The following is a 63,247-nucleotide window of genomic DNA, read 5'->3' as shown; positions in this document are numbered from 1 at the left end:
GTTTGATTGGCTAAAATAAAAATATATGGACGAAAATATAAGTAAATGTTAGACTGAAAATTTAACTAAAATTCACAAAGATTGACATTATTAAACCAAAGTCATGGATATATTCTTGCATATTCATTTTTTAGGCAGTACATTCGGTTTTTCTCTCAGCAGTGAAAGTGAAATTTAAAATGATTGATACCATTGCATCAACCATATAGGTGCTTGATGCTTGATGCATATGGAATATGAACAAAAACTTACCAATTAAATTAAGATTTGACTCTGCTCAATATAAACAGCTGCTCACAAAATGGGATCCAAAGAAACAATAATTTTTCTACGAAATGTTTCTATTAAATAACATCATTTGAAATAATCCTGGCTCAAATAATTCCACTGAAACTGCAAAACACAATTAGAAATTGCCAACTTTAAGTTAAACTGTCTGTAAATCTTTTGTTTTCGCCTGAGGTACCCTTGCTGTTTTTTCGCAGTTTTCCCCTTCCTCTAATGTAAACAAACCCTGGAATTCTGTGGACTGTAATCAAAACAAAAACCGTCGGGAGTTTATAAAGTTATTTAATCTGATAGGAAAGTCACTATGCTTATATAATTATTCTATGAATACAAGTAATGAAATTGAAAGAACAAACTAACAACGTGCAGTAAATTTATATAGCCTGAGCTATCGAATGACGTATCAAGATTTAAAAGACCAAGAATTTTTGGAAAACATAATAAAATGCACTGAATTCTGCTTTTAGACTTAACTGAATTTTGGGTTTTAAAATTGGCTTAAAAATGTACCGAAAAAAACGCTAATTATAGGCAAATTTTCTATCCAGATTGTACAATTTTTTGAAGTAAATTTCGTGTAAAAGTTTTTATGAAACCTCTATTATTTATTACACAATGGCAAAAAATTTGAGCGAAAAATTGGAATGAATAAAACGAATAAAAAATTGATAGTTGACGATTTTTTATTTTGTTTCACACATATTTCACGCTATCAAAGCCAGTAGTCAACTGATTATAGGCGGCTGTGGCGATAAAATACGGGCCAAAATTTTAGTCTGTCGATATTTGAACAATGTCTATACGGTTAAAATGCAAATAAAAGCGGCAGAAACGCATTTTTCGCCCCATTAGGCGGAAGGGGGGAAATTTAGGGATAAAAATAAAAATGTCAAAAGCAGAACTATTGATATAACTTATGGCGAAAAGTAAATAACGCTTTAATTTTGAATAGTTGTTACAATTTGAAAGGAGAGAGAGGTTTAAATTTTGCAATTATATCAAAACATAAGTTGAAAACACTTTTTCTATAAAGTACTTGAAGTAATCAAATATATGTCGCAATAAAACGCCAAACAAGTTAGGAGAAGCCGGGTAGATTTGCCTACCTTTCCCCAAGGGCGGTTTTAAACAAACAATATACCTGGCTGTAGTGAATAGCGGGTGTAGAAAAAGTAATAACCACGTTGGTTATAAATAAAACGGCTACTAACTAGACACAACTTACACTGCCTGTCAAAGTGGCCTCTCAGGTGAATGTTAGTTAGTTAACCAAATCACAACTTATAATCCAACACCACCTAAACTTTACAATCGGATAGTGAAAATCGTGTAGTTTTGTATAAAACCACAGGGGAGATAGATTTTATACTTAACTTTGAAGGATTATATAAAATAACTCACAGTTCAGCCAACGGTGAAAGTAAATGTTGTTTTTCGATATCGAATTGAAAACAGATTAGAGGCTTAGTCAAAACTGGAGTTTCAAGATTGAGAGCAAAGTTTGTAAATCCAAAACTGAACTTATGGCAGCTCTTATTAGCAAAGGATTTTCGAGATAAAGTTGGAATAAGTGAAGTTGAGTATTATAAAACACCTTTCCCCGTTTTAGAACATTCGATTGCATAAATTTTAATTTTACTGGCTCGAATGGGTAGCAAATTGAGTATGACCGCACTTTTCTGTCGCCATCGGAACTTATGAAATTCCAAAGAAGCGCTGAGGTATTGAATATATTTGAGACGGCGACAAGAACTGTGGCTATGTTTTTAATCAACTTCCGCTGTTTTGAGAACAGATAATGTTAAAAAGATTTCTTTCACATAGTTTTTTGTATCAAAGGTACGATGTTACTTTTAGCAGTATATTTCACCACTTTTTTGTATAGCCACGATGAAAAGAGATCGGCCAGAAATCTATATATAAATCCCAAAACCAGGTCAGACTGTTTTTTGAAATTTTATTACTCTTCGGCGGGTGTGAAAAATTTGGCTGAAAGATAAATTATCTTCCTTCATCAATACATTAACCCAAAATTAGTCAATTTCGAACGTAAGGTTTTCGTCGATAAGTTTGGTTTTACTAAGACCAACCGAGGAAAACCCTTGAGTCTTTTTGTTAGCTATTGTTGGCATGTTTGGTTTTCAAACGCAGGGAATCTTAAGAATGCTTGGTTTTGAAACGTAGGAAATTTTTGTTCCGACCCAATTTAGTCGAGGGATTGTTCCGACCCAATTTAGTGGAGGGATTGTTCCGACCAACTTTAGAGGAGTGAGGAACTATATACTCAAATGGTTTTTTGCTCAGTCAATTTCGGCCGACCGATATAATCATTGTAGAGAATTGTGAGTGGTATCAATAGCAAGCCAGTCCAGCGCAAATTATGGAATTAAAAAGACTTTTTTGAGTTTTTTTGCCATAGAGTTATAGATAATTTAAGTTTTTTGAACATTACTAATTACGTTGCCTTCGTTCAAATTTTCCGTATTTTTTTGTTCCAAATTTTGTCAACGTTGCTAAAAAATAGTTGCTAAAAAAGAGGAAGGTTATTGATTTGTTAGATCTGAGTTTTGTGGATAGAAATTATTTGCCAAATTCTTCAAAATTCAGACTTTTTTTGTTAAAGAAAAGAATCAAGTTTACCTTGAGAACACTTTCTTTAAATTATCCGGAAGTAGACACCTATAGACTGCCACATATTCTTTGTGAGCTACAAAATAGAGCTAATTGTACTCCCGCTGGCTTTAATGGTCTTCTGCAATCATAATATTGCCAGTTTTTTGCAAAATTAAACTCGATAATTGTACAGAATGCAATATTTTTTCTAATACGCTAAAAATTTCAATAAAAAGTTAATCCATATAGCAAAAATTGAACAATTACGTGTTTGTTTTGAAGCGCATCAATATCAGGGCTGATCTTGATCTCACCCTGGATCATTACAACAAAAAAAGTTTGAGATTTGATTGGGGCACTTCATCAAAGTATTTCCGTGTTTTCAGTTTTTTCGTGTTAAATGCTAACAAGAATCAGGGCTCAATTTTTGAGAAAATCTTTTTAAGAAAAATAGCAACAACCAAAAATATTTTATGATTTCAGAGTTAAGCTCATGTTGTTTTACTTAGCCCAAACGTTTCCGTAAAAATCTATGGTGTTCTTTTATTTTGCTTTCATTTGTACTTTTGTAGTCCTCTCTGACTTAGTATTTTGAATCAAAGAACCAATTGGTTTCTTAAAGAGACATAAATGAAGTTCTTGAAATTTGCTCCTCTTTTACCTTATTTCTCTCAATTTCTGGCAAAAAGTCAGTAAACACAGTGAGTTGTCAACTAATGTCTGTGAGGGTTCCACTTTCACTTTTTACTAATTAGTAATTTTTTGGTTTGATAGCACGAGTGTTCATATTTTTTTTACTTTTGAGTATAAATTCACATTTGATGGGTTGAATTGTTTTCACTGTCAAATTCTCACAATATTAACTAATTCAATTAATGAAAAGATTTGTTGGAAGCATACACAGCGTTTAAGAAAGCAACTGAATATATTTTTGTTTTTGTTTGTAAGTGTATGCTGTTCTGGGCTGAGACACAGTTCTCTAACAAAATTTAGTGGTTATTTTCTGCACTTTTTCGTGTGTGTCCGTTTTTCTGCTCTTCGTCATTTTCCTGATAATGAGAGGTCCCAATTTCTTCCACAAGACACCTATTGCTGAGTCTATTAACAGACTTCAGTTTAGTGCTAATTACCTTTTAGTCTTTAAAATAACTATAAAAAAAGAATTTTTCAACTGTCTCCCCTTTGCTCTCACTTTTTTCATCTTATAACTCAACCTTATTAACAAGAGGTGTCAACTGCTTTTTTTCATTCAAATGGGAATTTGTTTGTTGGTAATATTACGGCTCCGACCTCTTAATTTCACAGTATTTTGTGTATTCGATGCTGGCCATTTTTTGGTTTTCGTTTGTAATTCTTTTGAATTTTTTTTCTAAAGATTACCTGTTCTTGTTCAGATGAGAAGCATGGACAGCTTACCGTTCTTGCGGAGAATATCTCATATTTATAGTGCCCTCAACAGTGTTGTGTCCTATAATTATTTGTGAATTTTGGCTGCTGCGTTTATTTTTTTTATTTTATAGTCTTGTAACTGTCTTATTAATAACAGTCGCAATCGGTTTCCTATGTTGTTGCAATTTATTTCATCTGTTTAGATTGAAATTTTTAAATTGTTTTATTGTTGAAAATATTTGTTATCAAAAAAACGTGAATGGATTTTTGAGCTTCGCCATTGTTCGCAATCAATTTTTGGTCGTTTTGAAGCTTAATGTCTGTAAAGACAGGTCTCAACCCGTTTCCAGAAAGCTCTAAATAAATCTTTATGAAACTTGTAGTTTCAAATTTTTATATCGCGACTTTGTTAGTAAAAGATTTCATAAATTGTTTGAGACTTTTTTTTAATTTTTGTACATTTTATAGATTTTATAGCATTTTAGTTTTCTTTTAAAATTATAACCTTAAAAGTAGTTGCCATTGGCATTGAAAAACAGCCCAATTAAACATTTTTAGTTTTTCCTTAGTGGTCAAGTTATGATTAAAGCGGCTTCACTTCCATTTTTGTGCAAAATTCTTTTGATCCTTTTAAATTTGCCGGTATTTGTCCTTCTTTCTGTAGTAGTGTGACGTACACTGGAACATGACAGGTCTCAATTGCTTCTATTGGAGGTATATATGATCATATTATTTTTGATTTCAGTTAATATCTAACGATTTTAGTCACATTGAAATTGATTGTTTTCAATAACACAACCCTTTTTTTGAACTTGGCCCATTTTGCTCCTTTTCGTCTACCTATTACACAATCGCATTGAGGACGGGTCCCTTATCTTTTCTAATGAAGTATAGGTCAATTTTTATATCTGATGCGAGTTTGATATTTTAATTTTTTTAAAAACAATAGACATCGAGTGTTGGTCGTAATTAAAGTTTGTTAGTTGATTTTTACAATTGTCTTTTCTAATAGTCCTATTAGCATGTTCTTTTTCATGGGCCCTCTAATGTGGCATTATTTTATTCTATTAGTGGTTTGTTTTACTAAAAATGTTTGTTTTTGAACGTTTTCTATCTCTTCCTCATTTGGTAGCCAATTATGTCAGGAATGTTGATGAGCGGGGTAGGAACAATATGTGCAAACGCACATTACCGAGCCTCCTTGTTTACATAATTATTTTTACACGTGAAATTTTGTCTTTTAAAATGTGTGCTTTTAGGTTTGCCAACCAGCTTAAGATGATCCAAACCTAGTTAAATTATTATTCTCAAATAATAATAACTAAAATTATTGATACTAAATCATATGGAAACTTTGAATAAATAGTAAGATAATTGAAACGTTTATAACCAAAAAAATCTACCAATTTTATGCTTCAAACTGCAATACAAACAACTTTCAACGCCTCAACCCAATCATACAAGAACATGTCTGCGTTGACTCAAACCGATATCACCGGGGATTTCTGTCGTTCACTGTCTTAGCAAACCATACGTTTCTTACGTAAAAAAAACAACAACAGCCACAAAGAAATCCTGAATTGTTCTACGTTTAAAGCGAATAAACAGAATTTTTCTTAAATGTTTTTTCGCGATTGCTCAGACATCTGAACCAGGGTGTTTGTGGCGGCGGAAGTCAGTTTTTCCGATCAGCTAAACTATATTTGCAAGCTAGGGATTAAGTTTACGTGCTTCATTCTGGTGACCTATTTTTTTTATTGGCAGCAGGGTAAGAAGACTCAGTCTATTATTGAAAGGAGAGTTAATTCAATCCGCCACCCAGTCATCTGCTCAGCCTCCAACTCACTCATTCTATCAAAAAATCATTCAGTCACTCAGAAACTGCATAGTACACTCGCTCACATAGCCTGTTAATCAAGCTTTTAAATTTTTCATGCTGAAGCATAAAAAATTTGTATCTTATGATTTTTGTGCTATATATCTTTCAGGAAAAATTGATGTAAAACTTTTTGCAGAAGCTTTTATTGCAAAAACTGTAAGTATTCGTAATGTAATTATTGTATAAGATTTGTTTTTTGAGTCCTGATTAGATTCTGATCTGTAAGGTTCCTTCGAAAAAGTGTTTGTTTTAGCCGTATAGTAAAACAAGGAGTCTCGGTAATGCGCGTTTGAACATAATAATCCGACTGGGCTCATCCACATTTCGGCTCAATTATCTACCAAATGAGGATGGTACAAAAAAACATTCAAAAATTCAATTTTTTTTCCGAAAATAACTAATTTTTGATGAAAAAGTCCAACTGAAATCCATCAATTGACTAAAAAATGACGCTTTAGAAAGACGCCATTTTTACGAATATGAGACAAGACGAACAACAAAATCAAATAACAAACAGTAATAACAGCCAAAAATAGACTACTTCAAAAGTCTGAATAGCGGCACATGAAACCTAGACTAAAAATAACTAATAAATTGTTCTTCAACAAGAAAATATTGGAACAAGTCCTCAATGAGACTTGGTAGCAAGCAGACTAAACCCCATAAAAGCGGCTAACTTAAAAATAACTTTAAAATTTTTCTGAATGCACTTGGTTCCAAAGTAATGAAAACACTTAGTTAAGAACTGAAATAATTGAATACATTTGTAATAGAATTCTTTATGACGCTACAAGTTGAAACAATGGGATCTGTCATCATTAGAATTTTTTCATACGACTACAAAAAAACAACAAGTGAAGAAAAAGGAACTCAAGTAAATTTGCGAGAAAACGGTGTCGAAGCCATTAAAGCCATAGTCTAGTCTCTAAAAAAAAAGAAACGCTTGATTGCGCATTTGTTAAACGCCAAATGAGTGATATATGACAACTCATTTTGAGACTAGGTAACAAGCAGGCAGGAAAAGAGCAAAGGTAAAAACTTTTTCATTTTGTTTTTTTTTCAATAACAATTGAATTAAGCGTCATGAAAATGATTAACTAAATATTGAAAAAAATTATAATTTCATTTAATCAAAAATATTTAGACATATATTGATTAGAATATGTCCTTCGTTTATAAAAAGAATGTCAATTACAGTCAAAAACAAAAAAATCCAAGATTATTTTTTTCGAAAAACAAGTTTCCAAATCATTAAAACCAGATTGAATTCATTTAAACTATTAGATATGTTAATATTTTTCCTCCTGTTAACGCCATCAACGTGATATCTGACCTTTAATTAATCACACTATGTTAGAAACAGACAAAATTGAACAGAAGCTGAAGAAATAAAAAAATAATTTTGTAAAACAAAGTCATTAAAAAAATCAGCAATAAGTTAAAGGTAACAAACAGGTTCAAATAATCCTTTAATGAACCACATGAGAGCTGGCTTAACTCAGAAAATGTCATACATTAACGAAAACAACGTCAAACACAGAAATTTTTCCAAAAAAAAACTAATGAAAAAAATCGAAAAAGCAGTGTCAAAGCGGTTTTAACCAAAATCCATTCACTGAATTTTTCAGATAATTTCAACTGCACTTTTTTCCGACAGAAATATTGTGATATTTGACCATTAATTAACGACAATTTGTAATTAACCGAAATCGAAAAAAGAACAGAAGAGGCAAATTTATGAAATATTTAAATTTTTCGAAATCGATATTTTCCAAGTCATGAAAAACATCAGCTATCAATTCAGATCAGAAACAAGTTATTCTATTCTTGCAGTAGACTCCAATTACATTTGCTATGCTTTAATGTATTTTTTCATAATCAAATTTTGCTATAAATTAAAAAAGAAACTCAAACTCAAACAACAGTTTTTTTAAAAAAATAAATTTTGGCAAAAACCGTTCGTTCGAAGCCGATAAAACCATAAATTTCAATTTGAAAGATCTAATTGTTTTCCAATGAGCCTTCTTTTGATGCTGAAAAAAAGCTACCCGACTTGCATTTATTCAGAATGTGTAACAAAAAGACAAAAAAGATTCAAAGCCAAAAAATAGTTTTTTTGATAACAACTAAAGTCATGAAAATCTATCAGCTTTGAATCGAAATATCTAACTATTTTTTTATTCACCCATAGGGGCAGTCAATGCGTTTTGCTACAAAGAATTTTTTTTCACTTTTAAAAAATAACGTCAAATACAGACATAAATAAAAGAAAAAAAAAATTTTTCATGAAGCTATTAAATCCAAAATTATTTCAGAAAGAAATTAAAAAATGCAAAATTGGATCTTTCTGGACTCCAGATTGTGAAAAATAGCCCGAGATTAGAGACTTGGTAACTAATAGGCAAGAATAACGAATTAAGAATTTTAACGAATTCTTTTTAATTCTTGAAATAATTATTTTTAAAGTGATGAAAACTATCAGCTAACAACTAATAACAAGAAATAGATTCATATATTCATGCAAACCAAAATAAAAACTCTTGTGATCTCTTTTTTATTCAGAAATTTTCATGCGACAACTAAAAAAAATGGCAATTAAAGAAAAAGTGAAAAAATAGTTTTGGAATAATATTTTTGAAATAATAGAAAACCGCGTTGAAGCCGTTAAAAGCTTAATCAATTCTTTTTGAAAAATTAATTTCAAATTTGTTAATTTGTAATACCAAAAAAGTGACAAGTGCCTTATCAATAACTTGACAATCTGACAAAACCAGAAAAAAAGAACCAGGTCATATGTCCGAAAAGAGATCAAAATTTAAGTGAAACTATTAGTTTCAGAGCCGTAAGACCTTTGGTTAGAACATAAAGACGCCATAGAGATTAAAATTTAATTTTGTCTGATGATACACTCGGTTTTTGCTGAAATTAAGCTGCAACTTGACTAATAATAAGTGAAGAAAAGCAGGAGAGCTTTATAATCTCCTTCCTTTTTGAAAACAAATTACTTTAAAAGTCAGAACGATAGAAAAAATTATAAACCGACAATTTTTTTAACTAATTGAACCTGTGTTTAGTGATTCCCTAAACTAATGGTTCCGTTCTGTAATGAACCTTTGAAAGTCGGTAATTTTTACAGAAAAAAAAGCCACTGTTTACAATCCGGAATTTTTTTGGATTATAGATTTCCACGATCGGACCAAAACTAGCCTTGCGATTACACCTCAGACCGTACAAGCAACATACAATGATTCCTAATTTAATGGATGTATATGGTTCATGAAACGTGTTCAAATAACAAGGAATAGAGATGCTTTTTGTATAATTATCGAGATATATTAGCTAAAGACGGGCAAATTTTCCAACCCCGAAAATTTTAAAAGAGAGCGGGAAAGTAATTTGGCCTTCATTTGAGTTGAAACATAATGTGTCCGCAATTTTTAGATGTCCATTTTTTGCAATTTTAAGCAAAGTTGACTAAAGAAGCTTGTTTTTTGCTACTTTCGATAAAATATTCGGATTTGTTTAAATAAGTAGCAAAGTTTGAGCCAAGAGTTAAATGAAAATTGTCATCCACACTCTTTTTTAAAATAAACAAGTCTTTAGTTTAAAATAAACACTCTTTAGTTTAAAATAAACAAGCCAACAAAGCCGTTTTTTGAACAATTGTAACAAATTTTAGCTAAAGTGACAAAAACATAGTAAAAAAAATCTGGATAATGTGAGTAAAAAACAAAGGAAATCCGTCTATTATTCACAAAATTCAAACCTGGTTAATTCCCCGAAAGAAGACAATAAATATTTGTTTAATTTCACGTTCTACGCTGATTGGGCTGATGCCACTCAAAGCTCTCTACGATGAATATATCGATCCAAAAAAAACCATTTGAGTAAATAGTTCCTCCACCCACTAAAGTGGGTCGGAACAATAAAAGAGTAGAATATTAGAGAAGTGATTTAAAAACGAAATAATTATCCTGTTTGTTCAAAAAGTTCCCTATTTAATGTCACTTTAAGCGCTAGTTTTCTAGGCAATTTCTGTTGAACATATTTCTCTCAAAGGCAATTCACAATATATAGCTTCCTCGCTTTTGCTATTTTTAACTGAATTTTTTCGTTGGCTTTGCCCTTGGTTGTAACATAAAAATTACATAAATCAGAGAGCAACTGTAAACAGCGGTTTTAGAATGCTATCTAGCTTAAAACAGATTTAGCAGAAACGGCCAAAAATTTGAGTTTTAAGGAAAATCAGTTGTCGCACCTGTGCTATATTTAATTGATGATATGTTCGATTATAAGTGTAAGGACGATTATAAGTGTTATTCAGATATTTTTTGCGTCATTTTTGATCTTTTTGAGTAAACTTTGACGAGTTTAAATTCTAAAACAACAGAATGTTTTGTAGTCCTTTTTTGGTAAGTCAGGAACTTTATAAGATGTTCAATTTAAGGAGCATGTGAGTCTTCTATGCCACAAGCGCTCGGGAAAAAAATCCATTAAGTTGAAGGCGTACGCAAAGCTCCAGCCTGTTAAATTGGATTGAGAATAATTTTAGCGCTGATTTTATTCAATCAGTAGACTTTTTGTGTCCAATTTAGATCAATCGGGGTCTAATCAATAGCCATAGTCTAATTTTTTTTGGAAGCTAACTCAACTGATTGTTACGAAAACTTTTCTAAGGTATTGACATCAGAACTAGTATAATAAAATTTGAACTATGCAACAATCATAGAAATGTTTGTTAACATCCACATTACATACTAAACAGGTCGTTTCAATTTTTCCTTTTTATGATTTCCATTTTTGTAAAGGGTTCATTTAAATATCATTCATTATATTCATTATAATAATCGTTCTTTCGAGAGTCGTTCATAGGTTAAAAACTAACTCGAGGGTGTGAAGTACTTTCCATTAAACAAGCTGATAGATTAATCATTAAATTAAAAAAAACTTCCTGTTTGCGGTAAATTTGGATAGTAAACGATTGTTTTCTTTCCCAACTAAATTGATAATTACAAATTTTTCAGGGAGTTAAATGACGTTTGATGAGGAGAGATTTTCTCTCAAGGGTTAACGAAAGTGAGAAGTTATTGAGTTAATCCGCGTTGCAGTTGAAATTCAACTCATCTATACCAAATTAAGGTTCATATCAGTTTTCAGTAAAGCGTTGTTCAATTCAGGAAATACGGCTCTTAGGATTATTACAAAATAACTACATTTACAACAAAGATTGATTGTTTTTTTACTGGCAACGTTGTGGCAGCTTGCAATCTGGTTTATTCTTATTGTCCAGTCAGTTTACATTAATTAGTCTAAGACGTTGAAAAATTAATTAGTCTTGCAAGATCTCATGCGAGTGAAACAAGATTGAAAGGATCACCTTATTGCTTACTTGGTTAAAATTCAACAAATTAAAGACAATTCATAAAGACCAATTTTTCTAACACATAGAAAAATTTGCATAGATAAAAAAGTTAAACATAATCAGGAAATACGGCTCTTAGCATTATTACAAAATAACTACTTTTACAACAAAAATTGATCCTTTTTTTATCAGCAACATTTTCGCAGCTTGCAGTCAGCTTTATTCTTATTATGTAGTCGGTTTACAGAACCAAGCTTAAAACAATAATTACTCTTGCAAGGTCTCAGGCAAATGAAACAAGATTTAAAAAAATCACTTCTTCGCTTACCTGGTTAACATCTGACAAATTAGGACAATTAAAAAAGAGCAATTATTCTAATACATAGAATGATTCGCATAGATAAAAAGTAAAACATATTCAGATCCCATATTCGTTTCAGTGAAAAAAAAACTTGTGCTTTCATTGATAAAAATTGAATGGCCTCAAAAACAGTGTTAGTTATCTGTTGAAACAAGTAAATGTATAATAATTTCTTTTTTTTAAATCGAGAGTCAAGTTTTGATTAATCATTTATTATGCTTTTGAAGCAATTTGTTTTGAAATCACTACGAAAAAGTTTTAGCTGTATTTTCAATTGATTTTCATGAAGTACTGATTTTATTTTTTTTACTGGAATACTGGTTACCAGTTCGCTCCTTGCACGTTATATCCCATGACGGTATATAAGACGGTAAAAAATCTAAGTTGCTTTTTTGCTAGCTTCAGATAGTCAATGCGAGTTATGTAGTGTAGAATTAGTTTTACAGAAGGTGCTTTATGTGGGGGCGTTCCAAACGGTCGAGGTTTCAAATGGACAACACCAAAATTTTGTATCATATGGACAACAAAAAATGAATACATGCAAAATCCCAATATGCGCTGATAATTTAGTCCTAGTTGACAGGCCAGTTGTGATAGATTGGGGCACGCTCACACGTTAGTTTGTGATAAATAGAAGTCCAAAAGGGCCGCTGAAGCATGGCCAAGGCCCGTGAGACGTAGTAATAATAACTAATAATTGTGGTTTCTGCGTACTGGCAGCGGAGCAGCTGCCCTTTTTCGGGTTATTCCCCACATTTCAGACTGATCTTTTAATGAGCAGCATTGCTCTTTTTTGGTGACTATTGCCACTTTTTTGCGTCTGAAACTTTCACGTGGTACCATCATTGCAGCCAACATTGGTCAGGTTATGGTTAACCTGAAGCTATGGTTAATTAAGAGCTCATCTTAACACAGACAGCTGCACGGAGGTAGGGGATTGAACTCTCAATCATTGGCGTGTGAATCACACACCTTACCTCTCGGCTATCACGCCACCAGTCCAAAAGGGCCGCTGAAGCATGGCCAAGGCCCGTGAGACGTAGTCAGATGCGGTAAAATATTTAATTCTTCCTGCTTTCTTTTTCGTTTAAATTAGTCATTATGGATGCTTTTGACTACATCGTGGATAAAATTGTCAAAATTTTTAGCGAGGATTTACATTGAGAATGCGTGCATTTGTCGTTCAGTTGAACCAAAATTCAGTGTCGTCAATTTGAAACATCGTATTGTTGATCGGCCCCACTTTGTGTTTTAATTTTTGATCAGAAGAACCGCCATGATTCTAGCAGTTGAAGCAAGTTATACCAGTCAAACAAAGTTATCTCTCTAGTGAAGCAATATAATAAGATGTACAACAACGGAATGCTAGTATAATTGAAAAGTCTAGGAAATCGTGTTTGTTCCTTCCATGAAAAGTTTACTAACAAAACGAGTTTTTTCGCCGTGGCTATTCTACTTAAGAGATTACTCAAATTTTCAATATATAACTTTCAGAAAATATTTTCACAAAAACATGAAATATCACTCATAGTTGATTCCAATTCTTTCACTCATTGACCTACAATTCAGCTGTAAGTGAGTGTAGAATTTAGTGTGCTAAAGTAGCCGTTTACCCTGGTCTTTTACATAGAAGCTCACCATTCCTGGACGGACTTCTTGGAGAAGAGGAATCCAAGTTGATTCAGTGTGTTTTAACATCATCTTTTCTTGATTATAATAACTAACAAGGGTTGTTGTATCCAAAAATAATCTCGAGCAGTCTAATCGTAAAAATAACGTATCGTAGTTTTTTGGATAGTAAAACTTAAGTCGCGCTGTAACATAAATGGCTTGATCTTTTTGTATCGAACAATTTCCTTGTAGTAAAACAAAAGGTTTCTGTGTTAAGGTTATTTTTCCAAACGCGTATCGTGTTTCATTTTAAAAGTCAATTTCTATTTCCTTTGTTGGCCTTCAAAAGTTTTCATTTTAACCCATATTGTTGAGATCAGCTTAAAGTTCACAGGTAGGCAGTTGCTACCTTTTTCAAAAACTGAGACTACAATTCATTTGTCAATTCTACTGAAATTTTTCCTCTGGTTTATAACCTTAAGAGCAGTACTTAGTAATCAGAGTAAACATATATATATATATATATATATATATATATATATATATATGATTCTTGGTGGAAACACGAAGTCATATATGGTTTAAGGGAATCTTATCAAACAGACCAGTATCATAAAAGCTACTCAGTAAAAATTACTAATTACCAACAATGTTCTTCTCGGTTGTGGTTTGGTTCATATTGTCAAATCAGATTCTCCACTTGATATATATATATATATATATATATATATATATATATATATATATATATATATATATATATATATATATATATATATATATATATATGCTTTGTTATGACGGAAATGTATCACTTGGTTCAGTATTCGATAAAACTTAAAAATCTAAACTTAAAAATTTGTCTGCTTTTTCTCAAGAAATTGAAAGTACGCTATTATTTGCAATATGACCTTCTAGATTGCAGAATTAGTTGTGCATATAATCGATCGGTCTTTTTTAAATTGTAAACTTTGATCAAAACAATCCCTGAAACAAAATAAGTTTGAGCGCGTTTTGCTGAGATTGTTCCTATGTTCTATTTTGTCTTATCCATTTTCGGAGTGTTCAACAAATTTCCAATTTCGAAAATTGCTGCTCGAGTTTAAGTGGTCGAAATATGATTCGACAATTTTTTGTCTGGGGGTACTCCTCCCAGACTATAATTACAGGGTCTGGATCAAACTTTTTGGTCGCAATATTTCAGGTCATGGTCTGGCATCAACGAATCATAGTCGCAAAAAGTCTGATGTACACGCCCTAATTCGAATCATAATCGGACTCAACCGAATCATAGCCCACAAAATCCAAGCCTAATTCAGCAAAACTGTCAGCGATTTGGACCGAAAACAATTTGAACAGAAGAAGCGCTCTGAGAACTTGGTTTTAATTGGGACAACGCCAGAGAACTTGAATAGTGAAGCGTCTATAAAAAACCATTTTACCAAAAGACAATCAATGGACTAACTAGCTTTATATACAATCCGATCGAACAAAAACTCAGAAAAAATTTTTAAAAAATAGTGGCATACTTCAAAGATGTTTTCTAAAACATATGTACCCTGATTTATTTTTTTGCCTTGAGTGATATATTGTGAGATTCTCGCAAGAATCTTGCAAATTTCGAATCTTGCAAGATTCGAATCCGCTCATAAACAGGGACCTTATTTTGACAGATTTTTGTCTGATCATGGGCGAACAATTTCGAATAGCCGCACCTTCAAATCATATTCGCCGAATTTTGCGTGGTCAGGCCTAGTCGAGAAATGAATGCGTTCTTTCGAAATATTTTGCACTAATTCGCGAAAATTGGCATACTTCAAAGATGTTTTCTAAAACATATGTACCCTGATTTATTTTTTTGCCTTGAGTGATATATTGTGAGATTCTCGCAAGAATCTTGCAAATTTCGAATCTTGCAAGATTCGAATCCGCTCATAAACAGGGACCTTATTTTGACAGATTTTTGTCTGATCATGGGCGAACAATTTCGAATAGCCGCACCTTCAAATCATATTCGCCGAATTTTGCGTGGTCAGGCCTAGTCGAGAAATGAATGCGTTCTTTCGAAATATTTTGCACTAATTCGCGAAAATTCCAATCATGACCTGTTTTTGTCCGGATCGCCCGGTTCGTACTTCCACCACCTCACCCATGTCAAGTTTAGAATAGGATTTCTCAGTACGAATGAAAACATGTTCAAGGAAACCTGTGGGAAGAAAACTTGCACTTAGAGATTGTGAAGCGATTGTATGATATCATAATTTTTATGCTGAACGTTCATTACTCCAACCCAAAAGATTCATCGATTAGCAATAATATTGTCTTTGTTGTAAGACAACCTATCAAAAACTGTCTGATTTTATCTTTTTGCCTTAGAATGATCAGTCAGATTGTTATGACTCTGTGAATATTTGCAATTAGAGGTTCAAAAAAATTAGAGATAAGTAAGAATTGCATTTAATAAAATAGTTTAATAAACAACTACAACGTTAAGACAACAAAAATTAGAATTTTTTAGAAAAAATTAAAACTCTAAACATAATTTTGGACGCAATTGCCTGTAAATAATCTTTTTGTCCCTATCTGCATGCGTTTGATTCTGCCATTTTCCGCAAATGTATGCTTCAACCTTGCTTTTGTGCTTTTTGAGATTCACGAAGAGCTAAATGACGTTGTTTTTCATCCAACAAGTTTCAGTCGACTGGCTTTTGTACTAATTTGAGCTGTGCTCATTAATTATCAACAAGTATTTTCTCTTTTTGTTGGAAATAGTTTTGCGTTTGAAATTTACATCTTTTACATAACACTTTTTCTATTTATAAGAACTATTTGACTTGCAATACTTTTTAAGAAAACACTTCACTTACTGGTTATCAAAGATTGGATCCGTTTAACCAAGAATCTCGATAAAATACCATTTTTCTATAATGATACAGTTCCAAACGAGAAGCTAGGATACTGGGATCATCATCTACCGGTGCCTCAGAAAACATTTACGTTCCAAGAAAGTGGCTGGCGTTTTCGGTCGCGGACTTCCGTTCAATAAAGAAAGTGCTTAAACTTTCTGAAAGTGATTTCCACAAAGCAATTAAAGGCCTTGAAATTAAGCATAGGATCCAATAAATGTGAAAACATTTTGCGTTCGGCTGTAAGGGTTTTTTTTACAAATTTTTAATACATTAAATCATTTTGCCGCTCAATTTTACAATTTAACGTTTTATTATTACTAAAATGAGGAATTATGCTGCATCTAATGCCGCAATTCTTTGAGGAACTGAATTCCGTTAAACATTTGGCGTTGAAAAGCAGTTTTCAACTTTCAACTTCCAGTTTAAAAGTAAAAAACACATACTGCAATTATACTATACCATATAGGGCACCGCCCGCTTTTTTGTCCGAAGGTCTATACTATGTTTAACAAGCACAATGTATTAATATAGGAAAAATGAAATCTGGTAATAAAAACTTGTAAATGTATTCAAAAACTTGGTACGGGTGAACACCCGTAAAGGGCTCCGCTTGTAGGTGTTTCTTTGGTAACATTCAATCCTCTAGGATCCATAAACCGTGATAAATATTTCCAAAATTTAAACCTAAAATTGGATTTAAAACTTTGATATTAAAACATCTCATAGGGATTGGTTAGTGTTTTTGTAAAAATCTTTTTTTATGCAGAGGAAAATCATGTGTAAACTCAATAGCTCGGGTGTAATTAGAATTGTATGACAATAAAAAGTCACAAACACAATATAATAACACAGGAAAAGTAAAATCTGGTAATAAAAACTTGTAAATGTATTCAAAAACTTGGTACGGGTGAACACCCGTAAAGGGCTCCGCTTGTAGGTGTTTCTTTGGTAACATTCAATCCTCTAGGATCCATAAACCGTGATAAATATTTCCAAAATTTAAACTTAAAATTGGATTTAAAAAATTGATATTAAAACATCTCATTCGGTTTGGTTTGTGTTTTTGTAAATTTCATTTTTTTGCAGATCAAAATCATGTATAAACTCAATAGTTTGGGTGTATTTAGAATTTTATGACAAAAAAGAGTCTTGGTTGTTTTTTCGGAAACATTTATATCAAGCCAAATATTTTCAAAACAGTTATTCATCTCAGAAACGTCATCTCTTCCATTTAGGTTTAGATTTAAATCGCTTTACACTCGTTTTCAGTTAACTGATATGCTCAGCCAAGAAAACTTTGGCGCATAACGACATAATGGAATCTTGCGTTTCTGTTTTTCATTTAGATAATTGCCAGAAGTTGAAAGAGATCCGCGTTTTGCTTCAATATAACCACAAGTCGGAATTTCTTGCAATAAAGATTTTGCTAAAAATAGGTTTGATGGAAAAATATATCAATAGAGCTATGCAGCGTCATGAAAAATACTTGAGATGATTTTGGCTATGAGAACGTTTTTGTTTTATATTTTTCATTTTTTTAATCTTGCACAATTATCATACTTATCATTACGCGAACAGAGGTTTCAGAGCATTTAAGTGCCCAAATAACTTAAATTGTTGTCTTATTCGTATCCTCAGAGTATTTGAAATCCTGTTATGCCCAGTTTATCCCGATTTGTTTTTACCGAGGCTATGAGATTACTGTGTTTTTTCAGTTCATCAAAGCTAATTTTTTCATGAAACGAACGAACCCTAGTCCAGAGGACCGGACAAAAATGACCCAAGAAATGTTCGGTTTATTTGGCTTTTCCACGTAAGAAATCGTCAAGAAGAAAAATCGTCGTAAAGAAATCGTCGGGCTTTTTGACTATCTAAAACCGGACATATCGACGAATTGGTCCGATCTAGGGATACAGTATATTGCATGAAACTAATATCTAACTGCTCAACTTCGCAGTTTGAATTCATATAAATATAATTGTTGCGGTAGAATACGAATGCTTAAAACACAAAATAGCTGAGAAAAATGTCCTACAAATTTTTCATAACTTAATGACTTCAACTTGTTACAAAATGGCAATTTTCTACGCCTACAAAAATTATAATAGGCATATTAAATCTACGCATCTTTTTATACAGAAAGCTATTTTTTCAAAAACGTAGAATGCCTGGCGATTATTTGGAGATAAACAGTTTAATAATCAACCAAAAAGCGCGTTTTAATTAAAATACTTTGACTTAGATTTATTCTGAAACCTCTTCCAGGTGGAATGACCCCAATAGTTAAACAAGGCGACTCGGTAATGTGCGATCGCACATAAGGTTCCCGCTCATCCACAACCCGCTCATCCACGACCCCGCTCATCCACAATTTGGCTTGATTGTCTACCAAATGAGGAGCATAGAAAAACCAAAAAGTTCAAGTATTTAAAAAAAAATTGCTGTATGAACGAAAAGAAAGTCTCCAAAGCAAATAACTCAGTGGAGTAAAAAATGAAACATTAAATTTTTGAGATATGCCATTATTAAGAAAGCGAGTCAACACGAACGGCAAAATCTAACAACAACAACAAACATTAATTACATCAAAAACATTAAGTCCGTTTTAAAAAACAAATCTTAATAACGTCATAATATAGTCAGATAGAACTGATGCTAACAAAAAAACTTGTAATTCGCCGGAAAAGATATAGGACCAGTCCATAATAAGGCTTGGTAACAGTTAGACAATAAAGAACAAAAACAGTATAGTTTCAAAATTCGCTTATAATTATTAAAAACATTTAAATTCAAAGTATCCCATAGGTTTACAATTACCAATGCTTCTATAGAAGGGGATTGAGAACTGGAGTAAAAATGGCGCATTAGTTTGATGATTTGTGCAAATATTTAGAAAGTGAGTCAAGACAGCAAAATCAAACAACAGCAACAACAAAAACTAATTACATCAAAAACTTCTGTCCGTTTTAAAAATCAAAACTCAATAACAAAGCCAAAATACCGTCAGATAAAACTGATATTAAAGAAAACAACTTGTAATTCACCAGAAAAGATATGGGACCAGTCCATAATAAGGCTTGGTAACAGTTAGACAATAAAGAACAAAAACAGTAAAGTTTCAAAATTCGGTTTTAATTATTAAAAACAATTAAATTCAAAGTATCCCATAGGTTTACAATTACCAATGCTTCTATAGAAGGGGATTAAGAAGTGGAGTAAAAATGGCGCAATAATTTGATGATTTGTATAAATTTTAAGAAAGCGAGTCAAGACAGCAAAATCAAACAACAGCAACAACAAAAACTAATTACATCAAAAACTTCTGTCCGTTTTAAAAATCAAAACTCAATAACAAAGCCAAAATACCGTCAGATAAAAATTACATTAAACAAAATAACTTGTAATTCACCATAAAAGATATTGGACTAGTCCATAATAAGGCTTGGTAACAGTTAGACAATAAAGAACAAAAACAGTAAAGTTTCAAAATTCGGTTATAATTATTAAAAACAATTAAGTTCAAGGTATCCCATAGGTTTACAATTACCAATGCTTCTATAGAAGGGGATTAAGAACTGGAGGAAAAATTGCGCATTAATTTGAGGATTTTTGCAAATATTAAGAAAGCGAGTCAAGACAGCAAAATCAAACAACAGCAACAACAAAAAATAATTACATCAAAAACTACCTGCCCGTTTTAAAAAAAAAATTAATAACAAAGCCAAAATACCGTCAAATAAAACTGATATTAAACAAAATAACTTGTAATTCACCAGAAAACATAAGGTAGTAGTCAATAAAAAGGCTTGGTAACAATTAGACAATAAAGAACAAAATCAGTAAAGTTGGAAAATTCGCTTATTTTTCTTAAAACAAATAATTTCGAATATAATGAAAACCATTAGAAATCAAATAAAATATCCCATAGGTGTACGCTTACCAATGCTTCCATGGAAGTAATTAAGAGCTGCCGGTTTTCAATTTTTTACGCGGATACAAAAACAACATATATACAACAAACAAAAAAACAAATAAAACTTTGCAGAAAACGCTTTCGAAACCGTAAAGCCATACTATGGCCATCAAAATATGTTCAATTGCACTTTCTGCAACCACCAACTATGTATTATGTGACCTCTCATTAATGAAGCTAGGTATCAAGTAGACAAAAATGGAAAAAAATGCAAAATAGGTAACAATTTAATTTTTTTTTTCGGAAAAAAAAAATATTTCTAAAGACATGAACGCCATTAATTACAGAAAAAAAAATTAATTAGGTTTGTATATTCTTCCGAAAGAAGCCCATGAGAAATGCAATTATCCAGAGTATGTCTTATGTCTGCAAAAAGAACGTCAAACATGACAAAAATCAAAAACTAAATTACTTTTTTTCCTGTCGAAGCCAGTAAAGTCAACGAATTCTTTAAAAACATTAGATTGTGTGACACCAATCTCCTTTTGAAACCTTCTTTTGATAAAAAAGTAATAAGTGGCCTGTAATTAACGAGACTAGATAACAACCAGACAGGAGTCAAAAAAACTATCAGGTATCTACTAAAATCAGAATATCGTCTCATCTATTTGTCCATGAAAAGTCAATAAAACCGGGTCATTGTACAGTAAAATTTCAAACGACTAAAAACGGCAGTTATAGTCAATTTAAAAAATCAATTAAAATTTTTGAGAAAGACGTGTCGAAGCCGTTAAAATCATAATCTATATCTTCAAGCTTTTTAAAAATATCAATTGTGCCTTACTTTGAAAGCCAATAATGTGATGTTTGAACTGTCAATAACGTGATATTGTGACAAAACTAGAGAACGTGAAAAATGGGCAAATACATAAAAATTAAGAAAATTTGAAATCTAGTTGTACGAAAGCCAGTACGCATATTTAAGACGTAAAACCGCAATAAAGATTAAATTTAATTTCAATAGAAAGAAGAAGCATTCTTTCGTTGCGGACAATAAGCTACAAAATGACCAAAGGCAGCATAAAATAGAGAAAAAAGTTCAATAATTCATTTTTTATTTGAAAATGAAATACTTTTAAAAGTCAAAACGACCATAAGCTTTCAAGTAATCAACTAGATACAATAATGTGGGGCTAATTAGGCAGCCAATTGGAACTATCATTGGTGAGCTTTTTTTGAAATGTTCTGTTATTTAATTATTGTAGAACAGATAGATTTTTTTATTGAAAAAGGCCGACTGTTTACAGTCCGAATTATTTTTGGATTATACCAGTCCAAGATTGGTCCAAAACCAGCCCTGCTAATGCTGCTTGTTCTATAAGAACTCTTAATTATTCGAATGTTATAGATATTGATTTTTTGTTAGTTAAAAAATCAAAAATAGATGCTGCCTGTTTGATAATCAACGAATAAATTTAGCAAAAAAGGCGAAGTTTTAATTATAGGGCACTCTCAACGGAATTTGAAATACAAAAAGCCCCCTTTTGAGTCTACAAAAATTGTGTTAGTGGTGTTTGGGTCTGTACTTCCTGTAAATTTAATCAAATTGGACTAAAGAATCTTATTTTCTGCTGTTTTTGAAGAAAAAGTCTTAATTTTGAAATATTCAGTCAAAATTTTTGACAAAAAAAATAAAAATAGTCTACAATATTCTTGTGATTTTTTTTTCATTTTTACAAAAAAATCGACATCGCTTTTAAAAAACATAACAATTTTTGCAAAATTGGCGAAGTTTTATTCAAAAATTCCGGAAAATGTGAATAAATATTCGCCGGAATTCACACTATTTTCTCAAAATTTAAACCTCGAAAACTCCCTGTAAAAAAAACGAAAATTAAAAAAATCTTTTTAATTCCATATTCTGCGCTGGACAAGCTTTCTAATGATACCAGTCTCAACTCTCTACGATAAATATATCGATCGGCCAAAATTGACTGAAAAAAAAAGAAAAAAAAACCCGTTTGAGTATATAGTTCCTTCCCCCTCAAGAGGGGTCGGAACAATTAAACTTGGTAGACATAAAAAGAGAGTAGCGACAAATTTATAACTCATAACTACTAATTTATGGGAAGTGGCTCTGCATATGATCCATAACGACCATTTTGTGATTTGTTAGACTTTTAGGACAGCTGAGTTTATCAGACAAAAATTTCATTAATATCAAGTTCTTTATAAGATTTTTTGAGACAACAATTTTCGCTCACATGAAATTGTACAATAATGAGATGACTTAATTTATCTTTTTGATATTAATTACAAAGACTCTCAATCTAGATTGACTTTGGGCCACCTAAGCTCCTATTAAAGTACTTAATCATTATTTTTGGCCAGCCATTTCAGTACTTTTTTTTCAATGGGCTGGATCCATTCTTCAAAAAATGTCAGATATTAGCGACTTCTTTAAAGTCAGGTAAACCTACAAATAAACATGAATAATATATGGACGAAGCAACATACAATTTCAAAGAATACAGCATACAGCAGTTGAATGCCTTTTTTGATGTAAAAATAACTATTGTTCCAAAAAGAGCGCATGATAGTCCAGATAGTGGTCTGGAAATTTTCTGATCAGAACGACTTTTGGGTATGGAACAGTGTGACCAAAGGCAGGTTTTATCAAACATTAAGCGCGCTCAATAAGCACATAAAACACAATAGCGCACATTAAGCATATTGACACCAAAGAATTGCGGTATTTTAAAATTTGCTCGCGATGACTTCAGACACAATGAACTAAATCTTTTTTGATTTGAAAAACTTCATGTATAAGGTCACGTGACTCCGATCAATTCACTGAGAAATTCTGGCATTGATCGAGAATCGCATAATGGTTTGAGATGATGAGCCAGCATTTCGAAGTGTCTTCTGCAGAGTCTTCACGGAAAGATACAAACACAGAAAGGACTGATCACATGCGATATTAAACGCACGATAGTCCAGACAAAGAAAATTTTCTGATCTGAAAGTCATTTTGGTCTGGAACAGTGTGATGGGAGGCAAATTTTGGCGCCGATTAAGCACACTCAAAGTGTTGAGTGCACTAAGGTCGGGTTAGAGATCACTTCGGTTCGGGGCGTTCCGAAGTAATCTCAGTCTGGTGCCTCAATCTGAGATTGGCATGTGTTCTATAAGGTGTATAACAACGAGGAGGAGCAAATAGATGTCACTGATAGAGTCTTGCATAGGAAGATAGCGTTTACTGAGGTAATTGCAAAATTTGAAGTCATTTCAGTAGTCCCGTGTTTCAATTTAATTCACCTTAGTTAAAGATACGCACTTTGAAGTTTTAAAACAAGGCACTGTATACTTAAACATTTGGCACTCAACAATCTAATATTCCAAAAATGGAGAATTTAAAAATTTGCCCGTGATGCTTTCAAGACATAATGAGCTAAATCGTTTTTGTTTGAAAAACTTGATGTATACGGGACGCGATTCTGATCAATTAACTGAAAAAAAACTGACATTAATCGAGAATCGTGAAATGGTTTGAGATGTTGAGCCAGAAGTCACGTAACCTTGCTAAAAACGAAAACTTGCTAACTTTAAGTCTGGCAATGTATATAAGAAAATCTGGCATTGTAAAATCTGGCACTGCATAGATCTGGGGTTTTAGAACTTGTACGCTTTATTTTAAATGATATGGGAAGAAGTTGTTTACTTAGTAAATGTGTTGATTGTCGAAATTTTTGTTCCAAAATACCCCAGGTCCAAATAAGCACCTAAAACTATGCTAAGAGACGTTTTTCTGGAAAATCATTTGTCGAGTATTTATTTGACGTTGGTTAGCAAATAGATCACAAAATTCTTGCAACATTTTTTATTCAGTAAAGAAATACTATTTTTTACATTGAGCCCCAATTGGCCCAATTTTCAAAATTGCTGTGAACTCTACTTTATTTTTCTCTTTTTCTCTTCAGATTGCTTTTACTTTATTGTGGAGTTAGGATCTGCAAGTTTTTTTTCATCCATTTGAATTCATATGGTTTTGTTGTTCACGTGTTTGGTCAGCGTGAAATATGACTTTTGACAATTTTATTGGGTTCGCGTCTGCAGCAGAGCTCTATATCCGCCAACTTCGCCTATCGGCCATTGAGGTTAGAACTGCTATGGTAACAAAATCGCTCTCATCTCTAGTTGGGGGCATTTATAGACTAATGTTCCTACCTACGTTGTACTGACTTTACTATGTTAATTATTTTTCGAAACTAGCCCACTGGTAAAAACTATATGCCGACGAATAAATAAAATTTAAATTTTCCTTTATTTTTTAAACAGTTTAAGGTTCTGTTATCTGGTAAGGTTCGAATAACAAGTATTTCAATCATGCTATTCTCTTGACTAGTGGCTTTCGTTATAAAATATTTATTGTTGGAAGTAAAACTGCTCAGCATCAAAAAAAATCAGCATAAAAGTTATTTGAACAGTTTTCCAGAGAAATTTGACCGGTTTCGAGAACCAATCATCTAAATAGCAAAATATGAGTTTTTGTTTAACATAAGAAATAGCTCTCTAAATATATTGATATGAATAGTTTTCCTTTAAACTTAGTCAACAAGCTTCATAATAACTCTTTAAAGCTACTGAAACTATTAGATTTACGTTCGTAATTGTTATTAAATTAATTGCCAATAACAATGATAAAATCAAAAACAGAAAAAGAAGTATTTAAAGGCAGATGAGCTCTGCATTTTATGCTAGGACCCCCTCGTTATCAGGTCATCATTTTCCGTTCCTGTTTGTTTCATTTTTATGACATTATGTAATACAACCTACATCCAGATATGTCATGTTATTTTAATTGCCGCGGTGCTGGCTTTCTTATGGACCAGTTTTTTTGCAATTTTTTTGCAAATGGGCATTTTTGCTTGGTGTTTTTTATGGGGATCCATCAATAAGGAATAGTACATCACAAGTCGACTTCTGGCGTGTTAGTAACTAAATAGATTTAAAGCGTGTAATATATATCAAAATGCGTCATTTTATTAGCCAATCGCAATCGAGTATTTAAATACGCATAGAAATCGTTCCAATTTACGTACAAAGCTAGGAAAAAGTGCAAATAACATAATTTCGTTAAACCTAATAAATAAACCTATCAAGTAAGAATCGTTTGAACTTAATAATTTTCGGTTTTTTGCATGGTTTCGAATAGAATGGTGACCAGCGTTGATCACAATTATCAAAAACAGACTGATACCAGTTAAATGAGCAAAAAGACTTTGCCGTCTAAACTCTCACTTGTTGCTATTATCGTACCAATGTTATTACGTTGCTATGTTCGTCGTAATCTAAATACGTTGTTCTTCTACGTGGCTATCATCGATGAGTTACTACGTTGCTATGTTCGCCGTAATCTTAACACGTACTAATACTTATACGTGTTAGTAATGCCTATACGTGTTGCCAATAATACGTTAATTTATTGATCTTTGCTTCCAAAAATACGTTGCTCTGTCGATGTTATAATCGCTTGATTGAATTTAAACCTTATCGGTAGACTGATGTTCCGAGCCATATTTATAGCTACATTTATGATGCCGCGAACGAATTACGAACTTTTTAATAGATGAGAAGCAACGAATCAAAAACGAGTGCAAGCACACCCGTATTTGGAGAGTTCTGAATGAAGAATCATTTCACACTCTTCGCATTCTCAATAACGCCAGCCCTCGCGTTGCCCCTTTGCACTGACGGCGATGACCGTGCGTATTTCGAATGTTATCGATTCTGGTTCCAGAACAAGCCCTGCAAGGACACGAAGAGAAGCATCACTATCAAACAGATGCAGCAATAACAAGGTGAAAAGAATGTCAGTGATCCCAAGGGAGTCCCGATTGTGGCTGGCCAGTCCCATGCAGCTTGACACATTCTTGATGCCAGTTCCCGCCCCACTCCACCGACCTCTTGTCTTTGATCCACCACATCACATGGCATCAATCCCCAAGCAAAAGGACCCAACTTACTAAATGTGATTTGTGACATCGAACTGCTTAACTTTTGAGAATGGCTCAAAAAAAAAGTCGGACTGCAACCTCTAAAACTGTAAGAAGAAACAAAACCTTTTTTCTTTGCAGTGTAGTATTTAAAGATTAAGTTAGACGGCAAGTAACCCAATCCCTTGAACTTTTGATTTGGAATGTTGTAGTCAAATCAAAATTTTTTGCATAACTGGTCACTAATAACCCCCACAATTGAATTTTTCGAGTTTAAAAACCCTGAGGCTCGGAGTTAGAGCAAAGCTTCTGAAATTCACATATCTTTTTCCGCCAGATTGTAAAGAAAAGCAGGCAGTACTATCTTGACAAGTCTCAGCGAAATAGAATATTTTTTAGGAAAGGGAGCTGAGAAACCTTTATATATACTTAGACTTAAAATGCTACAAATCTTTTTCCGCCAGATTGTAAAGAAAAGCAGGTAGTATTATCTTGACAAGTCTCAGCGAAATACAATCCTTTTCGGAGATGGGCGCTGAGAAACTTTTTTAAGAGAAAAAAAACATCGATTTTGAAAATTTTTGGCTGAAAGTTGGGAAATTCAGACAAAATGGTCCTTTATGGGTACATAGCAAAAAATAACCTCAAATATGAGAAAAAAAATGTGAGCACATAATATTAAATTGTTCAATTTTGAAAATCTTTGGTCAATTTTGAGGCAAATCAAAAAATTTAGAAAATCAATACCGAATATTGATAAATCGTACTTTCGAGCTTAAAACCGTCCAGTTTACTGGATTACCGTTCCGTAAACAAGAATTTGCAAAAAATTGACCAAAATTTGAGAAAAATGGGACAAATGCTTAAAGTTTTGACAAATTTGTCAAAAAATCATTTTCTCAACAAGAAGGTTCGTTAATTGAGTGAAACTCATTAAACAGAAAAAGTTGTGAAAATTTTCACTTTTCACAACCTCCGGCCTGCAAAAAGTTATCAACTTCCTATAATTTTTTCGTCGCTCGTTTATGTACCGTTTTTTGTCCGCGTTCTTTTCGTTCTTTAACTTTACAGTTCTCCGTTTTCCGCTTTTTTTTTCAATAACGTCGCTCTCCGAAAACTTCGCTTTTCGTTTTCTTCGCTACTTTTCCCATTTTCGATGTAGTATGTTATATGTGATGAAGTATTTTGTTGTTTTTGTTGCAGTATGTTGATTAAGCTAGTATGCTGGTTAGTTGCTTTGGTCTTGTTGCTTTCTAGGGTGTGACTTAAGTTTGTTCTAGAGTTACGGCTAGTTGGTTTCTGGACTTCTCCAATTTACTAATTTACTAGCACCCCTGTTGTATTATATTGATTTTTGCTGCTGTATGTTTGCGTGTAACTGTATGATTGTTAGTTGGTTTAGGTTTTTGCATTCTAGGGTGTGACTTAAGTTTATTCTGGAGTTACGGCTAGATTGTTTCTTAACTTTTCCAGCTTTCATTGACTACAAAAGCACTGCATATTACTTAACATTTGCTGTACTTTGTTTAATATTGTTGGTATGCTGATTGGTTGTTTAGGTTTGATTATTGCTAGGGTGTGACTTAAGTTTGTTCTGGAGTTACAGCTAGTAATTTTCTTGCTCTGTTCATCCTTTTAGTATACTACCATTTGCCGTAATTTAGTTTGTTATTTTCATATGTTAAGCCTCATATTGACTTGTGCTAGTTTGTCTCTTGCAGTAGCATCTCTCCTTCTCCCTAGGGTGTGACTTAAGTTTGTTCTGGAGTTACGGCTAGTTTGTTTGGTTGAATTTCTTGCTGTGGTCTGCTAGCATAGTGGTTCTCGACCTCCCCGCTCGCTGCGTAATCGTCTCCTGCCCGTTCCGACCCGCCTTTCCGTTTCGTTGCGCGCTACTCGCTCAACGCCTCCGTTCTGCCCGTCTCGTTTCTTCGTGCGTCGCTCGTTCAGCGTTTCCGTCCCGTCCGTTGCGTCGCCCGTTTACTACCCGCGTTTTCACCACTTCCGTTCCGTTCTCTGTTGCGTTGCGCGCCGTTCGCCCGTCCTTCCCGCCCCGTCCGCTTCGTTTCCCGTTTCGTCGTGCTTCGTCCACCCAGTCCTCTTCCCCCGGTTGCCTGTGTTCCTGTTTAGTCTCACGTTGCTTTCAAGCACGTTAGACGCACTCTATAATTTCTTACTCACTTTCGCCGAGTAATTCATTACTCGGTAACTCCTTTTCTGCTCTTCGACGTCTAGATTATCAAGTCGTCGTCATTTGGGTTCGGTATGACCCTCATTCCACGTGTTTGGTTGAAAGTTACTCTACATTGATAAATTAGCCATTTCAAAATCATGGCCGAACATCAAGAAAAATTGAAAAAGCTCTTTAATGCAAGATCTTATCTAGAATCTGAGTTATGTAACATCCATAAGGACATCACAGATGCCATAGATCGTCAAGACAGGAAAGTTAAAGTTGAACGCTTGGTTTCTAAGTTGAAGGATGTCTTCAGTAAACTGGTGCAGAAGGATGAAGAACTATTTGACCTGACCAGTAAAGCGGAGAACCCAGATTCAATTTACCCTGTCCTTGAACAATGGTTGGATGATAAAACAAAGAACAATGATAAATTCTTGCTTGCGGCTAGAAGCTATATTGACTCAGTTGCTGACCGAGACACCTTATATGAGGGCGTTAATCCTCAACGCCAATCTAAGAGAAGTTCACGCCGAACAACATCATCAATGTCTAGCCTGCGTAAACATGAATTTCTCATGGCAAAACTAAAACGCGAAGAGGCCGAGAAACAAGAAGAAGCTGCCATGCGCCTCGCTAAACAAAAACACGAAATTGCCATGAGAAAAAAGGAGCTTGAAATACAAATGGAACAGATGGCACTTAAAAGAATTGGAGGAAGACCACCGCCAGCGTGTTGCAGCAGCTAAATTAGATGAGGCTGATTTAATGGATAATCATTCATTGTTTATTCACCACTCAAGTGAACTGAATTTGTTTAAAGATAGGGGATCAAATAGAAGTCAGGGACTTGTTCAGGATTGGGTAAATTCGTTTCCAGCAGGTAATTCAAGTGAGTTAAACTTTTCTCGTCCTGGTTCAGCAACCGCCGACCCTCCTGTTAAAAATACTTCCCCTAGTAATCCTCCAGAAAACCCAAGTAATGTTGCCGATAACTTACATCATCTTGAAATGTTTTCTCAGTACACACGGCCAGGAGTTGCAATTTCTGTTGCCCAGCAGCAAGCTTTGTATCGGGAATATCTCCAGGCTCAACTGCAGCAATCACTCATTGATCAAAGAGTACATAGTCCCTCAGGCAGTGGTGAAGTGAACCAAGTACCAGTCGACGTACAAAATGTCGCACTCCCACCACCTCAAGCTCAACCAACTATGCAACCTCCCCGGCCACCGACACCCGTTATGGCACCAACGAACTCCATCTTTTTACCTGATTTTTCAACAAACCCACAAGTAAATCAGTTCTTGGGTCCGAAAAGCTCCAGTTTTCCTTGCCAATTACATATGTCAATGCCTCATGTTCAACAACAACAGAATCTAACTCAAAGTAACATTCCACACCAAACACAAGTCCCTATTGCCCATTCCCCGCATAAGGTCCCTCCACCTCTAAACCCACTCGTGAACTCGAGAACCCGCCTCCCGTGTTCCCATCTCAACAATTATATAATCCTCAGCCTCTCATGGTTCCGGCGCCCATTCCAGCGAGCGCAACAGCATACTTACCCGCGTCCAACATTCCACAACAAAACATTGTCCATTCACCTCAAACCCGCCTGGTACCGTGTCCTACAGCACAAAGACCTCCCCAGAACTGTAACCTTGATCTAAACTTGTGGAGTTTTCCTCAGAATAAACCCCCAAACGTAAACCAGGCGACAAATAATGCCACCGTCTATAGAAATGTTCAACCGTACCTACCCCCAAGCACAGCTAACCCCGCTGTCAGCCATCCCATCTTGCAAATGAGTGCACATCATAATCCATAAAGCAAATACGCAGCAACTTGTAGCATCCCTGTTAACCCCTTTAGTACAACTACTAACATCGCGCCACCTTTCGTCACGCCGGTTTTACATCCAACATACGGGCATACTGCTCCGATACCATTGTGTTGGGGTGGCCCACCGCATCCCACGCCTCCAGCGCCAGCATCTGAAAATGCAAGCTTGATTAAGGCATTCACTGACGCCTTATCTAGCAAGAGGAATGACCCACTACCCGACTGGAAGTTGTCACAATACAGTGGGGATCCTCTACAGTGGCACGAATGGTATGGTCAGTTTAAAAGCGCAATTGACTCTCAGTCCTTAACTGATGATGTAAAATTGACATACTTTAAGACCCTCGTAACAGGTAAAGCTAAAACAGCTATAGCTGAGTTCGCCTACTGCGGCGCAATGTACAAAGACGCACTGAGGACCTTAGAACGTAAATTTGGCCAACCACAGGCGGTTGTAAGTGCACACTTGGACAAACTCAGCAGCTTTCCACCACTGAAGATGCATAATAGCGATAACATCATTAACTACTCGGGGTGCATTTCAAGTCTTGTCGGGGTATTTAAATCGCTGTTATTTGATTCGGATTTAAAGAGTGCTGCGCTTCTCAACACTGTCGTACAGAAGCTACCACCCAATATGAAGGAGTCATGGTCACTCTTCACGGTCAAAAAGCATTGGGTGAAACCTACTCTTCTTGATTTCAACGACTGGTTAAAAGCGAAGGCCGAAGCGCACGATTTAATGAAGAATACCGCAACTAAAGCAACGACTGAGGATACCAACAACTCAGTAACAAGATCAAAAGTTGCTTCAAAGGCATTTCCTGCAAATACGCAACAGAAGAGTAACCCTAGGCCGCAACAGAGATCTCCGTCAACATCAATCTCTAGTTGCATTGTATGCAAAGGCAGCCACCGGTTGTGGGAATGCCGTGTCTTTAAGGAAAAGACCCCCACACAGAGAGCCAAGGTCGTGGCTGAGGCAAAGCTCTGTTTCTCTTGTTTGCGTGATTAACACATGTTTAGGCAATGACCAAGTCCCCGTAAATGTAGGAAAGATGGTTGCAACAGCTCCCATAACACCTTACTTCATGGAGCTGAAAGGGTTTTTCCAGCTAAACCCTCAACAAACAACAACATCGATACTTCGAAGTCGAACACAGGTACAAGTAGGCCATCTACGGGTCAACAGCAACCAAGCAAAACAACCACTTTGTCTTCCGTGACGGATGTTAAAGGCCTCCTTCAGGTCACGGAACTGAAACTTACTAAATCTTCTGGCACTAGTACTACGGCGTTGGTTTTATGCGATACCGCTTGCAGTAACTCTTGGGTGTCCGATAGTCTCGCAGCTAGACTCGGTTCGCAGGTTACCGCATTAAAACTGACCGTCAAGGGTATAAACACGGAAGAACTCATAGACACCAAGGTGGTTCAATTGACTGTGACACCTCATAAAGACCAAGACTTCGAAGCATTCACTGTGCGTCCCTACGTGAGGGAAACATTAAACGTAGGTTCCGACATCATTGACGTCAAGTCCATGCAAGAAACTTACCCACATTTGGCAGTTCTAGATCCAGTAAGATATAGCAATGGAGAAATTGAGATGATACTTGGACAGGATGTCTACCATGCCATCCGCCCGTTAGAGTATTTTTCAGCCGACGAAAAGTGCTCACCGTTCGCTGTCCGCTTACCCATAGGTTGGGTTTTAAGTGGCCCACTCCTGTCAAGTTCAAGTTTAGTCTCGGTGTGTTTCAAAGCCAGTATTGAACAGGATTTTGAATTAGCTTGTCAGGTTAAATCTTGGTATGATATGGAATCGTACGGCGCGTTCAAGCAAGTTGACCCACGATCCGCAGCGGATGCTCGCGCGCAGGAAATACTTGAAACAACAACCTTCCATAACGGCCAAAGATACGATGTCGGTATGTTATGGGCTGATGACAACATCCAACTCCCGAATAACTACTTTTCATTACTGGTACAACTCAAGTCTCTCGAAAAGCGGCTCTCGAGAGATACATCATTGAAAGAAAATTATGCTAGTACCATCCGTGAAGACTTCGAAAAAGGTTACTTGATTACAGTCCCTGATGCTCACAAGGTTGAGCAGCGGTCGAACAAAGAGTGGTACCTACCACGACATCCCGTAATCAATCCGAACAAACCGGGGAAAGTGCGTAGGGTATGAAATGGTGCAGCAAAGTTCCACGGTACTTCTTTGAATAAATCTTTGCTCACTGGCCCCGACCTGCTCCAAAACCTAATCCACGTACTACTTAGGTTCCGTCAACATCAATTCGCCATGTCCGCAGATATTGAGGGTATGTTCCTCCAAGTGGGTGTCCCTGACTGTGACCAGCCATCACTGCGTTTTTTGTGGCGGGAGGACCCCACAACAAATGTTGTAGTGCATCAATACACGCGCCATTTATTCGGGGCTAAAGACTCGCCCACATGCGCTAACTATGCATTGCAACGCACGGCCCGAGACAATGTTATTCAGTACCCGGAAGCAACCAAAGCCGTCCTAGAAAACTTCTACATGGACGATTACTTGGATTTGGTGGAGTCACATAAGAGGGCTCTCAAAAGATCGAAGGAGTTGGTGCAACTTCTCCATCTAGGTGGGTTCAAGCTTACTAAGTTTGTAAGCAATGTACCAAATCTGGCTGATCGAATTGATGGGTCACCTCAGTCCACCGTAACCAAAAGTAATTGACTCATCTAAGGAGGAATCTTCGCACGTGCTTGGGTTGAAATGGGATCACAACAACGATACTCTAGTTGTGAGTCGGGGTACCTCCAGTACAGTAACTAAGTCCTTAACACAACGCTTGGTATTGAGTCTAGTGTCTAAGGTGTTTGATCCCATCGGCCTAGTGGCACCATTTACTGTTGGTGCCCGATTGTTACTAAAAGACATCTGGCGTGTCAGCGGGCAGCACTGGGATGAAGAATTACCAAAAGACGCTGTTGAAAGGTTCCTCGAATGGAGTGTAGAACTACCCAAGCTTGCAGAAATCACTATACCAAGGAGCTACTTTTCGGGAAACTTTAAACACCTGGAACTACACATGTTTGGCGATAGTTCCCAAGAGGTCTTCAGCGCTGTTGCATTCCTCCGAGCTCAAGTAAACACTTCTAGTGGGCCAAAAACAGAGCTTGCATTTGTCCTGGGTAAAGCTCGCGTAGCACCTATGAAGGTGATGACAATTCCAAAGCTAGAGCTGCAAGCTGCTTTACTGGCCGCTCGGTTGAAACAAGATATCTGTCGAGCCCTTACTGTGCATGTCAACAAAGTTTATATGTGGACTGACAGCACTACTGTCTTGCAGTGGCTCAACTCCACAAGCAAGCAGCCAATATTTGTTGCAAACCGCGTATGCGAGATTTTAGAACACACTAGCGTTGACGAATGGAACCACGTCGCCTCAAGCGATAATCCGGCAGATGCCGGTACTCGTGGTATGTCTGCTGAGGTTTTGCAATCAAGTAGCCGGGTGAGGGGTCCAGATTTCTTAAGAACCAAGGAATTCCCGTTCGAAGCAAGCATCGAAGTAGTTAAAAACATCAAACTTGGTATAGTAACTAAGGAAACTGACGAAACCAATACATCATTGGCCGCATCCGTAACCAAGTCAACTAAGGAACCAACCCCGCATTTAATTCCCTTTGATAAATACAGTTCTTATCAGAAGTTGCTTCGAATAACAGCATACATACTCCGGCTGTTACCCTCACACGAATGTTACCGTAATGCCGATGGTAGCAACATAGATCCCACTGAGCTTGACGAAGCCGAGCGTCATCTTCAGTATCTCGTTCAAAGAGAATCTTTTACTTCCGAAAGGAAAGATCTCCTGGAAAACAAAAACGTTAAACGGAGTAGCCGCATTGCCCCGTTTTCACCCTTCGTCGGACCAAATGGTCTAATTCGTTCGGCATGCCGCATCAAACGGTTGGTTGAATTTGATTTTGATGTAAAACACCCTATCGTTCTCGACGCGCGCCATTTCTTTGTAAAGTTGTTCCGTAGGCACACCCACGTTAAACATCATCATCAAGGTATTGACTACCTGCGGGCTAAAGTACAAGAACGTTGTACCATCCTTAAATTACGTTCCTCACTACGTTCCATTAAATCTAACTGCCTTACGTGCAGAAAATTTCGAGCTGCCACTATCCAACCAATCATGGCTGACCTCCCAGTAGAAAGACTCGCATACCATCTCCTCCCTTCACGAACAATGGGGTCGACTACTTCGGCCCGTTTTACGTTACTGTGCGTAGGACAACCGAGAAGAGGTGGGGTTTCCTCTTCACATGCTTAACCACTCGTGCCGTTCATGTTGAAATTGTTCCGTCCATGGACGCCAATTCGTGTGTAATGGGAGTGGAGCGTTTCGTCTCACGTCGAGGTACACCGGCCATTATTTGGTCAGACAATGGCACTAACTTTGTTGGCGCGGAAAAAGAGCTACGCGAGAATATCGAGAAGTGGAACACCATCAACATCGCCGTGGAACTTGCCCACAAAGGCATTAAGTGGAGGTTCAACCCGCTCAGTGCGCCACACCAAGGTGGCATCTGGGAGAGGCTAGTGCGTAGTTTCAAGCGCGTACTTTACACAATCCTTGGAACACGTCGCCTCACAGATGAAGTTTTAAGTACCACCTTTTGTCTAGTCGAACATGCCCTTAATTCACGCCCGTTAACGCCCGTAAGCGCCGACCCGTCCGACCTAGGCGCATTAACACCTAATCACTTTCTCCTCGGTAACCAAGCACGTAGTCTCACTTCCATCATTGGCGTAGACGAGTTTGATCACCGTAAACGTTACGCCCGCGCGCAGTCCTACGCTAACGCTATTTGGTCTCGTTGGATCAAAGAATACGTTCCGGCGCTGAACCGACGTTCCAAGTGGCAGACGCCTGCCGACCATCACCATAAGACCGGTGATTTGGTTTGGATAGTTGAAGAAACCAACCCGAGGGGTTACTACCCCACTGCTCGGATCACTGAACTCCGTTACCGTTCCGACAGCGTCGCACGCCCCGCCGTATTGCGCAAGTCCTCTGGATCGCTCGTTCGCCCGCTTGTAAAATTAGTACCCATTCTCCCAGCATCTTCTTCTGGGCCGGAGGATGTTAGTAACTAAATAGATTTAAAGCGTGTAATATATATCATATTGCGTCATTTTATTAGCCAATCAGAATCGAGTATTTAAATACGCATAGAAATCGTTCCAATTTACGTACAAAGCTCGGAAAAAGTGCAAATAACATAATTTCGTTAAACCTATTAAATAAACCTATCAAGTAAGAATCGTTTGAACTTAATAATTTTCGGTTTTTTGCACGGTTTCGAATAGAATGGTGACCAGCGTTGATCACAATTATCAAAAACAGACTGATACCAGTTAAATGAGCAAAAAGACTTTGCCGTCTAAACTCTCACTTGTTGCTATTATCGTACCAATGTTATTACGTTGCTATGTTCGTCGTAATCTAATTACGTTGTTCTTCTACGTGGCTATCATCGATGAGTTATTACGTTGCTATGTTCGCCGTAATCTTAATACGTACTAATACTTATACGTGTTAGTAATGCCTATACGTGTTGCCGATAATACGTTAATTTATTGATCTTTGCTTCCAAAAATACGTTGCTCTGTCGATGTTATAATCGCTTGATTGAATTGAAACCTTATCGGTAGACTGTTGTTCCGAGCCATATTTACAGCTACATGGCGCATATTCCACTAGCCGCAATCATTGAGAATAATTGAGAGGACCTAATTATCCACCAAGAAAACAAACGAAAAAAGTGGAATAGTGGAATACTTGATGCGGTAAAATCCAATTCAAGTCTTTGCTCAATTTAAATTTGTTTCATTCTAACTCCACCATCAAAATCCATTGATAAAAATTGGCGATAAGAGTAGATGAGAGGCAGATTTTCATTTAAGTCCCCTTTTGTTTCCACTGTTAATAGATGGTTCAGCAGAATCTTATAGTCAGAATATCTAAAGTGATTTAGCACATCAGATAGACATAGGGGAGCAAAGGAGTCAAAATGCCCAATAAACATGAATTTTTGTTAAAACTTAATTCAAGACAACCCCCCAACCCCCCCCCCCCCAAAACAATGAGAAAAACCCAAAGTAATTCTTATCAGGCGATTGTTATTTGTTTGGTTCGTCACAGCCATCCAAAAGATAATGATATGCCTTTTTAACAAATCATTAGGAAAAATAGCTTGCTTACCTCACAGATTATAGCTCACTGACTTCACGAAAAATAGCTCGCTGACTTGACGGTAATTTGACTGGCATTTCATCTTCAAGAGATGAAGGAGGGTTATTTGATGGTCCAGTAGATTTTTTACCGGTAGTTTAACGAGTAACAGCATTCTTTCTTTGCAGCAAAACGACTTTGAAAAGATTTGTTTGTAAGTTCAGATGATTTTGATTAAGTTCTTTTTCAGTCGGTCTTACATAGTCCCCAATTACTTCGCACCGTTCCGCCCACAACCCAGCGCCATCTATGCACCAAATTCTCGCATCATTAATCACTGTAAATTTAGCAGTCGCTAAAATAAGGTGTTTATTTTTCTCTTTTATTTAGAAGTCTTACATATATATATATATATATATATATATATATATATATATATATATATATATATATATATATTTTGCACAGGTAGAGATTTGAGGATAAAAAGGGGCGGGGAATAGGTCATGCTGCCTGGATATCTTTTAGGGGATCAGATTTACCCCTTTTTTGTTTTCTTAAGTATCGTCGCCCTGAAAAACAAACTTAAAGTCAAGATGAACTCCTACATGTTTCGACAAAGAATTCGGCGATTTTGAGTTTGCAGTAAGTAAATGTTCAATAAAAGACGTCTTTAATGTTGCTATAGGGTTTCTTTTCACTTAGATTTTGCTGTCACTCAAGGATTTATCAAATGTTACATTTATTATATTGTCTTCATATTGAATTTTTTCCTTGAGCGCTCCTCAAAATCAGGATCTTCTGAATGTTCGAAAAGCTTTAAGTTAATGGAATCAAATATTTTTCAAAGCTTCAGAAAAGCAGCACTTTACAAAAATACTTTCAGCAGTGTTTCTTCTAATGTAGTCAGAAAATTAAACTACGGAATCAGTATTTGAATTTTTTTCCTAAACCAAGCTGAAATTTGCTCTGTAAACTATTGTTGTTAAATTAACGATTTGATAAAACCCGAAGCAATTGTTATCACGCGACTGTTATTTGGTTCGTAACAGCCATGCAAAAGAGAATTATATGCGTTTTATCAAAACATTGGTAAAAAAAATATCGCTGACTTCAAAGATGATTTGAAATTTTTGATGTGGTTAGTTGACTGAGCCTTTATCATCAAGAACTCAAGTAGGGTTATTTGATGGTCCAGTAGATTTTTTATCGAGTAGTTTAACGAGTAGGAGCACTCTTTCTTTGTAGCAAAACGAATTTGAAAAGTTCAGATGATTTTGATTAAGTTATTTTTCAGTCGCTCTTACATAGTCTCTAAATAAATTTCTTAGGCTTAAAACTTTTGCTACAGTTTTTCTGAGTTTGAGACTTCCTAGTTAAAATCAATAAATTATGAATGACTTAACTGTTTTGGAGTTCAAAAATTACTTGAAATTCTTCTTGATTAAAAAAATTCTCACGATCTATCAAAGATATGTTTTGACTTCTTTGACATCTATTTATACTTCTTTGAGAATCGTGCTTTTTTTGCAGATTGACATCTTTCAGTATATTTTAGCATAATGTTGGTTTCATCTATAGAAGAATAAAACTTCTAGGGCATATCTCATGAAACTTGTTGCCTACAAAAAGCACCTCAACGCACGCACTTCAAACTTAAGCAAATAATTGAATCAACTAATCAACTGTTACCCAGGTTGAGGTCCAGAACAAATTGGCTTCTGATCAGACCGTGCCAGACAAAAGCAACCTCTGATCAGACCGAACCAGACTGAAGTGTCCTCTGATTAGACTATCGTGTGCTCGAAGTTGCCTCTGTTTAGACTAGAGTGCGTTCAAAATATTCTGATCAGAGAATGATTTTGATCATGAACATATCTCTCAATATCGTTATAATATATTCGGTTTATGAAAATCGATGTAATCAATCTTATATTCAACTAACGAAAAGCCAATTCTAAAAGTATTCCTAATGAAAATAAAAACCAAAAAAAGTTCTCAAAAAATTGATTGAGTATGCCATTTAATTATGTTTTTAACTGAAAAAATGAACTTATAGTCAGCTTTGCATAAAATCGTCTTGATCTACTTTGATTTAAAATTTTTTCCTGAGGTGACCGGCAGTTGCTATCAGCTGGACCCCTTGGTTCTGATCAAACCCATCAGATTTTCAGATGGAGTTCTGATCAGAATGCTGCTTTCTTGTTGACTCTTACTATAGACAACAAATGTCAGTAAAACAAAACAAAACAACTTGAGAAAAAAATTCGCTTGACTTGCTCTCTGGTCAGACTGGTGGTGTGCGCTCCAATCGGTCTCTGATCAGACTAGTGTGCGCTCGAAACTGCCTCTGATTAAACCGTCCCAGACCATAGTGACCTATGATTAGACCTTCCCAGACCAAAGTGGCCTCTGATCAGCCAAGTTCCAGACCATTGTCCAGACAAAAGTGCGCTCGAAGCCTTTTCCAGACCATGTAATTCGAGCGCACCGAGACCATGTGTGCGCTCGAAACTCGTCTGACCAGGGGTCACTTCGGTCTGGCCACCTCGACCTGGGTAGTGATGTTTGCATAAACCTGGCATAAAATTTCCTTGTCGCACGAAATGCGTGGGATATCTTTATGCCCATGCTGTTCCTCAGTAACAGTTCAAAGCTTTCATGAGATTTGTGTTACAGTTCTATTATTGCCGCCTGGAATAATTGAGCCATTACATTTTTTTAAATTCGTCCATAGAATCGAGTATCGAGCCTAGATATACGCGAAGTTGTTAGTCGCTAATATAGTGTTTAGGTCTGTTACATATAAGTACAACTCATATTGTTCTAATCCTTTAAGAACGGCGAGTTACTGACCGACTGTGCATTACGGTGGGTCTATAATGATAAACACCCATAAATACTAATGCGGTTCACAGTACACAAATAATGGCTGACACAAAATTAATTTTTTTGATGCTGAGACACCGTGTTCTGTAAGCCTAATACACCCAACAAAAACGTTTTTGACATATGACAAAAATGGAACTGGTAGGAAAGAGATCCACAAAAGGTTCTCCAACGGTGGTTTATCTAAACCCCGATCATGAAAATTCCATTCTGATTTTTTCTATTTCAAGAATTCTTGACAGGGCACTTTATAGCCTGATTATTTTAAATTTCAGAAACTCGTTCTGCTTTTTTTCTTCTCAGACTGAAAAATAGACGGGGTTTGGTCTGCTCGGAACGATATTAAAGTAATGTTTTTCAGTGACAAATTGTTACAAAATAGTTATACAAATAATTTTTCAATTTACGTTGCTAAATATGCCTGACCGTCCCTTCATTATGTAATCATCACTACCCGCCGCTCGTAACGGCAGTGGGGTCACGTACCTTTCAATGTGCGTGCTTTTTATGACGCTCGCCCCCACCCCCACCCCTCCATTTCACTAGTTGTTCAGACCCCCACATAATGGGGTGAGGTACAATTTTTCCATTAATAATTAGTCTAATATTTAAGCACGTGCATCTTGCTGCATGGTAGGGGCGGGGTTTTTTTGGTTGGTGAAATGTCGAAGAAAATTGTATTTTCATATAGTGGTGATATAAGTTCAATAACTTATTTTCATATCTTCATTTCAGATAATCAGCTCATTTTTCTGCTTTATCCTGAACATCTACTGTCTGGTTGCCATAGCAACAGTGAAGAAGCTACAATCCCTCGACTTCTTCCTCATCATCCTTCAAACTGTGGTGGACTGTTTCTTCGTGGGATTTGTAGGATGTCTGTTGAAAATGCTCGAGTTTGGAGAAAAAGTGAAGCTGATCAAAGAACAAGTTGATTACTCTGAAGCATTTCCTGAGTTCTCTGCTGAAATGTAAGATTTGTAGGGTTCAAAAAAGTTAGCATGGATCTAATCGAGCTACAGGGAATCTAATCGACCTCTATTCAGAGCCATTAGAGCTCGCAACTGTGCATTTTGACCTCAAAATTAATAGGGTTATTGTGGATTGTATAGTGATTGTATTCGTATTTGGACCAAAAAAAACACAGAAAGTTTTAGGAGGTTCAATTTCTTTTTAATTAAGCAGGTTGTCTCGGAAAACACATGTAATTTTAAATAGCGTAGACAAAATAATTGCGTTTTGCTTTAGAAAAAGTGTTTTTAAAGTTGACCCCATAAAAAAACTTTCCCAGGTTAAGCTCAATATGATCAAACTAACTAGTTTTGGATACCTATTCCGCCGCGCATAATCAAACTATCTATGTGCCAAAAAGTCTTGATATACGTTCATCAGTTAGAAGTAATACAAGTTATAACATTCCTTAGTGAGGTATAAAATAATTTGGAATTCAACAAGGAGGCTCGGTAATGTGCGTTCGCACATAAAGTTCCGACACCGCTCATCCGCATTTTTGGCATAAACGTCTACCAAATGAGTAACACATAAAAAACCCCTAATGATTCAAGTACTTTTCAAAAAAAAAATTGTGTATGAAAAAAAGATCCCCTCCAATGCAAATAACTCAGTGCAGTTTAAAATGCCGCATTAGATTGATGAGATCAGTCATTATTAAAAAAGCGAACCAAGACAAACATCAGAAGTAAACAACAATAACAGCAAATTTTAATTACATCCAAAACTTTACAGCCAAGTTAAAATTCGCTTATTTTTTTAAAAACAATTAATTTCAAAGTGATGAAAGCCATTAGATATCAATTGAAGTTAAAATTATCCAAATGATTGGTGATCACAAACGCCTCTGTAAAAGGCAAATCACACCTGCCATTATACATTTTTTATGCGGTTACACTTTTTATGCGGTTACAAATACGGTTTTTTATGCGGTTACAACTAATAGAGACAAACAAAAATTCAAAAAAAAACTTGCGAAAAAACACTTTAGAAGCCGTGAAGCCATATTTTGCCCCTCAAGATATATTTAATTGAGCCTTACTCGAACGCTGATAATTTGATATGCAATCTCTCATTAAAGGCAATTGGTAACAAGTGGATAAAAAATGAAAAAAAGGGGCCAAAATTAAGTAAAGCTTTTGGATTTTTCGAAAAGATTTATTTTCAAAGTCATGAAAACCATTAGCTACAAAATGAAGCAATTAAATAGGCTCGTTTAATTGTCCAAAACAAACGGTTGAGATCTGTAATTAATCAGGATATGTCTTACGTCTAAAAAACGAACGTCGAATAAATTCAAAAATCAAAAAGTAGTTTGTTTTTTTTTTGTTTGCGAAAAAACCTGGGTCGAAGCCAGTAAATTCATAATGAAATCTTTAAAAACATTAGTTTTATACTTGCACCTTCCCTAAACAACTTTGATGTCATATATGAGCTGCATTTAACAAGACTAAGTGAAAAATGGACAAAAAGAAAAATGCGAATTTAAAAAGTTTTTTTTTATTTATTTTTGAAAACAACTGTTTTCAGGGTCATAAGAGACGTCAGCTATCTACTCAAATCAAAATTTAGGCTCATATACCCCTCAACAAAACCATTGAGACCTGTCATTATCCAGGAAATTTCATACGATTAAAAAGAAAAAGTAAAAACGACCTTTAAAGACAAATGTCAATTAATTTCTTCGAGATAGGGGGGTAGAAGCCGTTAAAACCATAATCCATGCCTTCAAAAACTTTTGTGTAAACATTATTCTTTATTTTGAACAACAATAGTGTAATTTTTGAAATTTGAAAAATATGATAATGTTACAAAACGAGAAAAAAACGTGAACAATGGTCTAGAAGCCTTGAAATGAAAAAATTGTGAAATCTTGTAGCATCAAAGCCAGAAAACCATAACTTAAAGCCCAAAAATGCAAAAAATTAAATATTAATTTAGATTAAAAAGGGAGGAAGAAGCTTTCTTTCTTTGCTAAGACTAAGCTACAAGTGGACCAAAATAAGAGAAAAATAGAGGCAAAGTTCAATAGGCCATTGTTTAATTAAATAAAAACATATTTTAAAAAGTCAAAATGACCACATTTTTTCGAGAAATGGTACAAGATATATTGATTTGGAATTACTTAGGAAGCGAAATGGACCTATCAACAAGGAACATTGATTTGAATTGTTCTTTCTTTATTAACATTAAAAAGATTAACATTTTCTTAAAAAAGACCGACTGGTTACAATCCGAATTGTTTTATGAACTGTCCAAGATTGAATCAAAAACATCTTTGCTATCGCTGTTCGTTAGGAGCGCTCTGCATTAAGAACACTCAGTTGCTTCAAATGTTATCTATCTAGATAATTTGTTAATTAAAAGATCAAAAATGAATGCAGCGTTTTTGATAATCAGATATAATAGAGTTAAGTTAGCAAAAAACGGTAAAAATTGAATTCCAGACCACTCTCAAGGGAAATGGAATTATGAATGGCTGCCTTTGTCGTTAACAAAACTTGTGTTAATGGTTTTTGGTTTCGTGCTTCCGACAAAGTTAATCAAAGTGGACTAAGGAAGCTTATTTCGAGCATTTTTTAGTGAAAACGTCTGTATTTTGAAATATTTAGCCAAAATTGTAGCCAAAAAAGTAAATCAAATTGGTGCACAATACTTTTTTGTCTTTAAAAAAATCAACAGTACTGTTCTGAACAATTTTTGCATATTATAGCAAAATCGACAAAAATTTGGTCAAAAATTACGGAAAATGTGAACAAAAGCAACAGAATCCACTGTACTTTTCTCAAAAGTTTAAACCTCGGTAACTCCCTGTAACAATCAGAAATCGAAAAAATTTTTTGATTCCGTGTTCTACGCTAGAAGAGCTTTCTAATGATACCAGTCTCAACTCTCTATGATGAATATATCGATCGACCACAATTTTCTGAACAAAAAAACCCATGAGTATATAGTTCCTCACTATCGCCCCTCAAGAGGGTTCGGAACAATAAATTTGTCTGAAATTCAAATATATTACCTTCAAGTTAGCTCCTGTCCTTAATGTATAATCAAGTATTCCATTAAAACATTCGAATTGTCTGTTTTAATAATATTCGAATGTTCTTCAAAGATGTTGATAATGAAGCATCGAATTTGAAATAGTTTTGCACTGCCTTGTTTTTTGCCCTAATAATCATAACAGGACTAGCTACCACATTTGAAATTTCCAGAAGGATTGTTGATCTTCTTCATTCTCACTAAGACTGAATTTGGCAAAAAAGATCAAGTCACAATTTTGCTACGAGAGACAATATACACCTCTAATTTAGAGAATAGTGTTAAAAAGAAGTTATCTCACATTGGCTGCTAGATCACTTGATTCTGATCAGTATATAAATGGTAATTTCTAAGCTGCGAGGAAAACATTGCAACTGAACCGTTCTACAAAACTTATAATATTTATCTAGTTAACTAAACTATTGAAAAAACAAAATCCAATTTTGTACATCATCGAACAATTTTTGTCAAACAACGATTCAATAAAAAATTTGCCTTAAAATTTCTTGTCAGCATGAATTGTACGTTCTAAATACCACAATTTTTCTCTAAGATAATCTTAAAATCTGATTTAAAATGAAAAAACCTAAAACTGGGGAGGGAACACGAGTTGAAGAAGTTTATGAGCGGTTTTATTTCATAAAAAAACGTGAGCGTTTCTCGTTTACAAAATTTACGAAATTTTTTTCAGTGTTAAAAAAATTAGATTACGCAACTGCTCAACTTGTTCACCCAAGTAACTCTAAATTATTTTTTATTGTTTTCTAACACAATAAATAACTGATTTTGAGGTCTGTAAAGAAAGTTATTTTCGAAAAAGTTAGTATTTTACAAATTTCCGCGAACAGAAAACCTTGCACGCTAACAATTGCTGTTCAAGACATTTATGATACTCTAAAATTACCAATTTTAACAAAAATTAACTGAAATATGTGACAAATTTCTTGTTTGCCTTTGTTCTGCATAGAATGCTTTTAGGATCATTGGTGTACTATTAGAGCTGTACGACTATTGACTACAGAGCCGAAACAATATTAAATGGCAGCTTAAATCTTGTTGATTTGTTGTCATTTCAACTTGTAACAAGGGCAATAGAGAATCAAAGATCACCTAAACAATTGCTAATATTGTTTTTTGTTCGATAGTTTAATAGATTAAGCTAAATTGATATAAAGCACTCTCTTAAGCCTGAGTACACGCAATTCATTTTGAAGTTAAATTTTTTTGGGCAAAGCTGAGAGGCCCAGCAAAATGCATTAGAATTATCAGAAATTGAAAATATAAAACTCAAAAATTGCTCAATGAAATTTGAGAAAAAGTCTGGAACTTTTTGGATGTCAAGGAATTCGAGAGGTCAACTCAGCTTTTCATTTCAATAGTGACAGACGAAGCCCTGTAATAAGCGTAATAAGCGAATTGCTACTAAAAATAACAGCAGTAACTACAAAAGTTATTAAGTGATTAAGACTTAATTTACCCCTGATTAATGTAACCATTTTTGATGAAAGAACGTTGTATTTTTCTTTTTGTCTTCTTATAGCTATCCTGAAGTTGATAAAAAACCAGCTCGGTATTTTAGAAAAAGACAGCTACTAAGTGGGTTTATTTGCAAAATTTACCGTGGTGTTTTCTTCAATTTGGTTCGCTATAACTTCAACCAGCCTTGCTATTCTCCAAAATGACTATGACAAGACAACAAAAAGACATTAATTTTTTTTCCTTACTTATAAGTCGTCTTTCGTCAGACCAAATTATATCTGTTTGGTTTCAGCAATGCACCAGATTTTGTTTTCTGGTTCTACGATAATCTACACTTCATTATCAAAATGGATGCTCGACTTTCATACATCTGTCGCCAGATTTACCTCGGATTTCTCTACGCCACCCCATTTATTGTTCTCTCAATGACATTTGAACGCTATATCATAGTTGTTCACGCTGCAAAAGCGAAAGAGATTCTGTCTGAAAGGAATAAAATACTGTTCTACTTGTCAGTGACATTTTTGACAGTTTTGGCACCAATTTTCAGACTGGCCGACCTGCTAATAGTGGAGAAAAATGTGCTCGATCAATTTTCATGTCAATACTTAATGGCATTTTTTTCTCACTTCCCTGGTCCAATGTCCTCCCTAAAATCCTGAGTAATTTGTTCAGAGGGGGTTGAATGATGTAAGAGCTGGGCTGCCAAAGGGTGTAAAATGGTGTAAGAGTGAGAGGTTAATTTGTCTTTTACCCCCTCACTCTTACACCATTTTTCCCCCGTTGAAAGCCTAATGCAGCCCAAAAAGACGTAAGAGTTTTGAGCTGCATTTTCCTAATAATTCCTCCCATTGCAGCCTCACTCTTACATCATTTTGGGCAGAAAAATTCGACCCGGGTTGCTTAGGCGCAAACCTATTGAAATGTTCCTATTGCCGATATTGTATTAAAAATTATAAGTATCATGTTCTCAAACCAAAAATGAGCGCATTCCTTTTTGGCGATGTATGCGTCATGAAATTCTTTCCATATTTTAAATTAAGATTTACTACAATTCTTTGCTTCAATTATGCAATGATTGGAAATGCAAAATCAACGCTGAATGTCCCCATAGTTTTCTTGCATTTTTGTTATTTTCCACCAAAATCAAACAATATTAGTTTCATTATTATTATCTCAAAAACCACCCAGGTCTAGACCTCGTCTAATCAAATTACTTAAAATTATCCAGTAGGGGGCCAATATTGACTATAATTACACGTTACAGCATCTAGGAAAAGTTCAGCTAAGGTCTTTTCTTGGGTCCAGCTAGACTCTTTTCCTTTTCATAACCAATTGGAGTCGAGCAAGGTCTTTTCATGGGTCCACCATTAGTCTTTTCATAAGTCTGCTTTTGCCGATTCGGAATTTTTAGTTTTTTTTCTGCTTCTGTACATACAGAAGCAGCACCAGAACAAGACTGAACAGCTTTGCACCAGAGCAGTTCAACTTAAGAAACAGTTGAAAAACTGCTAAAAATTTTAATTTCGTCAACTCTTAAGATAAAGCATTATGGAAATTGGAGTATGTTACTACATTACTTGGTTGAATGAAACCAGATAGCCTTAGTATGACTGTCTTGTTCCCATTAGCCATGACAAAAAAGTGACGTTATTAAGTTTGTATTCCCTTTCAAAATTATGAACTATCTTTTTTTCAAAAACAAGCACGTTTTCGAGGGATTTGTGGCTCTTGAAGATCGTAAAAAAAGTGAACTAGCATACGTGCTGACTGCATTACAAGCAAAATTGAGCGAAGTTTTTGCACGTAAAACTTTAGAGGCAAAAACAACAGACTTACGAAAAGACAATAGATGGACCCATGAAAAGACTTTCATTCAACTTTGTTGGCTATGAAAAGAAAAATGGTGGACCCATGAGGGAGACCTTGCTCGACTGTATTGGATTATGAAAAGACTTAAGCTGGACCACGAAAAAAATTTTTTTGAGTCTAACTAAAGTCTTTTTTGCAAACATTGGGTCGAGCTTAAGTTCAGCTCTAACTTTTGGTCGAGTTTAAGTCTTTTGTAAAAGTTTTAGTCGAACTAAAGTCCTTTGAGAAAAATTGGGGTCCAGTTAAAGTCCTTTATGAGAAATGTGAGTCGAGCTGAAGTCAAACGTGACTTAAAGTCCAGCTAACATCTTTTCATGGCTGAAATGAGTCAAGTATCGTCTTTTCATAATACATTTTGATCGCGCATTGTCTCTTCATAAGTCTGTATATAGGCCTGGGCAACATTCGGGACCAAATACTCACCTTTTTTAATGAAACAAATTGAGACTTTTGCGACAATAAATTGCTTCCAGAAGAGCAAAAGACAAGCTGTCACTTTTGTACGAAAGACGCAATGAACTGCAATTTGATCCTGCGATTAAAATAAATTATTTTAAAATTTTAATGATTGGTTTCTCAGCAGTAAAAAAGTGAACAATTTTTTTCCTGCGCTATTGCACGTATTTTTAAATTATTGTGGAAAAAAAACTATAAGTGATCGTTCTAGGCTAACATTTCAATTTAATTTGAATGTTTTTTTTTAATGAAAAGACAACTGAAGTAAAGTAATGTAGCTAAGAAAGGAATAAATTTTCAATCCACGACGTCACAGATTTTTAAAGAATGAGACCTCGATCAAATACTATTAGTCGAATACGCCAGGACTATTTACTATCCGTGTTTTGATTTTATAGCTTTAAACGTATTAAGAAAACATTAACTGTAAGAACTAGCTCTAGTTTGCTTTAGAAATGGAAGTTCACGGTTCCTACAAAAAATCATGACAGCTTACAGTTAATGTTGTCCAAACTGTAACTCACAACCATGGTTCAGGAAATTGAACAATTTAGAGCAATTAGAACAATTAGAACACAATTAGAACAAATTAAATTAAAATCCAGTTAATGATTAATTGCAGAGAAGTAAAAAAAATAGAGGAAAACAACACAAGCAGCCTTTTTGCAACTACTCAGATTACAGTTTTTAGTAATATTAGGTTTGCCAATTGGGTCTTTAAAATTAGGGACACCTTCGGAGCTTATAGAAGACAGTTTGAACAATCAGATATTTTCAAATTTTAAGGGTTTATTAACATTCTTTTGAATAAAAATTGTTTTGATCAATGGTTGCAAAACTTAAATATATGGCCGAAAACAAAAAAGACAGTCGAAAAAAAACTGAATCATTGATGATCATTTAAAGAAATTATTAATTATTCTTTTAATCATTCGATTTAATCAATAGAAGGATTTGTGTAAAACAATGATTTTATGAAGCAACATTTTAGTGTAACAAAACTGAATACAATTTTGTTACGACGCATTAAGAACAATCCAAAAGGTATATGATCCACGATAGTGCTCTTTTTCGCGGCAGTTTACTGTAGAATTTTGTATTTTGTCGTTAGAAGGCTTCTAGCTGAGGACTGGCTAGCGCCCAAAACTCTATCGATTTCAAAAGGTTTATTCGGTGGGTCGTCTATTTGCTGAAACTGATGTCTTTTGTCCTCAGTTGCTCTCGGCCGCCGTTCAAAAGTTCCGTTGATTAATTAAATTAACAGTCGAAAATAAGTAATTAAGCCAAAGTAACAATAACCGGCAAGAAATGTTCTCAACTGCAATTAATTAATCAATCGAAAATGTGGATACATAAACTCAAAAAATATTTACACTAAATAATGGGTGCACACTTCTAAAATGAACCTTCATCAAATCAATTCCCAGCTTCTGAAAAGTATTTTCCGTTTCTGAAAAGTGTTCCTAACTATTTCAGTCCTATTTTTAAAGTTATCTCAAAACCTGCGTTTCCGTCTTAACAAAATCTAAAAGTCAAATTTGTTGATTGCAAATTGTCTCACAGTCCAACTCGTCTTGACAAAAACTAATCAAGCTCAAACTTACTTTTTAATTTTTCTTCTCTATCTAGAACCAACTGTTCTGTATCCTCTCTCTTCGTTTTCTCACCTCGCGGTTTTCGCTTTCTACTCTCAATAACTTAGATGCAACGCCTTCTGCCACGTGGCATTAGAAATCGTTACCTGTGTGAACTACTGTCATTACACCTCTTTGTTCTACTACTCGCTCTTTTTGGGGGATGGTTGATTGCTAGCTGCATTGATTTCTTTACTTTTGCTCTTTTGGAACGCTCTTCCGAATATGAACTCAACTCTCATTGGTCAACGAAACAAGTCACGCTGCACTACCCCTACCTATATCACGAGTTATGCAAATTCGTTCACGCAAATACCAATCCGCCTACTAAATACCAAACGTCAAATTCTTTGCATAATATTAGCTCCTCCCTACTGAAGAAACGAATTACCTGACTTTTGAACCAATTAAAAACCAATGTTCGAAAATACTCCCCTACCATATACCAAATTCAGCAAAAGTAATCTGATAGAGCACACAAAAATCAAGGTCGTCATGCTACGATCACCATTTGCAAGATTAAATGATTTTTAGAACAACGAAATATTTGCGCATGTCGCAATTTAACCCGTACGTTTAAGAACTTTTCCCAACTTCTCCGGAATATTCCGAAGTATTCCGCTCCAATGTACCAACCATTCCGTTTCAAAAATGATAATCATCTTTCTGCTAACAGACATTTTCTAGTTGGGTTAAGTGGCAACATATTTCTCATTGGGCCAAACGTCAATTATATACTTTTATCAAAACAAAAACATCTATAGTTGCCCTTTGTCTATCTTTAAAACTGTTTAAAATGTCAACCCGTAAATTATTTCGAACAGTAGTCTAAATTTCCGCCTGGACCCTAATTTCGACTTGAATGCCCTCCTGAAGTCTCGCCTGTCCATTTCAGAAAGGGGTGGGTAATTTAGAGTTTTTTTTTCATTGTTCGTTATCTTCTGCATGCTTGAAAATACCCATGGAAGAGTTCATTTGTGAAATCTGAGTAATCCGAAATTTATGTCGACATAGGGAGTGGGGGTTGACTTAGGCTATAAGTTCCATCTTTTAGTCCATAATATTCTAAATTCGTTCGTTCATACAATATTGGACATTTTTTCGTTGTTTCAGGAGCCATAGTGTTTCCTCATATTGTTTCCCAAATTTCGCTATAGCGCAATACATGGTGTAGAAAGAGTCTGCAAACTATCCTCATTGAACTTTGCTATCCAATATAAACTGTATGTGCTATTTAGAAAGTACAATTTGCCGACATAACTATTAAAACTTAATAACTTCCGTGTTCTCAGGTTTTTCATGGAAAAAACGTTTATTAACAGCATTCTGGGATTTAAAACCTACTCCTATCAGAAGGACATACTGCCTCGGGCTGTCATCCCGATTTTGGTTAATTTTCAATGAATAGTTTAAAAGTTTCATGAGTCAAGCGTTTTCCCAGTTTTCCTGGGATAGTGACCCGTGAAAGACGATTTAAGCCTGTTTTATGTTTCATTTGTAATTAGGGTACTTAGGGTTGCAAGTCCTGTGATTTCTAAGAGATAACAGTGACGCAAAGTATGACTTCCTCCTACTTCGACCTAACTCACTTTGGGCGCTAATAGCTCGGGTTCGAACTCTCATATCGAAAAATACCCCCTGATAAGGTCCTATTGAAATCATCATTTCTATCCGCTCCCAGATTTTCATGCCGATTGGACTTTCTCCTCGGAAACGGGGGGTGCTGAGCGAATTCGGTTAATTCTGTATTTTTTGAAAAATTCTCTAAGTTCTTAGTCAAATTTATCAAACTCGATACTAGTTCTCATTCATTCTGCTTTGCTATCATTCTTTATACCACACTTTTCAAGCAGCTCGTTTTTGATTCACTTTTTGTATACCAAACTTTATTCTTTTCTTTTTATCTGAACATTGTTTTCTTTTCATTATTCATTTGGTTCCTTTTCGTTTATCCAAGGACCCAATTGAATACAATCAAATTTTCGAATACCATCTTAATAAGACCATTCCTAATACGTGTATCGACAATTTATCCCGGAACGCTTTCGTTCGTAAGTCGAAACGCTATCATTTTTCTGATGGCGTTCTTCGAAAGAACGGAAGAACTGTTTTTTCTGCCTCAGCGGCATGGGAAACTTTAAAACATGTTCACGATGTAATTCTTGACCATCATGGTGAAGGAAAAGCATTAGAAGGTTTCACCGCTGAACGTTACGACATTTACAAGTTGCGTGATATATGCCGCTCTCTTACTTCGTTTTGTACTGTATGCGCCTATCGGCGTCTTGTTACTATCGAGGGTAAGCGAATGGTGCAAATAAGTGAGAAGAATCGGATAACAATTTGTGGGGCATTAGGTTTGGAGCCTAAGGAGAAGCTTCCTTTTAATGTCAGAGATGCTCCTTCAATAGATCTGCCGAAGGAACTGATCGACGTGAGAGATTTCGCGACTAACCGTTATAACTGTTTCTTTGCCTGCATTAGTACACGACTTACAGGGCAATCAATAATTCTGAAGCACTCGTTGTCGCATTGGAGGTAGCTCGGGAGAGTTACCTTAAGAAGTGGTACGACAGTTACTACTTTCCGCGTATAGATCTTAATCAGAGCCTGAAAGAACGCGGTATCCAAACTATCGACTTGTTTGCTCTGGCTAAGATCATGGGAGTGCATATTATTGAGTACGATGCAGACAATGGGATTTGGGGTTACTATGCGGGCAATAGCCGGGGGTGCAAAAATGGCGCAATTTATACTTGGTTTGAAACGCGCAAGGATAACGAGGCTCACTCTATGCTTGTCGTGGGTGCCTTGAATAAACCTAAGGAACCAAAACCCAGGAGTCGTCGCTATTGAGGCTACCCGGATTTCGTGACCGTAAGTGTAATTAGCCCTACTTAGACTTTTTGCGGTTTCTTAACAAAGGGGTCGTCTTTTTTGTCTATTAGCATTGAATAGATCTTTTTGACTAGTCGAAGTTTCTTTTGTTCATTGTTACTTAGCATTCGATTAGTTGCATTGATAAACTATAATTACTTCTAGCTTGTGCTGCTTTAAAACGCAATTTAATTAACAAAAAATTGTTTGTATCAAGCGCTTTCATGTCTTTATAAATATCTTTGATTTTACTTGGTCATTTGATTGATTTGCAAAGTTATATATTCTACACCCCCCCCTTTCTATCATCGTTTTTCTCCCGAAAAACTGTTTTTCGAATATGTAAAAATTTCAGTGTCTCAATGCTTATAGTCTGATAAAAGAAGTACAGTTCCTTTTTTGTAAGTATTAGTGGCTTCTAAACAACCCCTTTGCAAAATTACTAATTGTAATAGGCCGCTGGTTTTTGCTCCCGGTATCCTCAATTGCGATCATTTGCAACTTTTTTTTAAAAAAATCTTAAACTCCTTCTAACCATTTTCTTCGTTCCTAGTCTTCCTAACTCCCTCCTTTTTTGTTTTGCTTTGTGTTACAACGGCCAGGAGTTGTTTCAGTATATAAATAATATAATATAACAGCACTAAAAGCGTAAAACTACAGTAATCATAGCTCCTTTGATGTATATACAGCAAAATTAAGCGCAAGAGAGAACAATAGAGTGTCAAAAATGAAAAATTGTTGAATGTATGGCTCTTTGATCTATATACAGCTAAATTAAAAAAAAATCCGTTAAAACATTGGTAGTAGTTTCAAACTAACATTACCACCGAAGTTCTGCATCTTTGCTCAACTCTTCTTTGTTCCTCCGATGCTTGAAGGGATGTCCACCTCCAGTCTCATTCTTCAAACTTTTCTTTCTTTTGCGCCACACCACCCTGTTCGACTGACACTCCAATTTCAGTTTGTTCCATTTCTCCCTCCGACTGACCCTTTGTTTTCCAAATAACAGCTTGCACAACTCAGGGTAGTCCAATTCCGCACTTCTGTGATCGTCACTTGCTCTCAACAAGTTTGTAGAAGAACTACACGACAACTCCCTCCTATAATGTACTATCTCTTCTCGACCGGATAAGCACATCGACAACTGATTTCGATCAATACTTTTTGCTTTCTTGACTTCGAAATCCGAGGACTGCTCCCGTTTATTATATTGCTTCGGATAAGAATTTTCCAAGTGTTTTGCCACTACATCCTTTCCAATGTCAAATGCACAAGCAGTTTCTCCATCATTCGGCAATTTCAGATCCAGATCACATGCCTCTGAATGTGACAGCAACTTATCGTCATGGAACTTCACCTTCTGGATGTGCAACACTTCACACTCCAACTCGCTGTTTGAACTTTCTCCGAAATTGATTTCTTCTGCAGACGAAACTTTGCTTTGCCCCACCATCAGTGACTGCTCAATTGCGCTTTGCACAACTTGTTCGCTCTTTGAGAACAAATTCCGTTACTTGAAGAGTGTAGAAATTTAGACTCAGAGTTTAACGGTCTGTTTTTCTTGCATTCGTTTCCCAATGGCCAATCCTGTTCACCGATATCCAAACCGGACTCCTGGATTCTACCTGCAGTTATTTCGTTTTGCCTTTTTCAGCCACTTCTCCCGTTCGGAGTAGTCTGGCTCTTCCATCTTCATATGAACTAAGCCAGAAGCCACATCACGCGAACCAACAGCACTTTCATCTTGGACATCAACGGTAGCGTTGGACATCACTAAATTTTCAGCAGTCAAGTTTTCAAAAACATCGTCAGTCACTGATTCATCAACCACCGCAATTTCTGCATCGGCGTTCTCGAGTATTTTCAAAGTTGCAGGCACTAGCTGCTGACGCGAAGTTCCAAAAACAGTTTCCCCTCCCTGTATAGTATCACCGCTGCCTCCAATACTCGAGTCCTCGTTTTCATTTTGTCTGTTGTCATCAACTGCGTTTTCTTTCTGATCTTCTATTTCTCCGTTAGAATCACAGTTTCGACTGCCACCAATGTAGTTTGAATCAGCAGTAGTCTCCACAACGGACAAACTGTCAGTCCACCTTGGAGAGCTCCTTTGTCTTCCGTCTCTGACCTTTGTCTTCTCATCACGCACTGCTCCAAACCCAGCAGTTTTTATGGCAGGGCAATGTTTGTTCGAAGAAGCCTTCGCTGGTTTTTTGGTCATATCAGATTTGTCAATAACATCAGCTAAAACTGTTTCTACTTTCGTTTCTAAATTGCGGGTCACTTCTTTGCTCTCTAGCTTTTTTCTGTCAACAACTTCACTTTGAAAGACTGGTCTGTCATTTTCACACTGTAAAACCGTTTCCTCGTATTCCTTCTTTTCTATCAAGTATCTATTAAAAGCATCTTTATACATCGTTGGAAAATTGGACAAGCTCAAGTCAAAGAAATACAAAGTTTCCTGGAGAGTCCAAGTACGATGTTTTTGATCGGATTTCCAAAATTCATGTGGCATGTAATTTAAAATTTCAAGAGCCCAACCACACAACTTCGATGGCAGATATCTCTTGACTTCTTCCTCTGTCCACATGAACACTTCGCAAAGTTCCAAGTAATACTCACGCCAATTCTCCCAAACTTCGTATCCAGGAGAAGGGAAAGGTTTTATAAACCCGAATCCTGCCATGGTTTTCCAAAATATTGCACTCTACTCTGAATGCTCCTTTGAGGCTTCAACCTCTGCTGCCAATCGCTTGCGTTCCTCTTCTTTTCTTTTTCGAAGCAGTTCTCTCAACCTATCGCTCCTACTTACTGTTGGCAATTCTGTCCCTGTGTCTTGTCGATTGAAAGTAGTGATCTGCAAAGAGGCGAATAGTACGGTCGGTCTATGCCAGCTTCTGGAGGACACGTCTTCTGTAATTGTACTCTCACGGGTATGCTCCTCCAGCTTGATCGTCACCGCCGTTTTCAGTTTTGTGCAAACAGAATGCCCACCCAGGAGCGCCACTGTAGAATTTTGTATTTTGTCGTTAGAAGGCTTCTAGCTGAGGACTGGCTAGCGCCCAAAACTCTATCGATTTCAAAAGGTTTATTCGGTGGGTCGTCTATTTGCTGAAACTGATGTCTTTTGTCCTCAGTTGCTCTCGGCCGCCGTTCAAAAGTTCCGTTGATTAAATAAATTACCAGTCGAAAATAAGTAATCAAGCCAAAGTAACAATAACCGGCAAGAAATGTTCTCAATTGCAATTAATTAATCAATCGAAAATGTAGATACATAAACTCAAAAAATATTTACACTAAATAATGGGTGCACACTTCTAAAATGAACTTTCATCAAATCAATTCCCAGCTTCTGAAAAGTGTTTTCCGTTTCTGAAAAGTGTTTCTAACTTTTTCAGTCCTATTTTTAAAGTTATCTCAAAATCTGCGTTTCCGTCTTAACAAAATCTAAAAGTCAAATTTGTTGATTGCAAATTGTCTCACAGTCCAACTGGTCTTGACAAAAACTAATCAAGCTCAAACTTACTTTTAAATTTTTCTTCTCTATCTAGAACCAACTGTTCTGTATCTTCTCTCTTCGTTTTCTGACCTCGCGGTTTTCGCTTTCTACTCTCAATAACATAGATGCAACGCCTTCTGCCACGTGGCATTAGAAATCGTTACCTGTGTGAACTACTGTCATTACACCTCTTTGTTCTACTACTCGCTCTTTTTGGGGGATGGTTGATTGCTAGCTGCATTGATTTCTTTACTTTTGCTCTTTTGGAACGCTCTTCCGAATATGAACTCAACTCTCATTGGTCAACGAAACAAGTCACGCTGCACTACCCCTACCTATATCACGAGTTATGCAAATTCGTTCACGCAAATACCAATCCGCCTACTAAATACCAAACGTCAAATTCTTTGCATAATATTAGCTCCTCCCTACTGAAGAAACGAATTACCTGACTTTTGAACCAATTAAAAACCAATGTTCGAAAATACTCCCCTACCATATACCAAATTCAGCAAAAGTAATCTGATAGAGCACACAAATAATCAAGGTCGTCATGCTACGATCACCATTTGCAAGATTAAATGATTTTTAGAACAACGAAATATTTGCGCATGTCGCAATTTAACCCGTACGTTTAAGAACTTTTCCCAACTTCTCCGGAATATTCCGAAGTATTCCGTTCCAATGTACCAACCATTCCGTTTCAAAAATGATAATCATCTTTCTGCTAACAGACATTTTCTAGTTGGGTTAAATGGCGACATATTTCTCATTGGGCCAAACGTCAATTATATACTTTTATCAAAACAAAAACATCTATAGTTGCCCTTTGTCTATCTTTAAAACTGTTTAAAATGTCAACCCGTAAATTATTTCGAACAGTAGTCTAAATTTCCGCCTGGACCCTAATTTCGACATGAATGCCCTCCTGAAATCTCGCCTGTCCATTTCAGAATGGGGTGGGTAATTTAGAGTCTTTTTTTTCATTGTTCGTTATCTTCTGCATGCTTGAAAATACCCATGGAAGAGTTCATTTGTGAAATCTGAGTAATCCGAAATTTATGTCGACATAGGGAGTGGGGGTTGACTTCGGCTATAAATTCCATCTTTTGGTCCATAATATTCTAAATTCGTTCGTTCATACAATATTGGACATTTTTTCGTTGTTTCAGGAGCCATAGTGTTTCCTCATTTTGTTTCCCAAATTTCGCTATAGCGCAATACATGGTGTAGAAAGAGTCTGCGAACTATCCTCATTTAACTTTGCTATCCAATATAAACTGTATGTGCTATTTAGAAAGTACAATTTGCCGACATAACAATTAAAACTTAATAACTTCCGTGTTCTCAGGTTTTTCATGGAAAAAACGTTTATTAACACCATTCTGGGATTTAAAACCTACTCCTATCAGAAGGACATACTGCCTCGGGCTCTCATCCCAATTTTGGTTAATTTTCAATGAATAGTTTAGAAGTTTCATGAGTTAAGCGTTTTCCCAGTTTTCTTGGGATAGTGACCCGTGAAAGACGATTTAAGCCTGTTTTATGTTTCATTTGTAATTAGGGTACTTAGGGTTGCAAGTCCTGTGATTTCTAAGAGATAACAGTGACGCAAAGTATGACTTCCTCCTACTTCGACCTAACTCAATTTGGGCGCCAATAGCTCGGGTTCGAACTCTCATATCGAAAAATACTCCCTGATAAGGTCCTATTGAAATCATCATTTCTATCCGCTCCCAGATTTTCATGCCGATTGGACTTTCTCCTCGGAAACGGGGGGTGCTGAGCGAATTCGGTTAATTCTGTATTTTTTGAAAAATTCTCTAAGTTCTTAGTCAAATTTATCAAACTCGATACTAGTTCTCATTCATTCTGCTTTGCTATCATTCTTTATACCACACTTTTAAAGCAGCTCGTTTTTGATTCACTTTTTGTATACCAAACTTTATTCTTTTCTTTTTATCTGAACATTGTCTTCTTTTCATTATTCATTTGGTTCCTTTTCGTTTATCCATGGACCCAATTGAATACAATCAAATTTTCGAATACCATCTTAATAAGACCCTTCCTAATACGTGTATCGACAATTTATCCCGGAACGCTTTCGTTCGTAAGTCGAAACGCTATCATTTTTCTGATGGCGTTCTTCGAAAGAACGGAAGAACTGTTGTTTCTGCCTCAGCGGCATGGGAAACTTTAAAACATATTCACGATGTAATTCTTGACCATCATGGTGAAGGAAAAGCATTAGAAGGCTTCACCGCTGAACGTTACGACATTTACAAGTTGCGGGATATATGCCGCTCTCTTACTTCGTTTTGTACTGTATGCGCCTATCGGCGTCTTGTTACTATCGAGGGTATGCGAATGGTGCAAATAAGTGAGAAGAAGCGGATAACAATTTGTGGGGCATTAGGTTTGGAGCCTAAGGAGAAGCTTCCTTTTAATGTCAGAGATGCTCCTTCAATAGATCTGCCGAAGGAACTGATCGACGTGAGAGATTTCGCGATTAACCGTTATAATTGTTTCTTTGCCTGCATTAGTACACGACTTACAGGGCAATCAGTAATTCTGAAGCACTCGTTGTCGCGTTGGAGGTAGCTCGGGAGAGTTACCTTAAGAAGTGGTACGACAGTTACTACTTTCCTTGTATAGATCTTAATCAGAGCCTGAAAGAACGCGGTATCCAAACTATCGACTTGTTTGCTCTGGCTAAGATCATGGGAGTGCATATTATTGAGTACGATGCAGACAATGGGATTTGGGGTTACTATGCGGGCAATAGCCGGGGGTGCAAAAATGGCGCAATTTATACTTGGTTTGAAACGCGCAAGGATAACGAGGCTCACTCTATGCTTGTCGTGGGTGCCTTGAATAAACCTAAGGAACCAAAACCCAAGAGTCGTCGCTATTGAGGCTACCCGGATTTCGTGACCGTAAGTGTAATTAGCCCTACTTAGACTTTTTGCCGTTTCTTAACAAAGGGGTCGTCTTTTTTGTCTATTAGCTTTGAATAGATCTTTTTGACTAGTCGAAGTTTCTTTTGTTCATTGTTACTTAGCATTCGATTAGTTGCATTGATAAACTATAATTACTTCTAGCTTGTGCTGCTTTAAAACGCAATTTAATTAACAAAAATTTGTTTGTATCAAGCGCTTTCATGTCTTTATAAGTATCTTTGATTTTACTTGGTCATTTGATTGATTTGCAACATTATATATTCTACATTTACGAATGCTTCTCTATTGAAGGATACAAAAAATTTTGCCGTCAAGAGGGTAAAGTGTAGGAACTCGATATTTGAATTTCTCAAAATACTAACTCAAGTTATGCGTTTATGTTTACACTAGTAAAATTAAATGCGTTTTTTTTAAAAAAAGAATTAAAAATAAAAATTGAAAGTAGGTACGAGCATTTTTGTACCTCAAATGCTTATCATCGATAGACTTCGAATTATAAAATTTTAAAGTAGACATTTCTTTTGCTCACAAATAAAAATGATAAATTAATAATTCGAGATTCTTGCAAAGTCCTCTCGCCCGGTAATAATGAGCAGATTTCCGTTTTGCATACAAAATTTTCATAAAAAATGACCTAAAAAAATTACGGAAACTCAGAAAAATATTACTAAAAATTGACCGGGCTAGATACTAACCGACCCAATAGATGACTACAAATGCAGCAACTGTCTGTTTTGGAAATTCGAAGAAATCTTTAAACCCATTCTGAGGGGAATTCTAGTCCTACCTGTAATGATGTTGAACCTTATACTCTACATTATAATAACTCGAACTTTGAGGAATCGAGTTCAGTCAACATCGAATGTGAACTCACGAGATGCTACGCTAACGAAGGCGTTCATGCTTCTTTCGATTTCATGGATTGTTTTATGGGCACCAAAGGCCATATTTAGAACTATCTATGGCTTCGTAGACGAACCAGTCCAGATGAAATTAGGAAAAGTTTCCGTTCAGTGTGAAAAATATCAGAAAAGAATAAAAGACCAATTCCCGACTTTTAGCCTCGAACAAATTCAAGTCAACTGTTAGAATTGTACCCAGGAAGACGTCCGCTACCTAAAAGAGGTCCAGGTGAACCTGGTTCCAGGCAGGGGGTCCGGTGCAACCCAGCTCACAAGCTGGAGAAAGTTTCAAAAAAAATAATGAGTGTATGAATATAAAAATTGATTCTCACTCAAATCACTCGTTAAAACAAACAATGCCTGCGGGCTGCTGAGACCTGCCTTTACTAAGACTATGAGACAAGACAGACGTAAAAATCCGACAACAACAAATATTAATTACATCAAAAATTCTACTTTACAAAAACTCAACTAAGCGTCAAATAGAACCTACACCAAATAAATTAATTGGCACTTCCCTAGAGAAAATATAGGACCAGTCTTCATGGAGACTCAGTAACAATAGGACAAACAAACAAAAACGGCAATGATAGAAAATGCGTTTATATTTTTCTGAAAACAAAAATTTTAAATTAACAAAAACCATTAGATATCAACTGATATTTTAAATAGATTCATGTTAATTCAAAACTCCACTTAACGAAATTCAGACCTGTTATTAGCCAGAATATGTCGTATGTCTAAAAAACAAACGACAATTACAGGCGATAATAAAAAAATCATATAAATTTGTCAAAAAAAGTGTCGAAGCCGTTAAATTCATAATCTAATCCGTAAGAACTAAAATTTGGTCATTTCTTCAATCGTTGAACAAGACAAATGGGATGCGTGACCTCTGATTAATGAGACTAGCTAAGAAGAAGATAAAAATAACAGATTCTTAAAGTTCAAAAAACGTTCATTCTTTTTCTAAAACATATAATTTCAAAGTCATGAAAACATTATATATCACTTGAAATCATTCGATAGGTACATATAATTTTCCAAAAAGCCATTTAAAAGTAAAACCATCATCACGATCTTTAGTAATTTTAACAAACTTTCATCAAAATTGCCAAAAAATAATTGAATAGAAGCACGGAAAGTTTAACGAAAACAACACAAAACCATTGAAATTTCTCAGAATTTGAGTTCTAGGCTAGACGGGCTATCTAATTATAACACCCAGACAAAACTTGTCAGATGTCCAAAACATGTCATTGTACAAAACATGTCAGACATTTACAAAAAGAACTACAAACACAGTGGAAACAAAAATTAAATAAAATGTTGGCAAAAAATACAATTGTCGGAGCCGTTAAAACAGTAAATAATCCACTAAAATTGTTAAATATGTGCAATTGAGTTTTTTCTACATCATTATTGTGATATGTGGCATCCAATTAATGACACTTGGTAACAAGTAGACAAAAAGGACCGCAAAGTTTTAAGTTTAGAGGTACGTGAAAATTTCATTTTTTTCTAAAAAAAGATTTCATTTCAAAATCTTATTTTCCTCTATAGGAATCCGCTAAGAATTGCTTTTATTATGAATAATTCTTACTACTACAAAAAGATGAGAACACGCTGTCGACAACGGTAAAACTATAAATTGTTCACAGTAAAAGTTGACATACTCAATAGTGCCTTGTTTTTAAACTCCTGTAATGTGAAATATGACTTGTCAATAATCTTACAAAAATCATCAGATTTGAGAAAATTTCCAAAAACAGCAAATTTTTTAAAAAATTGTAAAAATATTTAAAAAATAACGTTTTTCAAAACGCACAACATCAATAAATATACAATTTAAATCCATTGGAATGACAATGTGACCTGTGTTTTTTAAATGAGCTACAATTTGACCATAAAAGGAGGGGTAAATGTGGTAAGTTTCAAAAATCATTCATTTATTTTGCAAGTAATTTGTTTCATAGTCAAAACGACCAAGCTTTCGATTAAAAAAAATGGGTAGATTTCCAGGAAACTCCTTAGGAAGCCAATTGGAACAGTCTTTGCAAAGCATTGATTTGAATTGTTCTGTTTTGTAGTCAGCATTTGACGCATGAAATGCAGTGATATTTTGAAAAAGACAGCAACTGGTTGTAAACCGAATTGTTTTTGGACTCTAAAAAGCAACGATTTGACGCATGAAATGCAGTGATATTTTGAAAAAGACAGCAACTGATTGTAAACCGAATTGTTTTTGGACTCTAAAAAGCAACGATGGAATTTGGCAAAATTGGCAAAAACAATTGAGTAGAAATACGGAAATTGGAACAGTCTTTGCAAAGCATTGATTTGAATTGTTCTGTTTTGTAGTCAGCATTTGACGCATGAAATGCAGTGATATTTTGAAAAAGACAGCAACTGATTGTGAACCGAATTGTTTTTGGACTCTAAAAAGCAACGATTAGACCATATCAAACCATGCTGCTGCCGTTCATCCAGTTCAATCACGTTTGTTTTTCTTCATTATGTATATTTATAATTTTGAAGTGCAGATAGCGAAGATTGTGTCAGCAGTTTTCAGGTGTTTTAATCCTGCATAAGTCAACAAAGTGGACTAAAACAGCCTTTTTGTGCAACTTTTGATGACACAAGGGCTGAATTTTGAAAAGTGTTGCTGAATTTCCAGCCAAACAATTGAATCCAGCAGTTCAACAACACTCGTCTAACTTTAGAAACAAAACCAACATCACGTCATTGATAATTTTAACAAACTTTCAGCGAAATTGGCAAAAACAATTGAGTAGAAATACGGAAAATGTAAACGAAAACAACAGGAAACAGTTAAAATTTTAATTCCCGATAACTTCGAGGGACTAATCAAATTCAAACAAATTCTTTTAATTGTATATTCTAGGCGGGATGGTCTATCTAATTATAGCACTCACAGTCCTCTCCGATGAATTTATCCATCGGCCAAGATTGACTTAACAAGAAAGAACCTATTTAAGTGTATAATTCCTCCCCCACTAAAGTGGGTCGGAACAATAAAGAAATACAACTATTTTTGTAGTTTAAATACGGCCAAATGTACAGTAGTATTCAAACACAATTAGCTGATTTCCAAGTTAGTTATGCGCTATCACTTGTTTACACCTAAACGCGGGCATATGCAGGAAAAAAAACGGAAAATTGGACGCTAAATGACAAACTGGCTTAAGTGTTATACAAAAATGCTGTTAAGCATGCAAGGACAAATATGGTTCCTAGCTATCATGATTTCCCAGATTTCATTGGAAGGTCATATCTTTCAGGTCATCGTCCATCTAAAGTCAAGGTAAGGTCTCGATAAACTTTAACTTTATAAACGAATAACATGGGCTCGTTAAAGTCAATTTAAGGTCTTCTCATAGCCTAAAGGTTTTTTCATATAAGGTTTTTCGAGGAAGGTAATTTTATGGAAAGTAAGTCCAGATATCGACTAGTTATACACAATGATTAATAATGTATCATCTATGATACTTGTATGACAACTGAGAACTGCCGAATCTGGATCAGTACAGTTAATTGTGAGCAACGCTTTGAAAAAAAATACATTCATCAGATCTGAACTGAACGACTTAGAAACTCAATTACGAAAAAATGTGAATCGGAAACTTTGGCCTTTCTTTTTTAGTTCACAGCGTTTTATACGCTGGTGAAGGCGGTCTAATTGCATATAAGAGACATCATTTGGTGGAGTTCATTCTTCTACAGATCTCATATTTGTTCAGCTCTGTCAATTCACTCATCCTTATTGTTCTCGTGAAGCCATTCCAGGAACCAGTCAAAAAAGTTGTGGGAAAATTTTGCAGAGGTTGTTGCCAAACTTCTGATTAAGCGCTGGAAATTCTATTGACGGAAATTCTGTCATTTTTGCAATTTTTTTTAGCTTTGGTTATATCATATCCCATTAATTATGATATACTTTTCCCTCTCGCCACTTTCCTATTGCAGCATTCAAAACATAATATTGCTTGGAAAATTATTATCCAGATTTTAGCAATTTACTGCTTAATT

General features: G+C 35.5%; 2 protein-coding genes across 2 annotated transcripts in view; one reads left to right on the top strand and one right to left on the bottom strand.

Annotated features, from left to right (window-relative positions):
• Nucleotides 1-1,359, bottom strand: part of LOC142339093 (patched domain-containing protein 3-like) — a 52,655-nt gene extending 51,296 nt beyond the window's left edge. The window contains exon 1 of the mRNA XM_075388811.1: nt 253-1,359. The gene's annotated coding sequence lies outside the window, so the exon portion shown is untranslated. The remainder of the gene's footprint in view (nt 1-252) is intronic.
• Nucleotides 1,360-24,333: 22,974 nt separating this feature from the next.
• On the top strand, nt 24,334-59,190 carry LOC142339746 (uncharacterized). Its single transcript, XM_075389999.1, has 4 exons — nt 24,334-24,482; nt 40,210-40,445; nt 45,296-45,584; nt 59,005-59,190. Exons 1-4 carry the CDS (start codon nt 24,405-24,407, stop codon nt 59,065-59,067), a joined length of 666 nt encoding a protein of 221 aa, XP_075246114.1. The 5' UTR covers nt 24,334-24,404; the 3' UTR covers nt 59,068-59,190.
• Nucleotides 59,191-63,247: the final 4,057 nt, after the last annotated feature.

Source organism: Convolutriloba macropyga, chromosome 5 (assembly GCF_964194025.1).
Source record: "Convolutriloba macropyga chromosome 5, txConMacr16.3, whole genome shotgun sequence".
Classification (NCBI taxonomy): Eukaryota; Metazoa; Xenacoelomorpha; order Acoela; family Convolutidae; genus Convolutriloba; species Convolutriloba macropyga.
Note: the sequence above shows the minus strand (reverse complement) of the source record. Positions and strands in the feature narration are given on the sequence as shown.

Excerpts from the sequence above, each read along its gene's own strand:
- LOC142339746 (XM_075389999.1), top strand. The coding sequence starts at position 24,405 with ATGACTTTTGACAATTTTATTGGGTTCGCGTCTGCAGCAGAGCTCTAT. Across the intron at positions 24,483-40,209 it reads TTCGCCTATCGGCCATTGAG|ATAATCAGCTCATTTTTCTG; the intron begins GTTAGAACTGCT and ends TCTTCATTTCAG. Across the intron at positions 40,446-45,295 it reads CCTGAGTTCTCTGCTGAAAT|CAATGCACCAGATTTTGTTT; the intron begins GTAAGATTTGTA and ends GTTTGGTTTCAG.